The 57,880-nt window shown below is 53.3% G+C and overlaps 2 protein-coding genes and 1 non-coding gene across 4 annotated transcripts; 2 read left to right on the top strand and 1 right to left on the bottom strand.

Moving 5' to 3' along the window:
* Positions 1-10,537: 10,537 nt before the first annotated feature.
* Positions 10,538-26,383, top strand: GNA11 (G protein subunit alpha 11). The gene is given in 8 exon segments (XM_005888329.3): positions 10,538-10,903; positions 20,032-20,216; positions 22,341-22,495; positions 23,047-23,175; positions 24,844-24,973; positions 25,055-25,208; positions 25,951-25,971; positions 25,974-26,383. Coding segments are annotated over 8 exon segments (1,077 nt in total). The 5' UTR covers positions 10,538-10,767; the 3' UTR covers positions 26,141-26,383.
* An 11,357-nt stretch (positions 26,384-37,740) lies between these two features.
* GNA15 (G protein subunit alpha 15) lies at positions 37,741-57,658 on the top strand. 2 transcript variants are annotated; one of them, XM_070373948.1, is made up of 7 exons: positions 37,741-38,254; positions 46,468-46,652; positions 48,532-48,686; positions 49,400-49,528; positions 52,173-52,302; positions 53,910-54,063; positions 56,713-57,658. In XM_070373948.1, the coding sequence occupies exons 1-7, from the start codon at positions 38,110-38,112 to the stop codon at positions 56,937-56,939; spliced, it is 1,125 nt and encodes a 374-aa protein (XP_070230049.1). In that variant the 5' UTR covers positions 37,741-38,109; the 3' UTR covers positions 56,940-57,658. The 2 variants fall into 2 exon arrangements, with proteins under 2 accessions (XP_070230049.1, XP_070230050.1); XM_070373949.1 differs by lacking the exon at positions 56,713-57,658 and adding an exon at positions 56,392-56,681.
* Positions 43,352-43,424, bottom strand: TRNAM-CAU (transfer RNA methionine (anticodon CAU)). The gene has a single exon. It is a non-coding gene; the product is annotated as a tRNA-Met (tRNA).
* Positions 57,659-57,880: the final 222 nt, after the last annotated feature.

Below are 57,880 nucleotides of genomic sequence, written 5' to 3'. Positions count from 1 at the left end.
CATCGGCTTGCACGTGCTTGGGGAGCGTCCACCGTGAGCCAGGCTGTGTGCTGAACACGGCGCTGCACACCACACAACCTAGTCCAGGTTACCCCTCTGCGCTTGGAAACTGGTGCCGAGACTATCCTGGGCACTATGGGGTGTGGAGCAGCACCCATGACCCCACCCAGGCAATGCCAGGAGCCCCCCAGTCGTAATGACCACAGATGTCCAGTTACTCCCCAGTGTCCCCTGGGGGGCAGAACTGCCCCGAGAGGATCCCCTGGACTAGGGGATTCCATGACCCCCCCAGGAGACTGGGTCCCATGGCCATCTGACCTCTGAGGTCCTGGGATGATGCACACATTTATTTTTATTATTATTTTATTATTTACTTTATTTTATTGGCTTTGCTGGGTTTTCATTGCCATGCTCCCTCTTCTCTCATTGCAGTGGCTTCTCTTGTTGCAGAGCTCAGGCTCTAGGATATATGGGCTTCAGTAGCTGCAGCACACAGACTCAGTGGCTGTGGCCTGTGGGCTTAATTGCTCTGCCGTGTGGAATCTTCCTGGACTAGGGATCAAACCCAAGTCCTCTGCATTGGAAGGCAGATTCTTATCCACTGCACCACCAGGGACGCCCAAGACACTGCTCACATTTAAATACACACCCTAGTGGGAGGGAGGGGAGAGGACTCACACCTGCTGGGGGGCACCCTGGTTTACACCATCTGACCACTGGGAATTTATTCTGGTGTCTAAAGTGAGGGAGGGATCAAATTTATTTTTCCATCAAGTAATTAACACAGAATCCCTTCCCCCCATCTAGGACACTTGGTCTAGATAATTCTCTGTGGGGGACCACAGAATCACCCCCAGTTGTGACCATCAGAAATGTCCCTGACATTGCTGGCCATCTCTCAGTGGGGCAAAATTACCCCTCACTGGGAATCACCATTCCAGTGAATGGACTCAGCACACACATCAATACATTTTTTAAATACTTATTTATTTGTTTGACTGCACCAGGTCTTAGCTGTGGCTCTCAGGATCTTGTTTTAATCTTTTTTTTTTAGTTGCAATGTGGGAACTCTTTTTGCAGCATGTGGGATCTGGTTCCCAAACTGGGATCAAACTGGGGCCCCCTGCACTGGGAGTGCAGAGTCCTAGCCAGTGGACCACCAAGGATGTCCCACACACATCAATATTTAAATTATGAACTAAGAGTCTAGGGTGTTCTCTGGTAGCCTAGTGGTCGGGATTTTAGGCTTTCAGCGTTGCAGCCCAGGTTTAATACCTGCTCGGGGAGCATCCCACAAGCTGCATGGTACATCAAAAAAAAAAAAAAAACAGTAAAATAAGGACATGAACAAAAAAGATGCAGTCTATAAGGATTGGGGAAGGACTTCGAACTTCTTTTGACCATGACATCTTCACTCAGCAAAACTAAATTAATTAATTAGAAAATATTTATATACATGCTCAGGACAGATATTTTTAAAGTATTAAAAAAAATTATTTATTTGGCTGCACTGCGTCTTAGTTGTGGCATATGGGATCTAGTTCTCTGACCAGGAATCGAACCTTGGCCCCCTGCATTGGGAGTCGGAGTCTTAGCCACTGGACCACCAGGGAAGTCCCAGGACACATATTTAAATACATACAGCACCCCAATAAAAGTTGTCCAAGATAATACTTCTTGCCCAGCACGATGCATTATACTTCTTATTCTGTATCACTGAAAATAAAAATGTGGGTCACGACCCACTAAATTGATTTCTTGACCTGCAGATGGCCAAAAACAATGATTAGAGTCCAAGCTGGGAAAGACACAAGTCAGGAACCCAGATCGTAAAGCCTGTGGACCTCAAGCAAGATATTCTTATGCTAGGATCACTGCGCTGAAAATGGTCAATGGCTACTTTCACGACCTCGACACATCTGGCAGACACAACGTGGCTGGAGGGCAGGCATGAAGAGCTAGTAGCCCAGCTGCACATATATGAAGTTCAAGAGCAGGTCACACTAACTCAGTAAAGACATCGACAAAGGACTTGAGTAGGCTTTTCTACAAAGAAGATACACAAATGGCCAAGAAGCACATGAAAAGGATGTTTAACATCATTAGTCATCAGGGAAATGCAAATCAAAACCACAAGGAGATACCACTTCACACCCATTAGGATGTCAATGAAAAAAAAAAAAAAGCAAAACTTAAAAAAAAATCATAAAACCTAGAAAGTAACCAATGTTGGCGAGGATGTGGAGAAATCAGAACCATCATGTTTGGCTGGTAGGAATGGAAAGTGGTGCAGCTGCTGTGGAAAAGTCTGTGGAAAAGTCTGGTAGTTCTTCAAACTGCATCTCCTGCGTTGGCAGGCAGATTCTTTACCACTGAGCCATCTGGGAAGCCCTGGATATGACATTGGGTATGTGCCCACTGGTTGTGCCCACTCTCCTGGGATTCTAGGCTTTAAGGAGACGCATCAAAGAATTGTACCCTCTTCCTGTGTAAATGTGTTTAGACATGAAACTGCTAAGCACAAAGCCTGGCAGGAAGAGAGTGTTCAGAAATGGTTAGCTGTTCCTCCCTCCCGGGCACAGGGCAGTCGGCCTGCTCACACTGCCCACGTGTCTGCTGTTATCTGCTCTCGCCCCTGCCTGCTGGGGAGCCTTGACGATTTTTATTACTGGACACAGATAAGGGGCAATAAGGGAATCGAGATGGGAAGAGTTCCAAATAAAACTCAGAACCGAAAGCCTCTGCAGCCACTTGGGTCAAAGCTCCTTGTGCCATCAGGTTGGCTGGGGCAAGACTCTGGACCAAGCTCACCCCCTGAACCTCAAGTTCCATCTCTGAAGTTAAGGGTGGGGACATTTCCTAAAGGCATGCCTCATGGCACTGATTGTTCCACGCTGATGGTTTTGTTTGTGTTTTTGTGTTTTAAGTTTTTTGTTTGTTTTATTTTGGCTGTGCTGGGTCCTCTAGTTCCTAACCAGGGATCAAACCTGCATCCTCTGCACTGGCAGGCAGATTCTTAACCACTGGACCACCAAGGGAGTCCCTAAAAAGGCGGTTTTGATTTTATTTATTTTGCAGCACCAAAGAGCATATGGGATCCCAGTGCCTTGAGCAGGGATTGAACCCGTGCCCCCTGCAGTGGAAGTGTGCAGTCTTAACCACTGAACTGCCAGGGAAATCCCAAGTTTTGATTTTAATGTATATGGTGGTGGAAGCTTATTGAACAGTTGTTTGGGGTTGTGATCTAGACTCTAGGTTCTAGAGTGAGGCAGGGTAAATGTAGGGTCCCTGCTTCTTATTCACAGAAGTTCTGTGCTACATCTGCTGCAAATGCTGAATTAGTGAGCACTGCATCGCTGCTCCTGGGGATACGCGGGGTTAGGCTTCTGTGAGCCTCTGGTCACTGCACTTTTGTCAACTGATCAACACATAGCCTTCTGCCATGTGTGTTTCGGCTTAGAGACACCTTATTTAATAAGAGCTGTTGATTCATTAACACTGAGCTCACAGCACACAGGGCTGTAACTCACAGCTGAACGAAGCTCATCTGACACACATGTACTTGATCCGTGAGGCCCGTCGCCGCCCTCCTCCGCTTAGGAGACTAGACAACATTTCAGCTCTACCTCCATCCGGGTCCATCCCTCCTCATCGCTCACCTGGACTAGCACAGTTCAGTTCAGTCGCTCAGTCCTGTCTGACTCTTTGCGACCCTATGAATTGCAGCACACCAGGCCTCCCTGTCCATCACCAACTCCCGGAGTTCACCCAAACTCATGTTCATTGAGTCGGTGATGCCATCCAGCCATCTCATCCTCTGTCATCCCCTTCTCCTCCTGCCCCCAATCCCTCCCAGCATCAGGGTCTTTTCCAATGAGTCAGCTCTTTGCATGAGGTGGCCAAAGTATTGGAGTTTCAGCTTCAGCATCAGTCCTTCCAATGAACACCCAGGACTGATCTCCTTTAGGATGGACTGGTTGGATCTCCTTGCAGTCCAAGGGACTCTCAAGAGTCTTCTCCAACATCACAGTTCAAAAGCATCAATTCTTCGGTGCTCAGCTTTCTTCACCGTCCAACTCTCACATCCATACATGACCACTGGAAAAACCATAGCCTTGACTAGACAGACCTTTGTTGGCAAAGTAATGTCTCTGCTTTTGAATATGCTATCTAGGTTGGTCATAACTTTCCTTCCAAGGAGTAAGTGTTCTTTTAATTTCATGGTTGCAATCACCATCTGCAGTGATTTTGGGGCCCCCAAAAATAAAGTCTGACACTGTTTCTACTGTTTCCCCAGCTATTTCCCATGAAATGATGAGACCAGATGCCATGATCTTCGTTTTCTGAATGTTGAGCTTTAAGCCAACTTTTTCACTCTCCTCTTTCACTTTCATCAAGAGACTTTTTAGTTCCTCTTCACTTTCTGCCATAAGGGTGGTGTCATCTGCATATCTAAGGTTATTGGTATTTCTCCCAGCAATCTTGATTCCAGCTTGTGCTTCTTCCAGCCAAGCGTTTCTCATGATGTACTCCGCATATAAGTTAAATAAGCAGGGTGACAGTATTCAGCCTTGACGTACTCCTTTTCCTATTTGGAACCAGTCTGTTGTTCCATGTCCAGTTCTAACTGTTGCTTCCTGACCTGCAGCACAGTCACCTGTATTTTGTACCCGACTCCCACCCTTGCCGCCAGTCGGTCCTCCTGGGAGCAGTCAGCAGAGGGCGCCCGTGAGCACCTAAGTCAGACCTCGCCACTCCTCTGCCCATAGTCCTACAGGTTCCCACCTTCTCTTTGGTAAAAGCCCAGAGTCCTCCCCGAGTCCCACTGTGGTTCTGATTTTCATTTCCCTGATGACTAATGATATTGAACTTTTTTTTTTTAATTCACACAAACCAACAGTCCTTGAGTGTCTATTATGTGCAGAGCATCTTTTCATGTGCTTAGTGGTTACCTGGAAATTCATATCATCACCTTCGTTTTAACAGATGAAGAAATGGAAGCTCATAGAAGGCTGGCCACTTCTTGAAAGACACATAGCCTGCAGGGGTGTGTGTGGGTGGAGGATGGAGATCAGACAGTCTGATTCTTACCTATTAGCTTAAAATGAGACTGCTGTGAGCATCCATGTACAAATCTTTGCATGCTTTTGTTTCGGTTTGGTAAATACCCAGGGGTGGAATGGCTAGACCCCCTGATAGGTGTATGATTTTAAGAACTTTTTGAGAACCCACCACACTGCTTTCAGCAGAGGTTGCCCCATTTTGCTCTCCCACCAGCCATTGTGGACGAGAATCCCAGTTGCCCTCTTCTCATCAGCACTTACTATGCTCAGACTTTCCCATCTTAGCCACTCTGGTGGGTGGCATCTCACTGAGGGCTTCCTGGACTTTTTCCTAACATTCTTATTGACCACCTGCATGCATTTTGTTGCTGTTGTTAGAGTAAAAGCTAATATTTATGGAGCTGTGCAATAAACATGCATTGCTAGGTAGGACATGGAAGCAACCTAGATGTCCATCAACAGAGAAATGCATAGATATATACGCATGTACATATATACAATGGAATGCTCTTGCTGTTGTTTAGTTGTTAAGTCATGTCCGACTCTTTGCAACCTCATGGACTGTAGCATGCTGGGCTTCCCTGTCCTTCACTATCTCCCAGAGTTTGCTCAAATTCATATTCTTTGAGTTGGTTGTGTGTTATTACTCATCCATAAAAAGGAACAAAATGGGGTCATTTGTAGGGACATAGATGGACCTAGAGACGGTCATACAGAATGAAATTAGAAAAAACAGACACCATATATTAACACATATGTGTGGAATCTGAAAAAATTGGTATAGATGATCTTATTTACAAAGCAGAAATAGAGACACAGATGTAGAGAACACACCTATGGATATGGAGCAGGGAGAGGGGAGTTGGCTGGATTGTGAGGTTGGGACCGACACACGACTGATACTGTGAGCGTGCGTGCATGTGCTCTATTGATAATGGTGAGCGTGCGTTGTGTGTGCTCAGTCTCGCAGTTGTGTCGTACTCTCTGTGACACCACGGGCTCTAGCACAGCAAGCTCCTCTGTCCATGAAATTTTCCAGGTAAGAACACTGGGGTGGGTTGCCATTTCCTCCTCCAGGGCATCTTCCTGACCCAGGGATCGAACCCGCGTTTCCTGCATTGCAGGTGGATTCTTTACTGCTGAGCCACTGAGGAAGCCCTGATATTATGAGTATCTACTGTAAAACACAGGGAATTCTACCCAATGCTCTGTGTTGACCTAAATGGGAAGTAAATCCAAAAAGAGGGGATATATATGTTCATATAGCTGATTCGTTTTGCTGTACAGCAGAAACTAACACAATATTTTAAAGCAATTATACTCCAATAAAAAATAAAAAAGAGAAGAAAAAAAAAACAAAACATTCACTGCGTGTTTGCTATAGGCCAGGCCAGGTCAGACAGACACTGACTCCTCACTCTGACCTTTTTGGGTGGCAAGAAAAAGGAAAAAAGAACAAATAGAGACCCTCTGGGACTGCAGGTTGGGGTGTAAGGCAGGATAATGATGCAACCCCCTTCTGGTTCCTCTGATGCTGAGTGTCCATGAGACATGGGTGATGAACACCCTATTTTCAGCTGTGAGGACTGGAGAAGGGCAGGGACTTGTATACAGTGGAATCTGCCCCCGATTCCAGGGCTGTGCTCTGGCCTCTGATTCCCCCCTACCCTGGCCCCCCCTCCTCTGATCCCTGCCCTGTGTGCCCCCAGCCTGGCCATATTCACCTTTGCTCCTGTTCTCAGCTCTGTGCCAAGAAATGGCCTTGCTCCCTGGCCCCTGGCCCCCCTCATAAAATTGAACCCCTCAGGGCATGGCAGACCAACTTCCAATGATGGAGGAGCGGAAGAGGCAGTGGGGACAGGAGGACGGGGCCTCTGAGCCATCAAGGCGTGCAGCCCTGGACTTTGTCTCTCTGGGCCTCTGGGTGGAGCAGCCAGAGTTAGTAATTAGCCACCAGCTGGGCCCTGGGACCAGCTAACCATCCCTCCTCCGTGGGCCTCCCTTCCCCATCGTTTCCCCACCTGGTCCCCACCCAGGTCTGGCACAAGGAAGATGCTAAGTGAATGGCTGAGAATGACAAGCCACCCGCTGTGGATTCTGCTCCGTTTCAGTATCCTTTAAGACATTTAAGCACTTATTAAGTACCTACTGTGTACTTTACAGGCCTTCCCAGGTGGCACAGTGGTAAATAATCTGCCTGCCAGTGTAGGAGGTGCAGGAGACATGGGTTTGATCTCTGGGTTAGGAAGATCCCTTGGAGGAGGAAATGGCAACCTACTCCAGTATTCTTGCCTGGAGACTCCCATGGACAGAGGAGCCTGGCAGGCCACAGTCCATAGGGTCCCAAAGAGTTGGACACAACTGAGTGAATGAGCAAGCATACATGTGTACTTTATGGCTACCACCTCCTTGGACACCTCTTATTTTTGGAAGTTTTATGAAGGTGTAATTTACATGCCACGAACCACGTGTGTTTAAAATGTACATCTTGATGAGTTTTGTTATACGTCCACTCCCATGTAACCATCGGCACAATCAAGACAGTGAACAGGGGGCATGGGTTCAATTCTTGGTCGGGGAACTAAGATTCCACACTCTGCATGGTGCGGTCAAAAAACAGAAAAGACCCCAACTATTCCTCCCATCAATAGCACTGAGCACTGAAACTGAGCATCAAAACTGAGCACCTACTGTGTACCAGGTTTGGGTCTAGAAGCAGCAGTGATCAAAGCAGAGACGCCCTATAGTATGGTGGGAAGAGGAGAGGAAAGGAAAAGAAAAGGTGATTTCACCTGGGAGAAGGGCTCTGGGGAGCCCAGCAGGGTGGTGCTGGGGTGGGGGTGTCATTGGAAAGTGTCATCGGGAAGGCCTGGCCCGACTGCCTTCCCTGGAGGAGGGGACAATGGAGCCAAGGCGCCTGGAACCAAGTTTTTGTTCGGGTTCTCTGGTTGTTGGGTCTTTGTTCAAGTGGAGCTTTCCTCTCTTGTGGGGGCGGGCGGAGGCCCTGGGGGCCCCTACCCTGGCTGTGTGTCCAGCAGGGGTGCCCCCAAGATGAACATCTCAAAGAATCAACCTTTCCTCAGTCCCAATCAACTAATAAATGGAGACTTTGACCTTTGTCTCTCCCATTATCTCAAGACAGGCGAGCCCAGTGTGTCAAGGTACAGCTTGGAAGGTGTGTGATGGGATCTGGGTAGGGCCAGGTGGGGAGAGAGTCGGGGTTCTGACCAGGTCAGGGCTGGGACAGGTGTCCTCATCAAGGAACCATGCAGAAGGGCACCTCGGGTTCCTCATCTGTGAGATGGGTCTCCACTTCAGACGTCCCCCCGTCCCCTTTTCCATCATTCAAAACACATGGATCAAAAATATATAAGATTTTAAATTACATTATGATATGCAATGGGATGGCCGTCCAGGTTCCTGTGTCCATGGGATTTCCCAGGCAAGAATACTGGAGTGGGTAGCCCTTCCCTTCTCCAGGGGATCTTCCCAACCCAGGGATCAAACCTGGGTCTCCTGCATTGCAGGTGAATTCTTTACCGCCTGAGCCTCCAGGGAAGCCCAAAGGGGTTACAGGGTGAAACCAAATAAGAACAAAGTTTACAAAAAGGCATATCCTAATATGCATATATGGCAGTGAAAATATGTCCCTTTTTGAAACTAAACTTAAAAACCTCTAGAAGGACTTTCCTGATGCTCAGGTTACTAAGGTTCTGAGCTCCCAATGCAGGGAGTTGTGATTTTGATCCCTGGTCAGGGAACTAGATCCCACATGCTACAACTAAGAGTTTGCACGCCTCAACTAAAAAAAAAAAAAAAAAAAAACGGAGAAGATCCTGCACACTGCAACTAAAAAACCCGCATGCTTCGATAAAAACTGAACATCTCACCTGCTGCAACTAAGACCCACAGCAGCCAAACAAACGAAACCCTACAGGAGGGTCAGGCACATCGGCACGGACACCTTAAAGGCAGCGTTTGAGAAGTGGTTGCAGTGCAGCACCCAGTCTTGAGGGAGTTCATCTGCATTGATCAGTTAGTAGTTCTAACTGAATGCCAATTGTTTGCTGAATATTGTTAAGAAAAAAAGAAACTCTGTCAGATGAAAAACATGTGAGAGCTGCCAGTGTCTTTATTTATAGTATTTTTATGAATTTTTTTTACGAATTTTTTTAAAACAATTCCAAGAATGAATTTTTCTATCTGATGCTGTAACTATGTCTTTCCCATTTGCGTGATTTCCAGATCTCTGTTGCTGACAGCAATGTCATATTTATTTTGAATTTCATTATTTTATTTTTCGATTTATTCACATCCTTTTTTTCTAATTACCTATTAGCCTGATATATAGTAGATGTTCAATAAATGAGAATAAATAAGCTAAAAAAAACATGGATTGAGCACCTACTGTGTGTTTAGACCCCGTCCTAGGTCTCTTTTCCGAAGATGCCAGATAGTAAATATTTTAGTGACGCTGCAAAAACTCAACTCTGCCCTGGTGCAGGGTGAGAGCGGCCAACCTCCGTAATGAATGGGTGTGGCAATGCTCCCATAAAAATCAACCCTGCAGTACTTGGTTTACAGTAGGTGCTTCATTAATGCTTGCTCCCTGCCTGGAATACAGCAGGCAACTAATTCCTGATATACAGCAAGTGTTGCATTAATGCATGGTGTGTGCCTAGCTTACAGTAGGCATCACACTGTTTTCCGCCTGGTAATCCTTAGACAGTTGCTGTTCAGTTGTGTCTGGCTTTTTACGACCCCATGGACTGCAACTAGCTACACAGTAGACACTACGTGAAAAGCTGGTCCATGCCTGGTATACAGTAGGTACTGCATAAATGGCTGGTAAATGTCTGGTATAGAGCGGGTACTCCATTAATGCTTGCTCCATACCTGGCATATTAGCAGGTTCTGTATTAATGTTAAGCCCAAGTCTGGTATACAGGAGGCGTTCCATTAATGCTTGTTCCAAGAACGGATGAGAGGAAGTTTTGTTTTCAGTCAGGCAGTGCCAGGGCGCCCCGGGAGGCCCTGAGGGCTGGTATCCGAGAGTCTCACGTGGGGCCTGGGTCGCTCAGCTCTGCGACCGCAGCGACCGGTCGAAGCCCCCTGCTCCTGGGCCAAGTGGGCTGCCGGTCGGAGCGGGGCCGAGCGGAGCCGAGCGCAGCCGAGCCGGCCACCCGAGTCGGCCCAGCCGAGTCCGCCACATTCCCAGAATCCCGGGCGGCCCCGCCCAGCTCCCGGCTGCGCGTCCCCCTTCCCACGTCGGCGCAACCTAACCCGCGGGCGCGCCCGCCTCGCCCCGCCCCTCCCCGCCCGCGTGACGCCCCGCCCAGCCCGACCGCTAGTCCCACCCCCGCGGCGGGCGCGCGGGCCGCCGCCCACTCCCATTGGCCGCAGCGGCCGCCCGTCGGCGCTGTCCGCTCGCGGGTTAGGTTGTGAGGTGCTGTCGCTCGGTCGCGGCGGCTGCGGTTGGCGGCGGCGGCGGCGGCGGTAGTGGCGGTGGCGGCGCGGGTGGAGGGCGCCCGGGCGGGACCAGCGGCCGAAGGGGACCGGCGCTCGGAGGCGGCCGAGGCGGACCGCCGGCCCGGGGGCCGAGCGCCGAGGGCCGGGCGGGCGCGGCCGGGGCGGCTCGGGACCAGGGCCGGGCCGGCCGGGGGGCGGCGGCGGGGGCGGCCGGCGAGCGGCCGGGGCCGGGACGATGACTCTGGAGTCCATGATGGCGTGTTGCCTGAGCGATGAGGTGAAGGAGTCCAAGCGGATCAACGCCGAGATCGAGAAGCAGCTGCGGCGGGACAAGCGCGACGCCCGGCGCGAGCTCAAGCTGCTGCTGCTCGGTGAGTGGGGCCGGGGCCTGCGGGGTCCCGGCCAGCGATGCGCGTGCCGGCTGACGGGCGGGCTGGGCAGCCCTGCGTGCTGTCTAGGGCGGGGTCGACCCCCGGGGGGTCAGCGCCTACCCACCTGTGCTGTCCGCTGCAGGCCCAGGTCTGTGGTCAGCGCCTGCCCACCTGTGCTTTCTTCTGCGGGCCCGGGTCTGGGGTCAGCGCCTGGCCACCTGTGCTGTCCGCTGCGATCCCGGATCTGGGGTCAGCGCCTACTCACCTGTGCTGTCTGCTATGGGCCGGGTCTGGGGTCAGTGCCTACCCACCTGTGCTTTCTGCTGCTGGTCCGGGTCTGGCGTCAGCGCCTACCCACCTGTGCAGGGCCCGAGTCTGGGGTCAGACCCTACTTACCTGTGCTGTCCGTCTCTGGGCCAGCTCATCCCTTCCACATGTGCTGTCTAGTTGAGCCCCAGACGTCAGAGGGGCCTGCCTCTGCCTCTCCTGTCCACATCAACGCCCTGGACCCTCTGGGTGTGCCTGTGCCAGTGCTGCCCATGGCAGGTCCCCAGTCCCTGCAGGGCCAGCCCCTGCCTCAACTACCCAGCTGGGGTCCTTTGGGCCCTTTGGGATCAGTTTTGTCTTGGCTGTTCACCTCCGATCCCTGCAGGGACAGCTTCTGCTTCCAGGTCTGGCCCCCAGAACCCTCGAGGGTCTGTCCCTTCTCATGAGACCAGCCCCCTCCCTGCACTGGGCTGGCCCCTGTCCCTACCCCACCAGGTGTGCCCCCTTGCTGACCCTAGCATCTGTTTGGGACCAGACCTTTGGGCTGTAATCCATCAGACGCACCCTTGCTTCCTGGGATCCCTTCTCGACTCTTCCCACCAGGTGGAGCCCTGTTCCCTGCACACAGGGCCTGTCCTCCTCCACACACCACACCACCATCGCCCCCCTTCCCCTCAGGTGGGTCCCCACCTCCCTTTCCTCTGCCAGGAAGACCTGTGTCCCTTCCTTTCCCAGTGGAGTATAGCCCATAGGGGAGAAGACAGCCTTTCCTCTCTTTCTGGGGCCGGGTGGGTGGAGCCCCTGAAGGAACCTGGGAAGCTTTTCAGAACTGGCCAACTCCTTGACCCCTCTCCTTAGTCCTAGTGGGAGCCTAGGTCCTCCTCCCCATCCTGAGGGAGACCCCTCTCCCAGTCTCCGTCTCCCCGTGGCACACCTGTTGCAGGGACCTGGTCGGCCTGGTGGTTGACACAGTGTTGTCACCCCAAATAAGGGCTGTTGGAGGACTTACCTCTGCAGTCAAAGGTAAGAAGTGGCACCTTCGAGGACAGCGTGGTGCAGGCTGGCTTTTGCCAGTAGAGCTAGACTTTATTCCAAGGTGTGTTTGGAAGTTATGGCACGTTAATGTTACCAGGCCGAGGGCCTTACTTGGGGGCTGCGTGCGCTTCCGCCTGCCCTGAGTACACCCAGGCTCTGAACTGACCTGGGGTTCCAGGATGTGGGTTGGCGGCCTATACTCCTGCACCCTCGCTGGACCTGGGCCGAGGAGTCTTGCAGCAGATCAGAGTGTGTCCAGGGTCAGGACGGGGCGTCTGCACCCGCCCAGGAAGCTGTTAAGTCCTAGGCACGGGGGCAGATAGGAGGATGAGCGCCTGCAGGTCCAAGGTGAAGGTTAATGACCCCAGGAGGGCGGCTGTAAATGTGGGGCAGAAGTCCAGGGAATCTGCTGCGAGGGTGGGGTGGGGGGTGGTGATGCTGAACAGCAGCCCCGCCCACTCGACACCAGAAGCCCCGGGTCCTGACAATCACAGGTGTCCCTGGACATTGGCCCCGGGTCCCCTGAGAGCAGGGTCACCCCCGTTTGTGTTATTGGAATCAGCTCTGCACTGTGTCAGTACACAGAGCTCAATGTGTGTGACAGGGCTGGTGGTGATAGGTGTAGGTTGTTTTGTCATGTGTCTGGATGCTTAAAAAGGGACTGTTCTTGTTTGCATGGTCCAAAGCCACATATGTGCTTGTACTCAACACTCAGTATGTCTGCGAATGTGGGTGATGATTCGGTTTGGTTGGTCTTGTTACTGGCCGCGTCCTTGTGGACAGTTGTCTGTGGTGGGGAACAGGCGACCCTGAGGTGTGGGGGGGCACTGTAGAGGGTAGACTGAGGTCCCCGTGGCTCAGCCCCACTCTCCCGCTTTGCAAGAGAGACCCCAGGCCCAGGTAGAAGCTCCTCGCGGGTGTCCCTGGCAGGCTGGCCGGCTTTCACTTCCTGGGATCCTTCTTGGGGCAAGTGCGGAGACCCATGGAGGAGACCCCTTAGGGCGGGTTTCTGCTCCTCAGAGCAGGTTTCCCTAGAGAGCTGAGGCCTGCCGCGGGAAGCGTCGCTCTGGGAGCTGAGCAACAGAGCGGCTCCGGGATTTCTAAATAAAGCAGGGCGGTCAGTTCCACAGGCTTCCTGTCCGGCCCGCAGCGGTGGAAAGGCCCGGAATCCGGCCCGGGGTGTGGTGGCCCCAGCGGGAAGGGTGTGCCTGCCCCGCTTTGAGGCACGAGTGGAACGTGGCCGTGGCTATTGGCGGTGGCCTTGTGTGTCCTCCATGGACCCCGAGAGCTGGACGCCCCTTGGGCCTCTGGGCCACTCCTTGCAGCCACCCCTCTCAACCCACCCCAGAGTGTGTCTTAGGGGCCTAAGAGCTAAGTAGGCGCCGTCCCTGGAGGTGCGGGAGCCTGGACCCACTTTCAGGACGCCTCTCTGTGCCCTGTGTGCTGCGTGGGAGGGCGGGACTCTCCCTTCCCAGGGCCCCCAAGCTGTCTCCAGGCTTGTCCCTGGGCCCGGACTCCTGTACACAGACGAGTCCCAGCCTCCAGGAGCCTCGGCTGAGCTGCTGAGAGCCCCGAGGAAGTGCTCCGCTCGGATGTTTAACCACAGGAGGTTTCACTTTCTGATTTTTGTGGTGGAGCCCTGCTCCCTGCTGCTCCCCGTGGTCACTGCTGCTCCGGAGCTGGGGGCTGGGCATTTGGAAGCGGCTGCAGTGGGGACCCCTGGCAGGAGGGAGGGGAGCCCACTTATCCCTCCTCTGCCCAACAGGGTCTTGGGGGCAAAGTCCAGCCCTACGTGGGCGGGTCTGGTCTGGGCTGAGCCTGGGTGCGGGAGCCCAGGGCAGTGGCGTCTTTGGTCCCTGCAGGGCTCCTCTCCTATCAGGACAGGGAGCCATGGGCCTGTTGGCCTGGTGTCCATGGTGGGACACCATGGTGTCCAGGGCGTCTCCGTGGGCTTTGGGGGTGCCCATGTGCAGGGGTATTTTTTTGGTGGAACTCCAGCTTCTCAGCACTGGGACCCTGGCCTCAGGCTTGCCGGCTACAGGAGTTTGTGCCCCCATGCCCCAGCCCCTCTGTCTCCCAGGTGGCCGTGGTCTCTCCTCAGCAGGGCACCTGGCCAGTTGCTGCCAAGGTGTCCCCATTGTTCCCCTCACGACGTGCCCCCTCTAGGCGCTGCCACCCCTCAGCCAGCATAGAGCCCTGCAGGCCTCTGAGATGTTTTCTGGGTGACTCTGCTCAGTTGAACACAGTTCCTCCAGGCAGGTGGAATGGGGATGCCTGGGTGCCCCGGCTTGGGCGTCCTCACATCTCCCCTGTATGTGAGGCTTCCTGTTCAGAGGCCCGTTGCCACTGCTGGTGGCCCTCTGCTCCGGGGCATGGATAGACGGTGACTCAGGACAGCCCACGGTTCCTACCTGCCTGAGGCCTCCCGCAAGCGGGCGTGGAGGGCCTCCTGCCATGTCTGTCTGTTGGGGTTTAAGACTGTGATGCCTGCGAGGTGCTGAGCCAGTGCTAGGCGCTATCTCCTCCTTACCTGATGCTTTGCCCAAGTGCCCCTGGGAGGGGGTTTTGGTCCCCGGTGCCTCCTGAGCCTTGGTTTCTCTTCTGTGAAAGGACAGTGTCCCACTGATTGCAGGGCTATGGGGGGGTCAGGTGGAGTGATATGTCAGATGGGAAACACCCTCTGCACCCATTTCCATTCACAGCGTTGCACTGGCCGGTGTCCCGCTGCTGTTGTGCAGGCCTCCCTGTCCCTCAAGGAGGTCTCTGGAGCTTGGCCCTCAGAGCCAGGCCCTGTTCTGATCCCAGCCCCTACCATGGAGGTTTGCTCATGGACCTTGATCAGGCCCAGAGCTGGAAGGTCAGAGCCCTCACGGAGGCCGAGGAGGGGGAAATTTGAATGGGAGGTGAGTTGTCCCATCTCTCCTGAGCCTCAGTGGGTAGGTGGGGTGGGGGGACTCACAGCAGGTCTCCTGACTCCTGAGAGTCAGGATTCAGGGAGGGCTGCACTGGGACTCAGCATGTGGGGATGAGTAGGGCTGGCCCGGAGGGGTCTGGTGTCCTGCACCTGGAGCCACCTGGGCAGGACGAGGCCCTGCCGGCTTAGCAGCCACTGTATGGAGGTCAAATAAAGGGGTGAGTCCCAAGGCCCCTCCCACACCCTCCCTCTGGCCATTGTCTGCCTCGAACCCACTGCTGTGGTGTCTTCAAGGCCCTGCGACTGTCCCCCTGGTGCTCCTGCACTCTCTCACTTCCCTGGGTGGCTGACACACAGACCATGGGGAGACGGACTGACATGAAGCCGGAAGCTCTGAGCCTGTTGAGGTCTGACAGTTACCAGCTGTGTGACCTCAGTGAAGCTGCGGGACCTCTCTGTGCCTCAGCCTGCTCACCTGTCCAATGGGAGGTGGGGTGGTAGACTTACCAGTGAATGAATGAATGATGAATGAATGAATGAATGAATAGGCCAGTGGGGACAAGGGGGTGCGTGCAGGCGCTGTCCTCGACTACATATATGAGGAGTCTGCGCTTTCTTTGTCCTGGCATGAGGTTGGAGTCCTTCTTTGATCTTAGACCTGTTGACACAGGATTTCTGGCTGTGTCTTCAGGAGCCCAGATATCCGGTGGTGTTCTCGCCAGGGCTCCTGGGCTCCTGGGCTTCCTGGCTTCACAGGGGTTAGGGACAGCCAGGCGGCAGCCCTGAACCCCAGCTTCTGACGCTGATGTTCTCTTGCTGGATGGTGGCCACCTGCTGCACACAAGAGGCCCCGGGGATGAGGTCAGCCCAGCGCCTCCCTTCTACCCTCCAAGCCCTGGCCCTGCCCCCAGCTTTCCCATATCAGAGTGGCGGCTGCGGGCTCAGACCCACTTCCTCCTAATCCGAGGTCTTAGATCTTGGCCGACCTGGCAGGCAGGCTGTGGCTTTCTCCCTCCCTCATAAGACAGGCTGCTCTTCTTCCTCTTCTCCAGGCACTCTCCACTGGGCGGCTGGTGATGCCGCTGAGTGCCCAGAGGGTGTCCTGCAGGCTCTGGGCCCGCTGCGTCAGGCTGACCCTGCCAGGTCCCACAGCCAGGACCTCCCTCGCCTGGGCTGACCTGGTCTTGGGGTAGCCACTGGGGATGCAGAGGGCCCGGGGTGGGGGTGAGGGGATGGGGGGCGTGTGACAGAGCCGAGACCACGGGTGGGGCCAAGTTCTTTTGGTTCATTCAGGGAAAATTTGTGTGGTGCCTTCTGTGGGCCAAGCCTGGGCTGGGGTGCGGGGCTGTAGGCAGACCCTCGCCTTCAGGGAGCCGGCTTCAGCTGGTGGGATGTTGGGGGTGCTGGAGTGCTTCTTGGAAAACATGAATAGGGGTTTCTGTGCAGAGATTTGGGTCAGTGTTTGGATGGGGGAGGGCCCGATGGGTGGTTGAGTCCTCATGTAACGTTGGGCCTGTCCTGTTGGTGGGGGCCAGAGATGCAAGCCTGGGTCTGAGCATGGCCAGAAGGGGAGGGCTGTGGCGTGGGTGCCCTGTGCGTCCCCTCTGCAGGTGTAGGGCTGGAACGAGGCCAGCACAGGTTCTCCACGGTCTTGCTTGTGAGGCCTCGCTCTTCCCCCTGCAGGCAGCTGTTGAAGGGTTTTGAGCTGAAGGGCACAAGTGACCAGATCTTCTGGAGGGACTGACGAAGAGCTGGGGTGAGCTGGAGCTGCCTGGGACACCTGGGCATCAGCCACAGCATACGGGTCCAGCTGTGAGGGCCAGGCGGGCCTTGCGCCCAGAGACTTCTCTGCGCAGATAGACGTTGGGTCGGGTGCACTGGGGCCTGGCTGTTGGCAGCACGTGGGCTGAGTTGGCCCAGGAGACGGGCATCTGGAGGGGACGGCCAGACTGTTTCCTCCCTCCCCCTCCCGGGCACAGTTGTGGCCAAGCTCGGGCCTGTGGACTCCTGTCCCTCGCGCTGCTGCCTTGCTGCGGAGGCTCCACAGGGCCTGGCCCCGAGCACGGCTGACACAACCCTTAACTGGTGGGGCTGTCCCTGGGGGCCTGGCCTCTGTGGCCACCACCTCCCCCCACCCCCTTGCCTTTCTCTGTTCTTCCTGGCAAAGTGACACTGCCACGTCCCACTCTGGGCCCGCCGTGTCCCTTTTACACCTGTTAAATTGAGTTGCTCCCTGAGCTGTGTAGGACTTGGAACAGGCATTGTGACATGATCGCCAGTCAAGGCCATCTCGCCCTGTCACCTCACCAGTGCCTTTTGCTCCTGGCCTGGATCACGGCTCTGTCTTCACAGCGGCTTCTCTGCGCTGGGAGGGTTTGGGCCACGTGCCTTGTCCAAGACCCCCGTGTCTCCAGGGTTGATCGTATTTCCAGCTTCCTTGGGGTCCATCTTCCGTTTCTCGGTTGGGGTGTGTCCCACTGGTGGTGTCTGGGTGGGCCCTCGGCCATCCCCGTTGTCCTCGGCCGCTCTCTGGCCTGCATTCACGGCTCCTTAGTGGTAACTCCCTGCCCGTGGTCCCTGGCTGTGGGTGCAGGCCATGTGCTGGTGTGTGTGACCCTTGGTGCTTGGCACTGCCCTTGAGGGGCGCTGTTGGGGCTGCTCACCTCTTTGGTGCTGGTTCTGAAGATGCTGGCTATGTCTGCCTCAGAGGCAGCTTTCTCTGGTCTCCTGGTGCCCTTGCACTCACGTGGCTCCCTTGCCTGTCCTGCAGTTGAGGGGGCTCAACACAAGGGGCCGCCCTCTCCACCTTGGCTGACCTGCGGCCTGCAGGGGCTTGGGCTTGAGTGGCCACCGTCTGGTGTTTCCAGTGAGAAACCCTTCCAGATGACCAGCAGGGCATGGATCTCTTTACAGTAGAATTTTATCAAAACCAGTGATTCTTACCCTGGCGATCCTGCCCCCAGAGGACCTTGGGCCCTGTCGGGGAACATCCATGGTTGTTTCACTGAGGATAGGGGCATCAAGAGGGTGGGGGCAAGGAGACTGCTTCACAGCCCATAGAACCTGCGATGAGCCCAATAGCAGCAGTGTTGGGAGGACCCTGGTCCAGAGGTGACCGCGCTGGACATGGTACTCCTGTGTGCCACCACCTCCTGCCCACCCCCACCCTACCCCGTGCAATGAGTGTTCGTGGATCTCTTGGGGAGGTGTGGGGTCATCCTCTCCTGCTCCAGAACTGGGGTGCCTTCGTGGGAGTGGGCAACTGGCCCTGGTTGATGCTGTGCAGAGATAGGAATGGGAGGGGTGGCATAGGGGTAGTCACCACTTGGAGACAGAACCAGAGTTGGGTTTGTCTATTACAAACCCAAGGACTGAGGGCCTTTATGGATATCCTAGAAGGGGCGGCTGCATGAGGCTCCTGCTTTGTCCAGCTTGAGACTTGGGTCTCCCCAGGGGACCGCCTGCAGTCAGTTATTCAGACGCAGGTGGAGGGTCTCCTGCTGCAGGACAACGTGGTCATTGCGGGGCACTCAGAACCTGTCTCTTCTCCAGGAACCCCCCTGAACAAGGAGGCGGGCAGCAGATACCTGAGAGAGACCCCCGCAGGCATGGTGATAGGTCCCAGTTCAGGGGGGCTCCTGCCCCCTGCCCATGTCACCAGTGGCCGTGAGCCCCACAGTGTGTGGAGAGCATGCAGCCCAGGCCCCCGAGTCGGGGTTGGGGATACAGGCCACTCAGGGTGAGGAGGATGAGCCTGGGCAGGTGGGCTGGGGTGAGTCAGGGGGATTCTAAGTCCCCAAAAGGGGGCCCTGGGCCTTCGGTCCATGGGTGAGTGGGACCTGCATTTGTTATCAAGTAGGGATTGAGGCGGTGCATCCTTAGGATGTAGAGTTCTCTCCTGCTGTGCAGTAAAGTCACCCTGTAACTTAGTAGCTGAAAACCATAGGCAGGTTCTGAGGAGAAGGTTCTGGCACGGCCCCTCACATGGCTCCTGTCTATGTGGGCCCCTGCGGAGCTATCCCCTAGCCCCTGAGAGTCCCAGAGAGACCAGGGAGCCCAGTGCCTTCTGGGACTGTCTCGCAGTGCCAGGCTGTCCTTGGTCTGGCTCTCTGGATTGGGAAGGGGGATCAGGCTCCGGCTCTGCAAGGGAGGTGTCACAGAGACGCCTGGACACATTGAAATGTAAAATTGGTGTGGCTATACTTGGGGGTGAATGAAAGTGGGGAAATGGGTTTGCCACTTAGAGGTGACAGGGCAGTGAGGGGCTGAAGCAGGAGAGGCCTGGGGAGCACTGGTGCCCGTGGGGCCGGGTGGGGCTGGCGCTGGCACGCTGTGCACTGGTTAAAGAAGCGGAGGATGAAGAGGCCCCCGGGGTCCCTCTCAGGGGGGTTGCAGCTGACTCTGATCCCCAGCTCTCAGGAGGTAGAGCCTCTGCGCTCCCCTCCCTGAGGTGCACAGATGCCAAACTCATGCCCCGAAGGAAAGCTGTTCTGGTTGGAAGTCATGGAAGAGGAGCAGCTAGGGATTGGTGGGACGCTGCCATACAAGGGTGCTTGGGACCTAGGAGTGAACCTGCAGCCACCTGCAGTTAAGCAGGTGGTGGCATCTGGGAGACACTTCACTGTTGCAGCCTTTGGTTCCTCGGCTGCGGCCAGAGTTAATTCAGACCCCAGTTGCTGCAGGTGCAGCTGCCGCTCCCCTCCTGTCCCTGCCCACATCATCGTCCTGACCTCCTAAGAGGCTCCGTTCCCTGGCTCCCTGCGTAGATGTGGGTGTGCAGGGGAGGATGCCTGATTCTAGGGGCAGCAGCAGGCCGGGCCAGGCATGTCCCCGCCTCGCCCCCACGTGGGTGGGGCTCCCCATGGGCGGGCACAGGGAACACAGAGCTGGGGTCTCACTGGGCCGTTTGCAGGCACGGGCGAGAGCGGGAAGAGCACGTTCATCAAGCAGATGCGCATCATCCACGGGGCGGGCTACTCAGAGGAGGACAAGCGGGGCTTCACCAAACTGGTGTACCAGAACATCTTCACCGCCATGCAGGCCATGATCCGTGCCATGGAAACGCTGAAGATCCTCTACAAGTACGAGCAGAACAAGGTGAGGCGGTGCTGCTCGCGTCCTGCAGCAGTCCACAGCCTGTCCTGCAGGCCTTCCGCGTGCGGAGTCGGACCTTTGGGACCCCAGAGAGTGGCATTTCCTCTTACTTTCTTTTGTAACAGCTTTATTGAGAACATTTACATATGAGGTCATCCACTTAAAGTGTGCATTTCACTCATTTTTAACATATTCACGGCATTGTGCAACCATTATCTCTATTTCCAAAACATTCTTATCATACCAGAAAGAAACCGTGTCCCCATCAGCAGTCACCCATCACCCCCCACCCCCTCCAGCCTCCTGCCCCAGCCCCTGACAACCAGGAACCCCCCTCTTTGTCTGTGGATTGGCCTGTTGTGGACGTTTCCCATCGGTGGCGTCACACCCTGTGTGTCGTTGTGTGTCTGCTTTTCTCACTGAGCGTCATGTTTTCGGGGTCCGTCCACATGGTAGCGAGTGTCAGGGCTTCTCTCTGTGGCTGAGTCATGCTCTGTGTGTGGATGGACCACAGTTGTTTATCATCATCCGTCGAGGGACATGAGGTTGTCTCTACTTTCTGGCTCTTGCGGACACGCCACTGGGACGTTCGTGTGCAAGTTTCTGTTGTGTGCGCATCCTCGTTCTCCTGGGTGTGTCCCCGGCAGTGGAGTGTGGAGTCCAGGGTCCCTGTTGGTCTGCCCTCTGGAGCGGCTGCCCCCTGCTGGCCGAGCGGTGTTCTCCTACTTGTGCGTCAGAGCCGTCTCTTGCTGGCCTCCTCCCTTGGCTTTCCTTTTGTGGATCTGTTTTCAGGGGCTCCTCATTCAACCCCAGGAGTTGCCCAGGCTGACAGTGGCACCAGAGTCCACATATGTCCCATAGGGTTTATTTACATTAATCCCTTCACTTTGAGGCTTCAGACAGCCAGTTCACCAGATGTTGGCATCTTCCTGCCTTGATGCCCGCTGTTATCAGGGACCCTAGAAGCCCAGTGATGGGTTGGGGGCCTGGCCGGCCTGGCTGTGGGGTCAAGTGTGGGGGCCTGCTGGAGCCTCTCGCCCTCTGATTTGTAAGATCACTTCCACTCGAGGCCCCTCCAAGTCCACCTTTGGTCATGAAATCCAGCAGAGTGTGGAACAGGGATCAGCGGATAGAGGCCTGTCTCTAAATGGCAGCTTTCTCGGCACAGGCCACGCCTGCTCGCTTACCTGTCATTCATGGCAGGGACAGTGTGGCTGTAGGAACAGACCTCTGGTCCCTGATCTCCGTGCATCCACAGTCAGGCAGGTTTTCTGGGGCTGGAGTTGCTTCTCCAGGCCTAAGCTGAGAAGTGGGAGGGGCTGAAGGATTGGCTGTAGGGGAAACTGGAGGCTGGGTGCCACAACTGGGAGGGCAAGGGTTTGGGTTCCAGAGCCCAGGCTGGGGCCCCCTCACTCCCTGTTTGGGGTCCACCCCACTGTGTCTCCTCCCCAGTCACTCAGCTGACTGTGACTGGACCACCCTGAGCACAGGGCTGAAGGGGAAGGGGGGTCTCCTGAGAGCCCTCTGCCCCATGTTGTGTGTGTGTGCACACCAGTGTGTACATGTGTATATGTGCACACATGTGTGGCTCTCTGGGCAGCAGTTCTTGAGGAGCAGGTCTCTTAAGCCCTGTACTCCAGGGTCTGTGGAGGCTCCATCCTGGAGGCGTGAGTCATCGGGCCGCTCCGATGAACCCAGCCTCTACTCCGTGGTAGGTGGCTCTGGCCCCCAGCCCCGTCCCAGCTGCACACAGAGTACCTAGCCCTTCAGAGACCCTGAGGGTTTCCAGAGCCATATGCCCGGAAACGGGGCAGATTCTTCCCGGGTCAGAGCAGCTCTCTGTGCTTTGGTTTCCTCTCCTGTGACCTGGGAATGTGGGAGCTCTGCAGTGTTTGTTCCTCCGTCCTGTTCAGAGCCTACTGTCCCCTCCTTTGGGGCACTGAGGCATGTGGCATTCCTGCTCCTGGGAGCCGCTTCTGTCCTGAGTTTTGCTTTGGGGATCCGGGCCTGGGGAATGGTCACTGCCTGTCACTTTGCGTTGATTTGTGTTCATGGGAAATGGAAGTTGATGGTTCTGAGTCGGCCACTGGCGCCGTGTGTCCCCCCTGCCTACCTCTCCCCCTGCAGGCCAACGCACTCCTGATCCGGGAGGTGGATGTGGAAAAGGTGACGACCTTCGAGCACCGGTACGTGAGCGCCATCAAGACCCTGTGGAACGACCCCGGCATCCAGGAGTGCTATGACCGCCGGCGCGAGTACCAGCTCTCGGACTCCGCCAAGTAGTGAGTGGGGCCGGGGCGTGCTGAAGGCTGGGAAAGGGGATGTGGGGGTGTGGATGGGTGGGGGGTGTGAGTACCAGCTCTTGGACCTCACCAAGTAGTGAGTGGGGCTAGGGCAGTGCCTGGGGCCAGCGGAGGGGAGTGGACAAGGTGTTGGGTGACGCCATCTGCACGCTGCTCTTCAGCTGGGACGTGGACAAGTCACCCAGGGAGGCGGGCATCTGCGGGGGTTTCTGTTGTCTCTGCCCCTTTTCTGTGTAGCTAAAACTGTTCCAAAGGAGTAGGCCTGGTTTTGAAAAGCTACCCCTCCAGCCTACAGTCTCTCTTGGAACTCCTGCTCCATCCCCAGCCCTGATAGCTGGCCCCCAGAGCCGACGGGGCTCATCCCACGCCTTCCCTGCAGCCTCATTTTGTCCCTGTCCGTTCTGTCCCAAGTACTTGGGCTGCTTCGGCCCCTCCCAGCCACTCAGGGGCCCAGGGCAGTCGAAGGAGACCCCAGGGGTGGCGGGAGGCCCCTCGAAGCCTGCCTGAGCCCACCCCCCACTGTGTTGCAGCTACCTGACGGACGTGGACCGCATTGCCACCTCAGGCTACCTGCCCACCCAGCAGGACGTGCTGCGGGTGCGCGTGCCCACCACGGGCATCATCGAATACCCCTTCGACCTGGAGAACATCATCTTCAGGTGCCTGGGCCCCGGGGGGGCGCCAGCGAGGGGTTGTTATCTGGGCCTGTCCCCAGGTTTCCCAGGGAGCCAGGGCCTCATGGCGTTCAGGGGCTAAACGGAGGCGGCCTGGGGAGCATGGCTTCAGACAGAGGAGGATGCGGGTTCCTGCAGGTGGGTGGGGGGTCTGGAGTCCGGGCCAGAGCAGGGGTGCTCTGGGCAGTGGAACGACCTGAAGGCCCCTCAGTAACCCTGTCCTGCAGGCTGTGTGGCCAGAGTGGACTCAGGGCTGTCCCCAAGGACAGGCCCTGCCACTCCATGAGATCATAGCTTGTCCAGAGCTGCCAAGTGGCAAAGCCAAGTGTGTCTCCTGGGACATCCATAACAGATGACCACAGATGGGCAACTTAAACCATAGAAATGTGTCCTCTCCCAGCTCTGCAGACCAGCTGTCTGGGGTCAAGGTGGCAGCAGGGCTGGGACCCCCAAGGGCGTGGGAGTCATCTGTCCCATCCCTCCTGGCTCTGGTGGTGCTGGCATTCCCTGGCTCATAGCCACATCGCTCTGTCTCCCTGTCGTTATCATGTGGTTCCTTCCCATGTCTGTGCCCATATTTCTCTCTTACAGTGACACCACCAGTGTCTGGGTTCAGGGCCCTGCTCTGGGGTGACTGTGTCCTAATGGTGATGCCTGCAGGGACCCCGCTCCCAGATGAGGCTGTACAACTGCAACCAGGGCCCAGGCTCCGGGCGAGGGGAGTCTGCTCTGGCTGCGAGCCCTCCCTTCCTGCCACCGCCTCACAGGGTCCCCTCTGCTGGGCGAGCCCACCCCAGGTGGGGGCCCAGAGATAATGCTGCTGGCAGGTGCTAACCTGCATCTGGAAGTGCCAGCCAACTCAGTCAGGTTAACCTTGAGGTGCCCTCTGGCTAGAGACCCAACTCTGCCCCCTGGGACCCTACTGCTCAGGCTAAGGCTCCTGGGACAGAGAGAGAGCCTCGGGTCCCCCTGCCTGCCCTCTTCGCCCTTTTTCACCCATAAGAGCCCCTGATGATTCCCTCAGGCCCTCAGAAGTTGCAGGCATCACCCCACCCATGCCTGAGGGTACATTTTCTGGTGAGAGTTCAGCATTTTGGTCTCTTTCAGATTTTTGATAGAGTCTGGGATGGCAGAGGCCCGCAGGGCACAGACGGGGCCTGTGGCGAGCCTCCTCCCAAACCCCACATCCCGGGTATTCATCACACCGCCTCATTTTGGCCCCCACCTTGCACCTGCTGTGCCCTTTGTCTGGAGCTGCTCCCTGGCCCTTCCCCACCTTCTCAGGCCGCTGTCCTTCTCACTGTCCGCTTTAAAAGTAGTGTTTCCTCGTCATAGAAAACTTAGGAAACTCACAAGTAGGAAGAGAGACCTCTCACCGGTCACAGCATGTCCCCGTCTCCTCACCCCGCCAGTATCAGCATCAGTGTCCCTGAGCCTCTGCAGAGAAGTAGCGGGCTAGCTCTTGCTGTGGCCGGGAATTCCAGTGTTTGATGGTCTCTGCTGCCTGTGACAGATGACTGAGGGACAGGCTCCGATGCCATCAGGGGGTCTTCGTGGCTCTGGCCAATGCAGCTGTCCTGAGGGAGGCTGGGTTTGCTGCAGGGGCAGTGTCTTCTGCAACCCAGTACTGAACCTGTGTGCCCCGCTGTGCAGGATGGTGGATGTGGGGGGCCAGAGGTCCGAGCGGAGGAAGTGGATTCACTGCTTTGAGAACGTGACGTCCATCATGTTCCTTGTGGCCCTTAGTGAGTACGACCAAGTGCTGGTGGAATCGGACAACGAGGTGAGGCCTGCGCTGAACCTGGGGATGTGGGCCACAGGCTCTTTTGGGGGGCCTGATGCCAACCTACCACCCTCCCCGCAGAACCGCATGGAGGAGAGCAAGGCGCTGTTCCGGACCATCGTCACCTACCCCTGGTTCCAGAACTCATCCGTCATCCTCTTCCTCAACAAGAAGGACCTGCTGGAGGACAAGATCCTCCACTCCCACCTGGTGGACTACTTCCCGGAGTTCGACGGTGAGGCGCCCTGCCAGCCATCCCTTACCCTCTCTGGGCCTCGGTGTCCTGGTCTGTGGCGCAGGGCGGGTGCTTGCAGAGGCTGTAGAGAGGCCGTAGCACAGTTAGTGTGTCTAAGCTTCGCGGGTGCCTCCTGGGACCCTAGAGGGTGGGAGACCTTGGTGTCCCCCAGGGGAGTGTCTGTGGGAGGGGGTGCCCTGCGGTCACTGCTCGCTGGTTTGTCCCCTGCCTCCCCAGGCTTGGGCACTGGGAGGTGGGGGGCACTAGAGATGCAGGTGGACCTGGGACCATCCCCACCTCCCACCTGGGGATCCCTGGGGATCCCTGGAGGTCTGGGGAGTGGTCAGAGCTCCACCACGCCCACCTTGGCTGGTGGCAGGGAAGGAAGGAGCATCACAGATGTTCCAGGACATGTCCCCCAAGGTGCTGCCTATGGAGCCAGGAGGCCGGGTGGGGCCAGAAATGTGGGCTGTGGGCTGGGGTGGGTGGTGGGTGAGCACAGGAGGCTCTGGGGGGTGGGGGCCAGGGATGTAGCTGGAGGTGCGTTATTGACACGTGCCCTAGTGTGGGGTGTGCTGTGGGCCGAATCCACAGAGGTGAGGCAGGAGTGAGGGAGGTGGGGAGAGGAGGTGGGTGATGAGTGAGGGGTTAGGTGAGGGGGGCTGACCCCAGGCCAGGACAGGGACCTCTTCCCAGAGCCTCCCCCACCCCGGCTCACCCCGCCCTGCCCCGCCCCTCCCAGGCCCCCAGCGGGACGCGCAGGCTGCCGGGAGTTCATCCTGAAGATGTTCGTGGACCTAAACCCCGACAGCGACAAGATCATCTACTCGCACTTCACCTGCGCCACCGACACAGAGAACATCCGTTTCGTCTTCGCTGCTGTCAAGGACACCATCCTGCAGCTCAACCTGAAGGAGTACAACCTGGTGTGACCGGGACTCCCGCCAGCCGCCTGCTGGTCGCCAGTCGCCCCACGAGTCGGGGTTTCATATTTTTAAACAAATGGTTTTTATTTCACAGTTATCAGGGGACGTACACCTCTCTTCCTACACACCTCGTGCACCTTCTCGTCTTTGTCAGTGGCAGAGGCCGCCTTTTTCTGGCCTTGACTTGTGGCTTGCTTTTTTCTAAAAAAAAAAAAAAAAAAACACAAAAAAAACAGAAAAAAAAAAGAACCCACAGCAGAGAGGCAGAGAGGAGACCCGGCACCAGCGGCGCCGGGTCACAGGACACGGCCGGTTTCCCCTTGATCTCGGAGCCCCGGAGACGCAGTGGCTGGGCTTCTCTTTCTTCCCGTGTTAAGTTATTGACACCCTCACCACAGTCGCCCTGTTTCTGCGCCGGACTCCAAGAAGTGGGGGTGGGTGGCGCCCCCCGCTGCCCGCCCTGGGAAGTGCCTAACCATTTTTTTTTCTTTCTTTTTTTTTTTGAAGAAACAGAACTGCAGCCCAGGGCCTCTGGCAGTCCTGCCTTTGGTGGGAGCCCGGGGGTGGGAGCCCAGGTGCGTTGGGTTCTCTGGTCAGGGTGGGGGTGGGGGGCTTCCAGCACCTGTGCTCCCCCTGAGCACTCCTGGGCTCCAGTGCCAATCCCAACACCGAGGGGCCCACAGGGACCCAGAGTCGCTCTTTATTTTGTTGTATTTTGTGACCATTTCGGAAACAGTGGGGGTGCGGTGGGGACTTTTTCAGAATCTTCTCAGGTCTGTCCCCGGGAAGCAGAGAGAGAGGGAGGGTCGCCCTGGCAGGTCCATGGCCATCAGGGCGGTGCCCACTGCCCTGTGCATTGCCCAGAACCAAGACCTTGGGCTCGTGGCAGCCGGAGGTGGGCCCTCAGCCTGGTCACAGCCACGGCCATGGCCAGGCACAGAGGCGCCTCCCAGAGGGCCTGAGGGTCGGTTTCTGGGGAAAGGCATGGACCAGGGGCTGCGGTGGTTGGTTTTGTGTGCTTGACTTCTTGCACCAAGGTGCGGAGAGTGGCCCACTGGTGGGGCTCGCACCTGCCCAGCACACCTGAGCCCTAAACCTGAGCGCTTGGGCGGCCCTGGATCCCTGCAGAGGAATGAATGATGGGAGAAAGCAAACCAGCTCTGCCCAGCCGGGTCCCGGTCCAGCCCCACCGTGGCAGCCCACCCCCACCCCACCCCTGCACTCCTGATAGGCGGGGCCCGGGGTGGGGTGGGGGTACACTTCCTGGCCTGTTCTACCCTGGTGTCTTCACCGGAAGGGCCCTCTTTTGTGCCATGTGTCCACGTGTGGGGTTTGTACCCTAACCCTGATGTGTACCGAGGGGTGGGGTGGGGGTGGGGGACAGGTGGTGCCGCTGGCTGTGGGCTCCCGCAGTCCCACATCACACAGGGAACTGGATTGGGCTCTTGAGGGGGAGGCGGGGTGGGCGACGTGCACCCAGAGTATTAACTTCCCGAGAGGTCAGTGTGCCAATATCCCAGGGCAGGCCTGGCCCCGCAGTGCCAAACCTCCCCATCCGGCCCACTGGCACCCCACCAACTTGGCCCCACCTCCGCGCCGGGAGAATGGGGTGGCAGGTTTCAGGCCCTCCTCGCCCCCAGTATGAACTTCACCTCTGCGGCGCATCCTTGAGTGCCAGCCCCCACCCCCATGTCACATCACCCAGCAGAACTGCCCTCCGAGTGCCAACGCCCCAGTGGCGTGAGGAGCCCTGCAGCCGGCGGGGGCAACTTCACCTGCTTGTATATTAAACAATCCTGATTTCAGACAATTTAAATCTTAATCTATTTAAAAAAGAATATTATATAAAGATGCTGTTTTTAAACCTTTTGTCATTTGAGATGCATGTATCTTCCGTGCGGGCTGAGGGGCGGGTGGTCAGCTCAGTGCCGGCCTCTGGGGGCTGCTGGAGCCGCCCATGTTCAGGCAGTGCGTCCGCATTGGGGCCCACACCCCTTAATCCAGAGAAAGCTGGTGGAAATTGACTTTTCATACCTTTCTCCTGAAATGAATTCTGTTTTAAATTGGAATAAATTTTGTTCCTAAACACGTGGCCCCCCTCTGGCTTATTTTCTGTTGCTGGCTGGGGGCGGGGTGCGGGGAGGTACAGCAGAGGAACCCTGAGGCCCCCGGAGTGTCACTGGATTCCCGTGCGGCTGGGAGGGGTCTTGTCACCTTCAGGTTGGGGTCTCAGCTCGGGAACCACAGCCCGGCTGCCTGGGGTGTGCCTCCTTCCCTGGGCCCAGCTGGCCATTCACTGTCACGGATGCTCTTGGAAGTATGTGCCCCTCCCCTAACCCAGTTGAGTAAACCAAGATGTTGGGCCAGTAATCTTCCCATCTCTCAGTCTTTTTTGCTTTAAAAATTTTTAAAATACATATATTGTGGTAAATACACATATAACTTACCATCTTTACAATTTTTAAAATCAGATTTTATTTGTGTTCCAATGGGTCATTAGCAATAGGTCATGTTATGAGATCAGGTCGTGCATGCATGCCTAGTGTGCTTGACTCTGCAAGCCTATGGACTATAGCCCACCAGGCTCCTCTGTCCATGGGATTTTCCAGGCAAGAATACAGGAGTGGGTTGCCATTTCCTCCTTTAGGGGATCTTCCCGACCCAAGGATTGAACCTGCATCTCCTGTATTGGCAGGCAGATTCTTTACTACCAAGCTACCTGGGAAGCCTCTCTTCACCATTTTTAAATGTGCAATTCAGTGACATTAATTTCATTCATAATGTTGTGCAACTAGCAGCACTAACGGTCTCCAAAACCTTTTTATCACTTCAAACAGAAACTCCTTTCTTGTTAAGCAATAACTCCCCACCTCTTCCCCAGCCCCCGCCACCGTATTTTCTATGGAGTCTATAGGGATCTCCTGTGAGTGGAATTGGAGTTTGTCCTTCTGTGTGTAGCTTCTCTCACTGCACATCATGTCCTCCAGGTTCATCCATGGTGTAGCAGGTGTCAGAACCTCCTTCCTCTTTAAGGCTGAGTCATTCCAATGGTGGGCCACACCGTGTTTATCCATCATCTGTCTGTTGGTGGACACTAGGCATATTCCGCCTCTGACTGCCATGAATCATGCCTCTGTGAACACCAGTGTGCAGGTGCCTCTTTGAGACGGCTTTCCATCTTACTGGGTGTAAAGAGAAGTGGAACTGCTGGGTCACACCGTGATGCTAGTCAACCATTTGAGGAACCACCAGACTGTTTCCACAGCAGCTACCTTATTTTCATGTTCCCACCAGCCGTTCACCCGATTCCCACTTCTCCACATCGTCCTCCAGTTTTATTTACTCACTCATCAGCGGAATGGAAATGCCTAGAAGACCTGTGTGTGCCAGGCACTGTCCTGGGCACTGTGTATACAGGGAGGAGAAGAGTGTTTATCACCACGACTCACTCTGTGAACTGACAGCCAGGAAAAGAGGCATGGGGAGCAACAGGGGCCACTTCAGACAGGCTGTTCAGGAAAGGCCTTTCTGAGAAGGTGGCATATGAATAATATGCTGGGAGATGTGAAGGGATCTGTGTTTGTGCTTAGTTGCTCAGTGTGTCCAACTCTGCGAGTCCATGGACTGTAACCCGCTAGTCTTCTCTGTCCATGGGAATTCTCCAGGCAAGAATACTGGAGTGGGATGCATGTCCTTCTTCAGGGGAACTTCCTGACTCAGGAATCAAACCGGGGTCTCCTGCATTGCAGGCGGATTCTTTACCAGCGGAGCTACCTGGGAAGTCCCAGTGAAGGACTTTCCAGGCAAAAGGCACAGCCCAGTGCAAAGGCCCTGGGGCAGGACTGTGCCTGACTGCTGGAAGAACAGCGAGGAGGCCTGCTTGCAGCAGAGTAAGGAGGGAAACAGAAGGAGGAAGGGAAGGCAGGGAGGGCACAGGCAGCTCGTGCAGGGGCTCGTGGGCCAAGGGAGGAACTGGGCTCTTACCCCGAGGGAGGTGGGACCCTGGAGGGCTGCGGGCAGAGGAGGGGAGGGGCCTGATTTAGTGCTCAGGCGCGCCCTCTGGTGGCTATTGCGCGGAGGAGAGACTGAGGGGATGAGGGCGGAACCCGGCACTTGGATGGAGGGGACCTGTCTAGACCAGGCAGGACATGATGGAGGCAGAGGAAAGGAGTGGGATTTGGGACGTGGGGGCCGAGAGGGGGCCCGCAGACGCTGCCGGCGCACCTGGCTGTCATGCCTTCCTCCGCCGGCAGGTGCCGCTCGCCGGCTTTCCGCGCCTGCCAGTCCGCCACCTGCGGGCTCCAACGCGCACCTGCGGGGAATGTCCTCTCCACATCCCCGTTCCAACAGGGAAACTGAGCAGCTGGGCCCTTGCCCTGACGGCAGGCGGTGCCCCCGGGCCCGGGCACTAGCAAAGTGAAAACGCAGGGTCCTTACAAAACCAGGAGGCTTTCAAGACGGAAAACCTTTGGACCACCCACCTACGCAGGTGGCCAGGGAGGGGTTCCGGGTGCTTTCTTCTTTTGGCTGTGGTGAATCCTGCTGCGGTGGACTTGGGTAAGAAGGACCTGGTGCAGACCCTGCTCTGGATACATCGCAGAAGTGGAATCAAATCTGTGATTCATCAGCTAATAAAGGGAGAGGGCGGGGCTTTGTAGCCCAGGCTTGGGATAACCCTGGTTGGGGGGTGTGTGTGGCCAACGCAATGGCCAGGGAGGGACCCTGCTGTGGTCTCTCATCATCTGAGGAGCGCCAGGTACTTTGAAGCTATGTGAACATCCTCATTAAACAAAAAGGACTTATTTTTAAGATGTTTTTAATAAAGAATCTTCATAGGATTTGTTACAATACTGCTTCTGTTTTTTGTTTTTTGGCCAGGAGGCACATAGGATCTTAGCTCCCCGGCCAAGGATCAAACCTGCACCCCCTCCACTGGAACGCAAAATCTTGACCACTGGACTTCTAGAGGACATTTTTAATATTAAACGAACAGCACTTGAAGGGAGTGGTTTGTTTCTAAAGAAAGGAGAGACTATGCATTTATAGCATTCAGTTCAGTTCAGTTCAGTTGCTCAGTCGTGTCCGACTCTTTGCGACCCCATGAATTGCAGCACGCCAGGCCTCCCTGTCCATCACCAACTCGTAGAGTTCACTCAAACTCACGTCCATCGAGTCGGTGATGCCATCCAGCCATCTCATCCTCTGTCGTCCCCTTCTCCTCCTGCCCCCAATCCCTCCCAGCATCAGAATCTTTTCCAATGAGTCAACTCTTTGCATGAGGTGGCCAAAGTACTGGTGTTGCAGCTTTAGCATCATTCCTTCCAAAGAACACCCAGGGCTGATCTCCTTTAGAATGGACTGCTTGGATCTCCTTGAAGTCCAAGGGACTCTCAAGAGTCTTCTCCAACACCACAGTTCAAAAGCATCAATTCTTCAGCACTCAGCTTTCTTCACAGTCCAACTCTCACATCCATACATGACTACTGGAAAAACTATAGCATTGACTAGATGGACCTTTGTTGGCAAAGTAATGTCTCTGTTATTAGTACACAGTATTATTAGTATTATTGATCCCCATACATCTACAATTCTTCCATGATACTTAAAGCAAATGGAAACTCTTATTGGTCACTATGATGATTTGAATAGATAGCTTTATAAAGACCTAACAATGCTGAGATAAAGTATTCATTTGTCAGAGTATTCTATGAAAATAAAAAGTCACCTAGAAAAAAAAAAGAAAGGAGAGACTTTTGGGTGGGATACATTTAGATCTAGAAAAACTCACCAGAGGGAGCGGGGGTGTACATTGGTGCATGCACTTTGGCGAGAGAAGTCATATCTGGGAATGTAAACCAGGTGTAAGCTGGCAGGTCCACAATTGGGCATTTATTTACAGAGAGTCATACATAGGTCTTCAGAAAGGCACACCCCAATGGCCACAGCCACCCCTCTCATTACAGCCCCAAATGTGATGAGAACTTTAAAAAATATATATATTTATTCATTTATTTGGCTGCACCAGGTCTTAGCTCGACACGAATAGATGACTAGCCCAGCATGGTGATAACAGTTAATAACACTGTATTGGGACTCCCCTGGGGGTCCAGTGGTTAAGACTCTGAGCTCCCAATGCAGGGAGCATGTGTTCAGTCCCTAGTCTGGGAACTAGATCCCATGTGTCACACGACAGGGTGGCCAAAAACCCACACAAAACTGTATTGTACTTTGAAAATGGCTGAGAGAGTCGGTCTTAAAAGTTCTCATCACAGGACTTCCCTGCTGGTCCAGTGGTTAAGACTCTCAGCTCCCAATGCAGGGGGCCCAGGTTTGATCCCTGGTCAGGGAACTGGATCCCACATGCTGCAGCTAAGACCTGGTGCAGCCAAATAAATGAATAAATATATATATTTTTTAAAGTTCTCATCACAAGAAAAATAACCACTCCATGTGTCAATGAATGCTAACTAGAGTTACTGTGGTAACCATTTCACAATATATACAAATGCAGAATAATTATGTTGTACAGCTGAAGTGCATATGTTATATATCAATTATAGCTCGCTTTAAAAAAAATATATATATATATATAGAAAATGCTGACTAAAAGGATATATACATGGATGATGGGATGTTCACCCAACGGTATAGTCTATAGAAGTGAGAATTAGTGAATTTCAACCACAGGTAATCATATGATTTATGACACAAACAAAGTGTTGAGTGATAGATAATTTGCAGAATGTTCAAAAATGACAGAAAAAGAACACAATTTTTAGAGTCGCTTAATACGATTGTAAATAAAGAAAGCAAAGAAGTATAGAGGGACATTACAAAAGGGAATCACAAGACAATCAGCTCAGCAATAGGACATAGTAATCCTAAATGTGTCTGCATGAAATAGATGAAGCAAAATATGATATGGCTGAAAGGAAAAGCAGAGAAAGTCACAGTTACACTTCAAAACTTCTACAGTCATCTCTTGGTGATCGGCAAAATAAGCAGACAAGATATTAGCAAGAATAGAGATCTAAACAATACCACCAACCAGACACAAAAATATGGTGAAATGATTTGGGACAAAGATACAAAGGCAGTTCAACAGAGAAAGGACTGCCTTTTCAGCAAATGGTGCTGGAAAAATGGGATATCCTATGCAGAAACAAACAAAACAAATAAAAAAACCCCTCTACCTAAACAAAAAGGAACACAAGATGGATCATAGGTCTAAATGTGAAATGTAAAACAATAAAACTCTAGAAGAAAACAGAGAACTTTTTGGGACTCCCCTGGTGGTCCACTGGCTAAGACTCTGTGCTCCCAGTGCAGGGCGCCCAGGTTCAAGCCCTAGTCAGGGAACTGATTCCATGTGCTACCACTAAGAGTTCACATGTCACAGCTAAAAACAGATTCAGTGTGCGCAGCTAAGGCCCACCACAGCCGAATACACAAATAAAGGAACACGTGTATACCTGTGGAGGAGTCATGTTGATATATGGCAAAACCAATACAATATTGTAAAGTTAAAAAATAAAATAAATTAATAAAAAAAAAAAGAAATAATAGGGCCCCTGTTTCAGACACGACTGAGCGACTAAACACACACACACACAATAGAGAACTTCTCTGTGGCCTTAGGTCTGGCAAAGGGTTCTTCATGACAGCACATGACCTATGAAGGGGGGAAAAACTGATAAACTGAGCATCATCAAAGTGAAGCACCAAGGACACAGCTAAGTGAATGAAAAGCCAACCCACAAGCTGAAAAGAACAATTTCAAATCCCATACCCCATAAAATGACTTGTATCCAGAATATATAAAGAATTCTCAAGACATAATAATAGGAAAAAAAGCCCACTAAAAGAAATGGCAAAATATTTGAACAGATGCTTCACCAAAAAAGATTCATGGATGGTACATGAATACATGCAAAGATGTGCAACATTGTTAGCTGATCAGGGAGACACAGATTAAAATCCACAATGAGGTACCATTACATGCATCTTTGCTGTTGTTCAGTTGCTCAGTCGTGTCCGACTCTTCGTGACTCTGTGGACTTCAGCATGCCAGGCTTCCCTGTTCTTCACGGTCTCCCAGAGCTTCCTCAAACTCAGGTCCATTGAATCGGTGATGCCATTCAACCATCTGATCCTCTGTCTTCCCCTTCTCCTCCTGCCTTCAATCTTTCCCAGCATCAAGGTCTTTTCTAATGAGTCGGCTCTTCGCATCAGGTGGCCAAAATATTGGAGCTTCAGTTTCAGCGTCAATACTTCTAATGAATACTCAGGATTGATTTCCTTTAGGATTGACTGGTTTGATCTCCTCTCAGGGAGACTCTCAAGAGTCTACTCCAACACCACACACAGCTCAAAAGCATCAATTCTTTGGCATTCAGCTTTCTTTACGGTCCAACTCTCACATCCATACATGACTAGTGGAAAAACCATAGCTTTGACTATATGGACCTTTGTTGGCAAAGTAATATCTCTGCTTTTTAATATGCTGTTGAGGTTGGTCATAGCTTTTCTTCCAAGGAGCAAGGGTCTTTTAATTTTGTGGCTGCAGTCACTATCTGCAGTGATTTTGGAGTCCAAGAAAATAAAGCATCTTAGAATGGCTAAAATTAAAAAAAAAAAATAGGACAATACCCAGTGCTGATGAAGATGTGGAAAAACAGGAACTCTCAGGTGTTGGCGGTGGGGATGAAAAACAGCATAGCCACGTTGGAAAACCAGCCATTTCTTACAAAGTTACATGTACAATTACCCTATAACTCAAGCAGCCTGCTTCTAAGAATTTATCCTAGAGAAATAAACACTGATGATATTTATATAATATGTTTATAGCAACACTGTTCATTATCGCCCCGAACTGGGAGCAACTCAGATGGCCCTGTACAGGTGAACGGATAAAGGGTGATGAGCCCACGCAAAGGAACAGTACTGGACAGTCCAAAGGGAGGGGCTCCTGACACAGCCAAAGGCATGGACAGGTCTCAGATGCTAAGTGAAAGGAGCTAATCTCAAAAGCTACACAATGTATGTTTCTGTTTGTATGACATTCTCAAAAAGATTTTTACAAAAACGGGGACTTCCCTGGTGGTCCAATGGCTAAGATGCGCTCCCAATGCAGGGGGCCTGGGTTTGATCCCTGGTCAGGGGAGTAGATCCCACATTCTGTAACTATGACCCTGGTACAGCCAAATAAATAAAAATAAATTGAAAGGTTCAAAAAACCATAGCAACAAAAAAGCAGATCCATGGTTTCCAGGGGTGAGGGCTTGGGTGAGGGTCTGGCTACAAAGCAGTGTCTGGAGGAGGTTCTTCAGGTAGCAGAACCATGTTCTGTCAACTGTACATTTGTTAAAACTTAGAACCCTGCACCAAAGAAAGTGCCTACCAAGCCACATAAATTGAAAAAATGAAAAACAAAATAAATCTTGTAACCAAAAGGTACCCCCCAAACACAGAAGTACCATAGAAATCGCTGTAGTGCTGATTACCTGGCCAGAGGAGGGGGTGGCAGGTTGTTCATGTTTGAAAGAGCATGTGGGGGCCCTCGTGGGGCTGATGACACCCTGAATCTTGGCCGGGGTGGGGATCACGTGGGTGTTGGTTTCACAAGAAATAATTAGATTAATATATGTTGATGTTTTCTGTGTTTTCCATGTGTGTTTGCATTTAAAGAATTATTATTATTTATATTAATATTATTTGGCAGCCCCGTGGTATCTTAGTTCCCTAACCGGGGTCCAAAACCCACCATCCTCTGCTTTGGAAATGTGGAGTCTTAACCACTGAACCACCAGGGAAGTCCATATTTGTGTGTATGCATAGAGCTCACCCTGTTTTTCCTGCATCAACTAATAGGTGACAGGCGTCCCGGCTGGAAGGGAGGAAGCAACCCTTTCCTGTTTGGGGAACTGAGAAGATTTGCTGTGAGGCTAGAGAAATTCACAGAGTCTGGGCCCTGGAGCAAAAGGAACCAAGGCACTGCTTGTTTTTTCTCAGGTCAGCGGGAGCCAAGGAAGGCATCAGACCAGTGCCTACCGCGCTAGCCCCATGTCACGTGCTGAAGGCCCGGTATCCTTTGGGAAATAGCCGGGTGGCCCCAGGGACTCCCCGCCTCGCCCCACCATCTGCTCTCCATCCCGTGACTCAGCCTGGCTTCTCAATTTTGCCAAGCTGGTCATCTCTGTTCTCTCCACCCAGCTCTGCACGGCCCAGACTTATTTCTGTTTTTCTTCACCTGCCTGGGAGCGGGAAGTTACCCAGACCTCGGGGCCCCGGGGAGCATCCCCTCCCCACGGCCATCCGGTCCGGGGGCGGGGACAGGGGTGGGCAGGGCAGCGCCTGCCGGGCCCCAGTGACCCAAGGGGGCCCCTATCGAACTTCCCATCTGCCAGTCGTTATGAATCAACAGCAAGAAAACCACACCGGTCGCGGCTAGGGCGTGGTAGAGGGAGACGGTTGCGGCTGTGTGTCCCAAGTGCAACACACACCCTCTCTGGGTCTCACCAGCACCTTTGGGAGGGGCCCGGAGGCTGCAGGATTCTGTGTTTCTCTGGGGAGAGGGGTGTTTGGGAACTTTCTAGAAGTGTCTAGAACCTCTCCCAGAGCGTTCTGCTCCCAAACACAGCAAAGTTCTTACTGGATTGGAGGCAATCAGTGGGGGACCAGCCACAATTCACCCTCTGGTCCCCCTCTACTTCTGGAGACCTGGGCATGGTGACTTCTTGGCTTTTTTGGGAGCAGCTTCCACTCCTGAGATTCTATGGCCAGGCTCCCTGTCCAGTTTCTCGTCCTGGTCCCAAAGGTCCTCTCGTCAGAGTAACCTTCTTTGGCTCCCCCTTCCCCACGTTTCAAGCCACAGATGAGCCCCGCTACATCTCCCATCCCCTCCCTGGGCTTTATTTTCCTCTCACACACACTTTATCACCATCTGATAGGCTTGGATATACATATATTTAGGATATTTCTTTGTCTGTCAAGGGTATCCCACAGGGAGGTAGGGGGGCGTTTGACGTTTCAGTCCCATCTTTGTGTAGACTGCCTGCCACATAGGAGGCACCACATACAAGTTTGCAGGGAGAATGAATGGCCCTGGCTCTAAAGCTGCCGATTCTGCATTGAAACCCTGGGGCCCCACGGGTGGGACAGCCTCCCCCAGGAGTCAGGCCTGGTTGTGCCTCCATGTCCCCATCTGTGCAGGGGGCTGGAATGAACTTGGGGCGCTGTCTGCATGAAACCCACCTCTCGTAATACACAGAAGTGCTTAAAGCAGTATGTGCCCCTGGGCCTTGGATGTTCTTTTAAAAAAAATATCAGGATGGGGGACTTCCCTTAGCAGTCCAGTGGTTAAGATGCCAGGCTTCTAATGCAGGGGGCGCTGGTTTGATCCTTGGTGGGGGAACTAAAATTCCACATGTTTCTCAGGATGGCCAAAAAGTTATAAAAAAAAATAAATATTAAAGATGGTGACAGGTATTCTGAGGATTGAGTCTAATTGGCCCAGAGGAAGGGAAGAGGGGCGTGGGCCAGGGAGGGCGTCAGAGGCTCAGGGAGGACGGAGAACCGGGTCCACCCCTTCTCCAGAATGAGGAAGGAGGCCCAGCGTGCACCCAGGCAGCTGGCCTTTCCTCCCCGGCCCGCCCTCCCCCGAGGCGCCCACCTCATCTCTGAGCTCTTCTGCCGTCAACCTGTCGGGCCGGGCCAGGCAGGTCTGAGGATGGGCGGGGAGCCCTGAGCCAGCATCTTTTCTCCTCCTCCACCCCGGGGCTGGCACACAGGCCTAGAGAAGCTGGGCCGGCCGGTAACCCAGGCTGGGAAGCCAGGGGGTCCCTGGGGGGGCGACCCCCACGACAAGGGAGGCCCTTCCCACCGGTGCCAGGAGCCCTCCCCAGAGCGGCCGGGCTGGGGTTCCTCCCAGTGCGGGGGCGGGGGCGATGCCGCCTCGTGCCCGCTGAGGCCCTGTCATGGCTCGCTCGCTCACCTGGCGCTGCTGCCCCTGGTGTCTGACCGAGGACGAGAAGTCGGCGGCCCGGATCGACCAGGAAATCAACAAGATCCTCCTGGAGCAGAAGAAGCGCGACCGAGGGGAGCTGAAACTGCTGCTTCTGGGTGAGTCGGAGGCCACCCAGGGCGGGGCAGCCTGGGAGCCCACTTTCAGGATGAATCAACTGAGGCTCGGTTCCTCCTCCCAGGGAGGGAGCTGTGGGCCCGTTCCCTTGGCCCAGCCACCTCCTGGGCATCTGCAGGGATGGAGGTGGCTCAGTTGGGTGGCCCAACTCTGGCCTGGCTGGCCCAGCCTGCCCTACGGGCTCCTGAGTCATGAGAAGGGAATGAGCTGCCCAGCGCCGGGACCTCCAGCCTAGCCCTGTGACCGTGGAGAGTCCAGGACCCTTCCATCCCCCTGAGGGCTTGACCTAGGTTTGTTCTGGTGGTTCATTAGGACAAGTCCCATGGTCAAAGCATGGCCAAGCACCTTTAATGGATTGATTAATTGATGGATCGGTTCATTCATTCAAGATGTACTGCATAATTCCTAGAGGTGGGGTACAACAGCAGGGGAGATGGAGCGTTGTGTGTCCCTGACTTTAGGGACCTCAGCTTCTGGTGACGGAGCCAGACCGTGAGCCTGTAAACTAACAAGTAGATAAAATAATTTCCGGCAGCAAGAAGAGGAGGTAAACAAAACCCTGTGAGGGAGCTGGGGTGATTCGGGTGTGACGGATTGGAAGGCTCTGAAGTTGTGACCTCTGAGACCTCACGTCTTATGGTCCACATGTGTCCACTCCCCCAGCCACTTTGCCCTGTGTGTGGCCCCACAGGCCTAAGCCCAGGGACCCCAACCTTGGAGGGTCTCCTGGGAATGCCTGAGCCCTGGATGAGGGCTGGGGAAGGCCCTGAGGTCCCAAATTCCCACCTGCCTGCCCTGGGACAAAGGGCAGGGCTTGGTCATCTGGATAGCCGCCCTGTCTCTTCTCCTGCTCAGTGGGAAGGGGCAGCCCTCAGCGATGGAAAGAGAGGAGAAAGTGGGGCACAGCCCCGCAGTGAAGCCATCTGAGCCTGGAAGGGGTTTTTATTTTGTTTTGGTTTTTTGACCTCGCCCTATATGGTATATGGGCTCTTAGTTCTCTGGCCAGGGATCGAACCCATGGTCCCTGATGTGGAATCTTAGAGTATTCCTGTGAGTCTTCCTTTGGAAGTCACAGGAAAGTTTTAATTAAGACTTTAATAGCTATTTCTATTCACTTTCTGAAATAACTAGGCTTTTATATATGATATGGTATTTACTATTTTTTAATAAATAGAGCTACATTGGCTATTCTTTTGTGAGCTCTGGTTATTGGTATCTTCCAAATAATTTGTCTGTTTCCTTGAAGTTTTCAAGTATACAGGTGTACAATTTTTTCTAACACTCCTTTGTTATCCTTTCATGTCTGTAGGATTTGTAGTGATGTCTCTTTTTTCATTCTTTGTCTTCTGTTCCTTTTGGGGAAGCTAAGAGCTCAGTTTGGAGAAGGCAATGGCACCCCACTCCAGTACTCTTGCCTGGAAAATCCCATGGACGGAGGGGCCTGGTGGGCTGCAGTCCATGGGGGTCGCTAGGAGTTGGACACGACTGAGCGACTTCACTTTCACTTTTAACTTTCATGCATTGGAGAAGGAAATGACAACCCACTCCAGAGTTCTTGCCTGGAGAATCCCAGGGACGGGGGAGCCTGGTGGGCTGCCGTCTATGGGGTCACACAGAGTTGGACACGACTGAAGTGACTTAGCAGCAGCAGCAGCAGCAGCAGCAGGAGCTCAGTTGGGCTAGGGGTTTGTCAGTGTTAGTGATCCTTCCTTGCACATCTCAGGTTTCTCTAACCGTGCCTCAGGACCTCTGCACTTGCTGTTCTCCCTGCCGAGGGCTCTCAGCATCCCTACAAGCCTTTGCCTGGCCGGTGGGTCTCAGCTCAAGTGCCACCTCCTCAGAGACGTCTTCCCTGATTTCCCTGGCTTCAAAGTCAGACCCATCCTTCTTCCTCTGCCCAGTTTTTCTTCATAGCACTCACTTCGTGACACTCTATCTGGTATTTTCCTGTTTCCTTTTTCACCGTCTGTCTCTCCAGTGACACAGCAAACAACACAGAGGTAGAGACCATGTCCATCTTATTCACTCCTTTGTCCTCAGCATTTTTCAGGAGTACAGTGGCCTGGTCATGAGGGCATGCTTTATAAATGAGTGAATGAATGAATGAATCCAGTTTCCGGGGTGATTTTCCCCAGAGTTATACTGTATCTTCCTAGAGCTGGTAGAGTCCTTTGCTCCACTGACTACTGGACAGCCAGCCCCAAATCAGGAAGCCACTTCTGCTCGTGGTCAGGGGGGAGGGGAGAAGGGAGGTTGTTCACATGTCCAAGCACTGATGTAGCCCTGTGGACAGCCTGCTGGACTGTGGTTTCAACCACCCCCATCCAAGCCCCAAGGGCTGCCTCCACACCTGCCCTCCTTCTTAAAAACAGGAATTGAATTTAGAAGTTTTTGATTTTTTTCTGGGAGATAGTTGATCCTTTTGAGGAAGAAGCCCAAGGGACCAGGGGTCTGTCCCGGGCAGGAAGTAGTCACCACATTGAGAAGGGGGAGGAGTCTGAAGCAAACAATTAAAGTAGCCATCTCTGGGACTTCCCTGGTGGTCCAGTGGTTAAGACTCCAAGCTTCCATGGCAGGGAGTGCAGGTTTGATCCCTTTTTGTGGAACTAAGATCTTACATGCCATGCAGTGTGTCCCCTCAATAATAATAATAATAATAATAATAATAAAGAAGCCAGCTATGTCTGTCCTATGTGAGGTGGGAACCATTCCTATCCCCAGATGGGGAAACCAAGGCCCAGAGAGGTGAAGCAACTTGTCCAAAGTCACAGAGCCAGGACTGGAGCCTAGAATTCCAGTTCCAAAGTCCACGCTGTTGACTGCCCTGTCAGATGGGGAAACTGAGGCCCAGGGAGGTGGCAGGATTGGGTCTGGAGTCTGCAGCCGGTTTGGAGGCAGAGCTGGGCATGGAAGCTGAGCTGTGTGGTCTCCAGCTGCCCGGGCCTGACCCCCTTGGCCCCAGGAGCCCCGTCTTCCAGGAGTGGATGGTGGGGTGGGGGCTGCAGTTTCCCATGGAAGGAGCCACCCGGTGTCTTGTGATGCCTGGGACTTGGCGAAGCTCCTGGCCTCTGCATTTCCACTTCCTCCCCCGTGCCCAGGAGGAAGCGGCCACTTCCCGTCTGGGCTTCGAGGCTGTGCCAGGTGGAGACAGCTCTCCTACGTCTTTCAGCGTCATTTGGGGAGCTTCCTGAACCATACCACGAGAGGCTCCTGAATCCTCAGTGATTCTAGGAGTAATGGCTGCAGAGGTGAAGTGTTTCAGACTTCAGGTTGGGACTCACACGTGAGTCATGAAACCCAAGTTCTGGGTGGCAACCAGGCTTTTTTTTTTTTCTTTAACGAAACAGTGCATCCCAACAAAATTAACTGTTGCTTGGTGAGATCTCTGTTTGTGCTCCCAGAGGAGCAGCCCAGAGGAAGGTCAAAGAATGTAGTCCCCGGCCGTAGGTCTCACTGCCATTTTGGCAGCACCCAGAGAAGCCGATGAGCTTCGGAGTGTGTGGAGAAAAATCCTATTAACTGATATTTTGATGATGCCTGACTCAGCCTACCATCCACATCCTGTTTTGTTGGTGAAGGATCCACAAGGGTTTGTTTTTACTCCTCTGCTTCTCCATTAGCTGTGTGACCTTGGGAAAGTCACTGCACCTCTCTGAGCCCCCATGTCTCCACTGTGAATGGGAACACAGCGGGAATGTTTGTGAGGATCCACCAAGGTCAGTCAGAGAGGACCTGGGCTCAGGGCTTGGCAGATGCTAAGACTTAAATCTTTGTTGCTGGGAAGACACGAATGATGACAATGATTCATGCAGCACCTGGGGAATTTCCCAGAATGATCATGAAAGAGCCCAAGAACTCTGGACTCAAAACTGGGTTTTAGTCCCAATCTGGCCACTCACCAACTGCAGGACCCCACCAATCTGGGACTCAGTTTTTCCACCTGAAAAGTGGAGCCAAGGGCCATTCCTCTTGTGGGCTTGGGGGAGCTGGGGCATGGACCCCCCCACCAGACTACCCAGGTAGTACAGTGGTTAGGACTCCTCGCTTCCATTGCAGGGGAAGTAGGGTCAATGCCTGGTTGGAGAACTAAGGTCCCACATGCCACGTGATATGCCAAATAAATAAATAAATAGAGCTGTTAAAAAGCAGAGACCAGCCCACCTCTCCAGGTTTCCCAGTGGGAGGTGAGGTTGTGGGTTTATCTCACCGACTGTGATAGTCAGATATCCCACTGCAGGAATATTTAGTGAGTTTGATGTATCTCTGTCCTGAAACCCAAGGAATTTCAGAATCTGAGACAGGTGGCTCCTGACTGAAGGGGTGGTGTCTGTTTGTTGTTAATTTGTTTATAGTAAACATTTAACTTATTTAATCGTTGGCCATGCTGCATGGCATGCGGGATCTTAGTTCTTCATCCAGGGATCGAACCCATGCCCCCTGCATTGGAAGCACAGAATCTTAACCACCGGACCACCAGGAAAGTCCTGGAAACTTTTTATTTTGGAATCACTTTCAATGGACAAAAACGTGGCAAAGACTGCACAGAGAATTCCCAACTTCTGAACAGCTTCCTCTATGATGACTTCTTACATAAGTGCCCTGGGCTGTCATAGCTGAGATATTAACGTGGGAACTGTACCCTTAAGTTTCTGTGAACTCAACTCCAAACTTTAGATATCACTGGTTTTTCCACAAATACCCTTTTCTCATTTCAGCCTCCAATGCAGTATCTCACCTGGCATTTGAGGGGTTTTCCCCCCACTTTCTTAACTTTACATTTTGAAATGCTTTCAGAGTTTCAGAAAAGTTGTACTGGATTCTCCTGAAAATGTTAATATTTTATCTCATGCCCTTTATTCCCTCTCCATACACATACACATATACACTATATATATGTGTGTGTATATATTTGTAATTTACATGATGTATGTCTATAGCTTACTTGCTATATATTTATTTTTTAAAATGCAATTGCATTTAAAAATATTTATTTATTTGGCTGCTCTGGGTCTTAGTTGCAGCATATAGAATCTTTAGTTGCAGTATCAGATTATTTAGTTTTGGCATGTGGGATCTAGTTCCCTGACCAGGGATTGAACCCAGGACCCCTGCATTATGAGTGCAGAGTCTTAGCCACTGGACCACCAGAGAAGTCCCTCTTTGCTATACATTTATATATTTAATACGGATATATTCATTGTTTTTTGATCCATTTGTGAGTACAGTTTCAGCCCTGATCGTTTTTTAAAATTTTATTTATTTTTAATTGGAGGATAATTACTTTTCACCTGTTTATCCTCCAAATACTTCTGTGGGTTTGGGTCCCACTAAAAGGCAAAGACCCCCAGGACGATGATGAGCGGCTGACGCATGTGATACAGTCTTGTCTCCATCACGTCCCACCAGTGTTTCCAGTCTCCCCATGAATGTCCTTTGGGGTAACAGAAAAGTGACTCTTCTTCTTGGATCTCAAGTGCAGTAGTGTCACCAGCCCAGCCCTCACTGCACTCAAATGTGCGGGGGCAGGGAGGGACTGGGCCCCGCCATGGGCGATACGGGGGATCACTCTCTCTTCCGCCACTTCCCACACTCCCTGCCTCCTCCCCACTATGTTCCCACTGCTCCCGGTTCCTCTTTCTGGCTCCAGCCAGGCTACCCCTTCCCTTTCTGCAGCTGGTCTCAGTTCCTCCTGCACGAGTGTCCCCCGCCCTTGGAGGAACCCCACGCCAGGGTCCCCCAGGGGCTGGCAGGGTGATGGAGGTGTGGGAGGAGGCCTCCTGGCCATGTACCTCTCACCTGGCTGTCAAGCCCATTTCACAGATGAGAAAACAGAGGCTCCAAGAGGGAGATATTGGGGCTCAGACAGCAGCGAGCCAGGCCTTTCTCTTTGAGCTCCTGGTCCTGGGCTCTGGAAGGTTCTAGTGTTAATATCACAGATCCCCTCCTGGCTTTTGGGCCATGCAACCCTGCACTCAGAAGGGCCCTGAGGGTTCATCCTGCACTTGGCCCTGGAAATTCTGTAGATGAGCCTGCAAGGAGCCTCGTCCCACTCTGTTTCACTGTGGGGTTGTGTGGGTTCTGTCTCCCAAGTATCTCATGTGAATGTCCCCTTCGGTCTCACTCCACTTGGCCACCTGGGTCAGCCTGAACCATCTGGCTGGTGGGAAACCCTCCCTGTAGTAACCAGAGAGCACCTGTGAGCACCTGCGTCAGGCCCTGCCCCTCCTCTGCCCACAGCCTTCCAGGCTTCCACCTCCCTGAGGTTAAAAGCCCAAGTTCTCCTGTAGCCCACAAGCCTCTGCATGACCAGCCCCATCCCCTTCCTGCCCTCCCCTCCTCCCTCCCCCTTGCTCACTCTGCTCCAGCCACACGGGTCTCCCATCTGTTTGTCAAACACATCAGGCACCGTCCTGCCCCAGGGTCTTTGCACATGCTCTGTCCGCTGCCTGGTGCTCCCTTTCCCCACACCTTGACACGGGAGCAACCTTTTCAGCCTTCAGATCTCAACCCCAATGTTACCTCCACTGAGAAGTGTTCCATGCACTTAGCAGTAGTCACTTAATCACTCTATTTATCCTGTTGTATTTCCTTCATAAAACTTTCTCTACCTGAAATAATTATAGCAAATAATGATAACAGTAATTATAATTACTACTGCTAATAGTAGTGAACAGGAATGTAACTCTTACTATATCAAAGTGCATTCTAAGCCAGGGGTCCACAGACTTTTTCTGTAAAGGGCCAGATATAAAATCGTTTTGGGCTTCCCAGGTGGCTCAGTGGTAAAGAATCTTCCTGCCATGTGGGAGACTTGGCTTCAATCCCTGGGTCAGGAGGATCCTTTAGAGAAGGAAATGGCAACCGACTCCAGTATTCTTGCTGGGAGAATCCCATGGACAGAGGAACGTGATGACCCACAGTCCATGGGGTCTCTAAAGAGACAAGACTTAGTGACTAAACAGCACGGCACAGTAAATCTTTCCAGCTTTGCAAGCTGGAGGGTCTCTGACTGCTCAACTGTGCTGCTGTCCCAAGAAACCAGCTCTAGATAATCTATATACAACCAGGTGTGGCCATGTGCCAATTAAAACTTTATTTGCTGTGCTTAGTCATGTCCAACTCTTTGAGACCCCATGGACCGTAACGCACCAGGCTTCTCTGTCCATGGGGATTCTCCAGGCAAGAATACTGGAGTGGGTTGCCATGCCCTTCTCCGGGGGAATCTTCCTGACCCAGGGATCAAACCCAGGTCTCCCGCAATGCAGGAGGATTCTTTACCATCTGAGCCACCAGGAAAGCTCATGAATACTGGAATGGGTAGCCTATACCTTCTCCAGGGGATCTTCCCTACCCAGAAGTCAAACGGGGTCTCCTGAATTTCAAGTGGATTCTTTACCAGCTGAGCTACCAGGGAAGCCCAGAACTTTATTTACTGACTCTGAAACCTGAATTTCATGTAATTTTCAGGTGTCATCAAACAGCGTCTAGATTCCTCTCAGCCATGTAAAAAATGCAAAAACTAACCATTTAAAAACTGTAAAAATTGTAATCGTGAAAATAATTAGAAATGTAAAAACCATGCACACTGTAAAAATTTGCTGGCCACGCAAAAACAGGTGGCTGTCAGGAATTCCCTGGAGGTCCAGTGGTTAGGACTCCACACTTTGACTGTCGAGGGCCTGGTTCAGTCCTTGGTTGGGGAACTGAGATCCCACAAGCCATGCAGCTCAGCCAAAAACAAAATGCAAACAACACCAAAAACAGGGACTTCCCCAGGGGAGTCTAGTGGGTAAGACATCAACCTCACAATGTAGGGGACCTCGGTTTGACTTCTGCTCGGGGAACTAGATCCACCATGCTGCCAAGAAGACCCAGCATAGCCAAATAAATAATAATCATGAAACAGAAAATCAAATCAAATCAAACAAAAATGAAACAAAAACAGGCACTGACAAGGTTTGTCCGAGGGCCAGTGGTTTGTTGACCCTCCAGGACTACGTTTTCATGAACCAGTTTAACCCTCACGCCACCCAGCAAACCACGTTTTACAGGTGGAGACACAAACACCAGGGCCGTGAAGGTGCTCACCCAGGGTCATGGAGCCGGGATGTGAGCCCCATTGCCCGGGGGTGGCGGGTGCCAGGTGGCGGGAGCCCCCCGGGGGCTGAGCTGACCATGGTGGCCGTTTCCCCAGGTCCCGGGGAGAGTGGAAAGAGCACATTTATCAAACAGATGCGTATCATCCATGGGGCGGGCTACTCGGAGGAGGACCGCAAGAACTTCCGGCCCCTAGTCTACCAGAACATCTTCATATCCATGAGGAGCATGATCGAAGCTATGGAACGGCTACAGATCCCCTTCAGCTGGCCCGAGAGCAAGGTGAGCCCTGTGGGGAGGGGGCTCCCTTAGGGCGTCCAGGTGGGACCGCATCCCCTCAGATCGCCTAAGTTCTTAAGAACCGCCTCCTCCAAGGTTTCTTGGGATCCTGGTGTGCATGTAAGGCAGCTTAGCACCAGCTGGTGGCTCAGTAGGTAAAGAATCCGCCTGCAATGCAGGAGACCTGGGTTCGATCCCTTGGTCACGAAGATTCCCCTGGAGAAGGGCATGGCAACCCACTCCAGTATTCTTGCCTGGGAAATCCCACAGCCAAAGGCGCCTGGTGAGTTACAGTCCATGGGGTTGCAAAGAGCTGGACAGGGCTGAGAGGCTAAACAGTTTCAATTTCAGCACCAGCATGTGCCCCCACCTCAAGGGTTCCCCCGTGGACCCCCAAGGCTCAATCATCTCTCCCTCGGACCTTATGATGCCTGGTAGGAGTCCTGAGTGGGCATATGTTTTGTTCTAGAAGTATTATTATGGTGGACTGGTTCCTGAGCCCTGCCCCACCCTGCTGAGGGAACAGTGCTATGCAGACCATGTGTCACATCACCCCTCTTTTTATATTTCATTTTATTTTATTTTTGGCTGTACCAGACCGCATGTGGGATCTTAGTTCCCTGACCAGGGATCAAACTTGCACCTCCTGCATTGGAAGCAGGGAGTCTTAACCACTGGAACACCAGGGAAGTCTCCACCCTTCTTTTTAAAGATTTTATTGTATGAAGAACATTCCACATGAAATCTACTCTCTTAGCAAATTTAAGTGCACAATACAGTATCAGTAACTGCAGATACAATGTCATAAAGAAAGAATTCTAGAAGGCGTTCCCCTTAACTAAGAGAAACTTTATTTATATCAACCCCCAACCCGTCCCCTCAGCCCATTCCATTCCCTGTGTCCGTGCACTTGCTGCTTCCAGATTCTTTGTGTAAGTAGAATCAGGCAGGATCTGTCCTATGACTGGCTTATCTCACTTAAAATAATGTTCTCAAGGTTTATCCGCCTTGTCCTCTGTTGCAGAATTTACTTCTCTTTAAAGGCTGCATAGTAGTCCCTATATCTACATCCTTATTCATTCATCCATCGATGGGCATTTAGGTTCTTTCCACATCTTGGCTACTGTCAGTAACGCTGGGATGAGCCTGAAAGTGCAGATATCTTTTCAAGATCCTGATTTCATACCCAGGAGTGGAATTGCTGGATCATATGGTAGCTCTATGTTTTAAAAACAAATTATTTGCTTATTTATTTTTTTGGCTGCTGCACACAGCCTGTGAGATCTTAGTTCCCTGACCAGAAATTGAATCTGGACCCTCGGCAGTAAAAGTGTGGAATATTAACCACTGGGCTGCCAGGGAATTCCTGGTGGCTCTATTTTTAATTTGGGGGGAACTTCCAAACTGTTTTCCACAGTGGCTGTACCAGTTTACGTTCTCCCCAGCAGCATATACAGGTCCTGACTCCTAAGGCCTCAGGGTTGGTTCACTATGAGTCTTCTCTCCTTAGCTTGCAGACGGCTGTCCTCTGTATCCTCACATGGCCATCCTTCGGTTGTGTTTGTGTCCCAATCTCTTCTTATAAGGGCACTCCGGACTAGGGCCACCTTCATGACCTCCTGGTAGCTTAATTACCTCTATAAAAAGATAATTCAAACATAAACAAGAGCGCCTGCTACCGGTGCAAAGAAAAGCGGACAGATGGAGCAGAGGTTGCTGTCCCGTGCAGGGTCACCCGAACTGGCGCTCCTTGCGCGTGCGCCCCTGCTGCCCCTGCGGCCTGCAGACACGCGCGCCAAGGGGGCAGAGACGGCAGGAGGGCAGCCCCGCCCCCCGCCGCCCTGTCCTGCTGCTCTGACCCGTCCCATCCGTCCCTTCCCAGCACCACGCCAGTGTGATCATGAGCCAGGACCCCTACAAGGTGACCAAATTCGAGAAGCGCCACGCTGTGGCCATGCAGTGGCTGTGGGAGGACACCGGCATCCGCGCCTGCTATGAGCGCCGGCGAGAGTTCCACCTGCTTGACTCGGCTGTGTAGTGAGTCTGGGGTCCGAGGGCTGGGTAAAGGACCAAAGTCTGGGGCGGGAGGCTGTGCCTGGACAGTCTGAGGAGACCCATTCCCAGGGAGCCAAGCAGGCAGAGCGGCCCCAAGGCTGGTCGGCTTCCACTGCGGGGGTGCTGTGGGTGGTCTTGACTCCCAGGTGAGGGTGTTCCTGGGGTGACGTTGCTCACAGGTGACTCAGTTCCTGGGGTGCACTGTTACTACGGTGACACAGCTCCTGGGGTGATGCTGTTTCTGGGATGTCATAGCTCTTGGGGTGTTTCTGGGGGGACACAGCTCCTGGGATGACACCGTTTCTGGGGTGATGGCACCTCGAAGGTGACTATTCTAGGATGACATTGCCCTGGGGTGACACCGTTTCTGGCGTGAGACCATTTCTGGGGTGATGGTGTCCTGGGCTCAACGCTGGCTTCTAGTCCTCAAGGGTATCACTGCTCTTGTGGCAGTGACACACCTGGGGTGACACCCTCCCCAGAGAGACACACTGCCCTGAGGGTGAAGCTGCTTCTCCCTGAGGCTCCTGTGGCCTCAGGCTGTGCTCCTCAGCCACCTGGGACCCACAGAAATGCTGGCCTCTCTCTGGGGGCTCTCCTCCCCCAGCAGGGTCCTCATGGGGCCCTGGGTCAGGGGAAATCTGAGAAGTAAAGGGAGGTTGCAAGGCCATCACTCAGGTCTTCCGGCTCCACAGCTACTTGTCGAATCTGGACCGTATCACGGAAGAGGGCTACATACCTACCGCACAGGACGTGCTCCGCAGCCGCATGCCTACCACCGGGATCAACGAGTACTGCTTCTCCGTGCAGAAAACCAACCTGAGGTGAGCACAGAGCTTGGAAGCTCTTGTAGGAGGGCCAAAGGAGCTGCAGCGCTGAGGGCTGAGTAGGAGTTGTCTGTCCCAGCCCGCAAAGGTCCTGTCAGGCTGGAGGAGGCAAAGCTGGGTATAGACATCTCCATCCCCCCACGGAGTCAGGACTGGGACCTGGAAGGGCCCACACATAGCCCCCAGAGTTCTGGGAGGGGAAGTCTTTCTGGAGGAGGAGGCATTGGTCTTAGGGCATTGAAGAATGATTAGGAGTTCACTAGAGCTATGGGGTGATGGGAAGGAGGAGACAGAGACTGTGCGGTCAGGGCTAGATCAGAGGGATTGATTTGGAGCTGGGGAAGCTCAGAGGGTGATCCCTCTAGTGATCAATGAGGGGTTCAGGCTGGGCGTCAGGAGACCCAGGAGGAGGCAGGAGCCATGGTTCAGGCAGACAGGGTTGGGAAAGGTCTGGGTAGTGGCCACGAGCATGGAAATGATGGAATGGTGCAAGAAATGTTTCTGATGTAGAATGGGTGAGTGTGGGAATTAGAGCAGGCAGTCAAAAATGACTTGCTGTGAGTTTCCCATCAAGATGATGGTGTAGATGGTAAAAACCACTGTGGTGGTGGTAGAGAGGGAGGTGTTAGAAAAGCCGATGGAGTTATCTGGGGGCAGGTTGGGTCTGAGGAGTCTGGGACATCTGGGAGATGGCTGGGCGCAAACAGGCCTGAGCTGGAAGACAGAGAGGTGTGGGGGTCCCGTGCAGCCAAGAATGGTCCATGCAGAGCCATGACCAGTGTCAAAGACCAAGAAAAGGTCAGAGAGACAAGCAACTTCTGGAATTGGCCTTTAGAGAATCTTCAACGACCTTAGCAAGATGGTGACAGAGAGCTGTGCAGATGTGCCTGAAAACCTCCAGTGTTCAACCCACTCATGTTGACCTCTTGTTTCCTTGAATGGCCCTCCCTCTTGGCTCCATGCTTTTGAAACATGAAGGTTCATAATTTACTGTTTGCATTTGGGTCTCCTCCACTAGATGGAGAGCCCCTTGAAGTTACAGCTTGAGACTGATTCTACTGCTTCTCTGATTGATATATTATGTGATATTGAGTGAGTGTGTGTGTTCAGTCGCTTCAGTTGTGTCCAACTCTTTGCGACTCCCTGAACTGTAGACCTCCAGGCTCCTCTGTCCATGGGATTTTTCTGACAAGAATACAGGAGTGTGTTGCCATGCCCTCCTCTAGGTGATCTTTCCAATCCAGGGATTCAATCCACGTCTCCTTTGTCTCCTGCATTGCAGGTGTATTCTTGACTATTGAGCCATTGGGGAAGCCATCGCTTCTCTAGTGATAATCAACTGAATGTCAGAGTGCAAGTTTGTATATATGAGTGTATGGTTGGAAAGATAGAAGAATGGATGGGTGGATGGATGGGTAGATAGATGGGTGGATAGATGGATGGAAGGTTGGATGGATGAAGGGATGAGTGAATGGATGAGTGGATTGTTGGGTTGGTGAATGGATAGATGGATAGGTAGGTGGATAGATGGATCAATGGGTGGCTGTATGAGTGGATAGATGGATAGATAGATGGATGAATGCATGAATGGTTGGGTGAATATGTGGACAGATGGGTGACTAGATGGGTGGGTGGAAAGATGGATAAACGAGGAGGTGGGTGGATGGATGAACAGGTGGATGGGTGAGTTGGTGAAAGTTTGGGAGTAGAAGTAGTGGTTGGGGAAGTTCAGAGGAAAGACTGGGTGGAGGAGGGGAATTTTCAGAAGGGGAAACTTAAGTCCATTCTCAAGGCAAAAGTGAGGGGTCAGAGGAAAGGGAGACTCTGAGCTGGGAGGCTGGAGAGTAAGTGAACCCCACAGCTGTCTCAGCCCCTGGAGCCCCATTTGAAGCCACTGCCTCCCCCATATGACCCTGGACACAGGGTCTGAGGGAATCTGGGGATCACCAGAAAGGCCGGTTTTGGGACTCAGGAGCCTCAGGCACCAGTCTGGATTTTCCTCCTGTACATCAGGGCAAGTCTTTTCTTGCTCTGAGGCTTCTGGCATTTCCTGCCTGCTGCCTGAGTAATGGTCGTATCCCCGGGTAAATGACGCAGGGTTTGTTATCAGCGACCCATATTTCTTAGAAGAGACAACAGGAAGGTGGGAGGGCTCAGGTTTTTGTTGTGGTGTGTCTGGGGGTGGAGGCGAACACTCGTCCTGGGACGCAAACAAAGGGGATGGCTCTTGTCCATCAGTATGGCTGCTGGAAGCTCCCATGGTCACCCAGAACACAGCCAAGGGAAAACTGAGTTCTGGAGACATTTTGCAACTTCCCCTGGGTCATCAGTCAACAGGGCAGGCTGAGGATGTGTCCAATCAGCTGTCCTCTACTGTGGGGTAGAAGGCAGCCCAGTGCAACAGAAGTTCAGGATAGTCCCCTCTCCTCTCTGTACTTACAGTTTTCTCATCTGTAAAATGGGTATAATAGTGATGCCTACCCCATGGGGTGAAAGGCAGTCACACACAGGTGGCTAGCATCTATTCTTGCTGCTATTAATGTTGATTGTGGCATGTCCCAGCCATGACTGGGGTCTGGGGCGCCATGTCTCAGGGTCCCTGATTGGGTCTGAGCTCTGACAGGAGATGGTTTCCCCGCAGGATCGTGGACGTCGGGGGCCAGAAGTCAGAACGCAAGAAGTGGATCCACTGCTTTGAGAACGTGATTGCCCTCATCTACCTGGCCTCACTGAGTGAATATGACCAGTGTTTGGAGGAAAACAACCAGGAGGTGAGCTGCCACTGGGGATGTGGGGGTGCCGTCTCCCCTACCCTCTTACTCACTCCTTGGCCCAGGGACCCTCAACTGAGCAGGAAAGCCTACCGCCACTCTTGAGGGAGTCTTTGTGTGTCTGGCGTGGCTTTGAGCTTCACCGTCCACTCTTTTGTGGCCAGACCATTGAACCCCAATGCACAGATCCACAAGTATTTGTGAGACAAGGACCCTGGGGACACACACACACACACACACACACACACACACAGTTGGATACTCAAGCTTCAAGGCACACCACCCTATTCCCACACCCTGCAGCACAGTGTGTGTGTCCTGGGAGTATGGGTCATGCTGTGGGAATGGGGCTATGTCCTGTTTTTATTCAGGATTCTTCTCCTTTTCATGAATTCTTCTCCTAATTCAGCTTCCCTAGTGGCTCAGCGGTAAAGAATCCACTTGCAATGCAAGAGATGCAGGAGATGCGGGTTGAATTCCTGGTTTGGGAAGATCCCCTGGAGGAGGAAATGGCAACCCACTCCAGTATCCTTGCCTGGGAGATCCCATGGACAGAAGAGCCTGGCGGGCTACAGTCCATGGGGTCACAAAGAGTCAGACACGACCAAAGCGACTGAGCACGGTGAAGGTTGGGCACACTATTATCTCTGACATGTGCACTTTTCAGAGTTAAAGTTTCACATAGACAGTTTCAGGATCCAAGGGTCAGGTGTTATAATTTGTACTTTCGGGTTAAGTCAGATAGAATCAAACTGAGTGAGATAGAATCAATTTGAGGTCATTCTGACACAGATCTTGCTTGAACTGAGCCACACATGATGTCCCACTTTGCTTGGGCTGCTGTGATGAAGTCCCACAAACTGGGAGGTAGGGCTGGTACATGGGGAGTGGGTGGTGGAGCTGAAACAACAGAAATTTATCGTCTCATGGTCCTGGAGGCCAGAAATCTGAGGTCAAGGTGTCAGTGGGGCTGTTTCCTTCTGACCCTGTGAAAGAGAATCTGTTCCAGGCTCTCCCAACTTCTGGTGTGCTGACAATCTTTGGGATCCCTTGACTGGAGAAGACACCACACCATTTATGCCTCCATCTTCACATGGCCATCTCCCTGAGTCCTATTTTAAAAAATAATTTTAAAACTTTTTTGGCTATGCTGCATGGCATGTGAGATCTTAGTTCCCCAACCAGGGATGGAACCCTTGCCCCCTGCATTGTAAACACAGAGTCTTAACCACTGGGCCACCAGGGAAGTCCTTTGATTTCCCCTTTTTATAAGGACATTGGAGTCAGAGCCCACCCTACTCCAGTGTGACCGATTCTTAACTAATTACATCTTCAAAGACCCTATTTCCAAATCAGGTCTCATTCTGAATTTCCAGGTGGACATGAGTTTGGGGGTGGGGTACACTAGCCCAACGTACAGGCACAAAACAATCTTGGGCATACACAGGCAGCCGGCCCCACTGCCCTGAGTCCCAGCCTGGTGGGAACTGGGGAGCCTCAAGCTGCTGGATGGTGGGCTGCCAGCCCCATCTCTACCTGCGGGGAGGGCTCCTGTTCAGGCCGAGCATCCATCTGGATCCATGACCAGCCTGTGCCTCCCAACCCAGAACCGAATGAAGGAGAGTCTGGCCCTGTTTGGGACCATCCTGGAACTGCCCTGGTTCAAAAGCACTTCCGTCATCCTCTTCCTCAACAAAACCGACATCCTGGAGGAGAAGATCCCCACATCTCACCTGGCTACCTACTTCCCCAGTTTCCGGGGTGAGTGGTTCTAGAACTTTCTATACCCTTCACTTTCCAAAAGCAGCTCCCAAGAGAGACAGTGGTTCAGGCCACACCTCAGCCTGGAGTCACTGGGGTTCCAAGTGCAGTCAGACAGACCTGAGTTCCAGACCCATCTCTGATCTCTGCTGGAGACCTCTGAGTCTCAGCTTCCACCTCCGTTGAATGGGGAGACCGTAACAGAAGCCTTAACACTGGGTGCTGAAAGCAGCAGAAATTTCCCCCTCATTGTTTAGGAGGCCAGAAGTCTGAATCAGGCCTCCTCCTAATTTCTGGCGGTCACCTGTAATCCTTAGCATTCCGTGACTTGTAGTTGCATGTCTCCAATCTCTACCTCTGTTACCACGTGACTCTCTGTCTCTGGTTGTCTCTTCTCTTCTTTCTTTGTTCTTGGCTGTGCTGGGTCTTTGTCGCTGCATGTGGGCTTTCTCTAGTTGTGGGGAGTGGGGGCTATTCTTCGTTGTGGTGCACGGGCTTCTTATTGTGGTGGCTTCTCTCGTTGTGTAGCATAGGCTATATGTGCATGGGCTTCAGTAGTTGTGGCTTATGGGCCCTAGAGCTCAGGCTTAGATGCCCTGCGGCAAGTGGAATCTTCCCAGACCAGGGATCGAACCCATGTCCCCCTGCACCGGCAGGCGGATTCTTATTCACTGTGCCACCAAAGAAGTCCCCATTTCTTCTCTTCTTACAAGGACACCAGTCATTGGGTTTAGGACATGACCTAACCTAGTGTGATCTCATTTTAGCTTAAAACGCACGCCCAAAACCCACTATGTGTAAATAAGGTCATATTCTGAGATTCTGAGTGGACATGGATTTGGTGTATCACCAAATTGTGAGTTTTGTGTATTCATCCTAATACACAGTCAACCACAGTAAGTGAAACCCTTAGCATGAGCTTGGTGTGTAAGTCTTGATGATGTCACCACAGGTGTGCAGGGAAGGCAATGGCACCCCACTCCAGTACTCTTGCCTGGAAAATCCCATGGATGGAGGAACCTGGTAGGCTGCAGTCCATGGGGTGGCTAAGAGTCGAACACGACTTCACTTTCACTTTTCACTTTTATGTATTGGAGAAGGAAATGGCAACCCACTCCACTGTTCTTGCCTGGAGAATCCCAGGGACAGGGGAGCCTGGTGGGCTGCCGTCTATGGGGTCGCACAGAGTCGGACATGACTGAAGCGTCTTAGCAGCAGCAGCAGCAGCAGCCACAGGTGTGACCACTGGTCTGTCAGAGCCTGTGTGGCCAGTCTCACCCAATCTTACCCACAAGACTTGAGGTCTGGGTGACAGATGTCAGCTTGTTCCAGGAAGGTGGCCTGGACACTCTTCTCCCTCTTCCCCGAGCATCCCCTGGGCAGTTCGGAAGTGGGACCATGGCTTGGAGAGTTTGGATACAGGGATAAAGTAGATCGTTTTGAGGATGGTTTGTTTTCCTTCGTGTCGCAGGGAACCCCCATAACTCATCCTTTTCTGCCAGCCACAGAGGCTGGAGCACCCTTTGTTAACTTCTGACTCACGGTCTTCTCTCCTCTCTACTAAATAATATTCATGACAATAATAATAAGTCAATAACAGCTAATACATCTAACACTGATGGAAGCACCCTCGTGTACTGACTTGTTAAAAATGCTTATTAAAAATCGCTGTTCAGTAGCACTCATGTCTCTCACCACTATAGAGATGGGGAAACTGAAGCACACAGAGAGATATAGTTATTTGCCAAAAGTCACACAGCTAGTGACTGGCAGAGGCAGGATTCCCACCCAAGTTTCCTGGATCCAAAGCTGGCAGGTCATAACCACTATGGGAACCTGCCTTTAGGACAGAATGATGATAGTACAGACTCCTGAAAGCTTCTCTGATTGAACACTGAGCCTTCGACATGATTGTGTTGAGTCTTCACAACACTTTAGGGAGGCCTAGGACAGTTATGATCCCTGTTTTAAACAAATGAGGAAACAGACTCTCAGAGATTAGGTGGATTAACAGATAAGGTAACCCATCTTGTAAGTAGTGGAGGCGGGTCTTGGGGGGTTCCAGAAGCCCTTGACTCACTCTCTCTCTCTCTCTCTCTCTCTATATATATATATGTATTTCATATATATGTGTGTCCGTGTGTATATGTATATATGTATACACACACACACAGAGTCCGACACGACTGAAGCCTCTTATCAGCTTTATACACATACTTATATGTATATTTATACACATACGTATATGAATGAGATGGGGAGGGGGTGGAAATCCCATGTGTGCCTCACCAGGGCAGCCATCCCTGCCCTTCTCTTTCATCTCCCCAGGATGTCTTTCTCTGGACCTCCAGGCTCCAAGCCCAGCTAAGAGAGAGGGTCTTTAACACGGTTCTGTGCAGTCTCAGACACCAGCCTCATTGGTCCATTCCAGGCCATGTGACCCAAATGAGCCTACCCCTGAGGATCCTACTGGCTGGGCCTCAGTCTTGTGAATGGCTAGAAACACAAAAGATGGTGGAGGCTGGCAGGCACCCTGCCGGATGGTTCCTGCAGCCCCGATGTTGTCCAGAGTCTACCTTGGTCCCAGGAGGGAGGGACTCTCACCTGCCACACGAGCCGCGTGCTCTGACTGCCCACCCTTGTCCCCAGGCCCCAAGCAGGACGCGGAGGCAGCCAAGAAGTTCATTCTGGACATGTACACCCGCATGTATGCCGGCTGCGTGGACGGTGCCGACGGGGGAAGGAAGGGCCCGCGCTCCCGCCGCCTCTTCAGCCACTACACGTGCGCCACGGACACCCAGAACATCCGCAAGGTTTTCAAGGACGTACGGGACTCGGTCCTGGCCCGCTACCTGGACGAGATCAACCTGCTCTGACCCAGGCCCGCCGCTCCGAACTCGGACCCGCGAGGGGCAGGTGGAACCTGCGGGCAGTGGGCGCGGGGTGGGCCGGCGCTCAGCTAGCCCAGATGCCCCATGTCGCTCTAGCCCCAGACCCAGGTAGAGGAAGGACCACGAGTGAGCCGGCGTGGAAGGCCGGTCGCTATCCCCTTCCTTCTCCGCCCCTCGTCAGGACAGCCTCTGGATCCCCTGTCCCTTGACTCAGTTTACCTCCTCGGAGAGAAAACACAGTGGCCGTTTAGGAGGACAAGGTGCAGGAAAGGGTGAAAAGAGCAAGGGATCCAGGACTTGGGTGGGTGGGGCTCTCTCAGGACCCCCACCTATAGGCATGTCCTCTCAGGCAGAGACCCTTTGGGGCTTCTGTGCCAGTCCCGGGATGAGGGGAGTGGTCCTTTATGCCGGGGACGCGGGATCTGGCTCCCCCTAGCGGACAGGAACCGACATCCCAGCCTGAGGTCTGGGGAACTCAGGGACTTCCGTTTTCTTAGGAGAAAGAGACACCCTTTCAGAGCCTCTTGGCTCAAAGTGTGTCTTGCCTCGGTTTGCAGATGAAGGAAACCGAGGTCCACAGGCATCCGCCTTCCTTCCCAGGCTGGAAGCCGGGAGCACTGCATCTTACAACCTTCTGTATTTATTCCCTCACCTTCTGCATGGCCCCTTGCAGGGTGGACATTAAAGAAATGACATTCTGGAGACCTTTGGTTTCTTAGGGGCGTCCTGTTTAACACCCCACCCCCCAGCCCTGGCCCCCACTGTCCTATCGCAAGTCTCCTGTCCCGGACAGGGTAGCAACATGGCAAAGGAAGGAAAAAGTTCTACTTGTCCATCCGCTGTGCAGGGCACGGAACACAGAGCTGTGCGGGACTGTGTGCACTTTAAGCCAGGAAGTGAAGTCCAGCCTCTCTCTGTGACCATGG

This window comes from Bos mutus, chromosome 7 (genome assembly GCF_027580195.1).
Source record: "Bos mutus isolate GX-2022 chromosome 7, NWIPB_WYAK_1.1, whole genome shotgun sequence".
NCBI classification, from domain to species: domain Eukaryota; kingdom Metazoa; phylum Chordata; class Mammalia; order Artiodactyla; family Bovidae; genus Bos; species Bos mutus.
The sequence above is the reverse complement of the archived record's forward strand: the minus strand, read 5'-3'. Positions and strand labels throughout refer to the sequence as shown.

What these genes read in the sequence shown, in the direction of transcription:
- GNA15 (XM_070373948.1), top strand. Translation starts at nt 38,110, where the DNA reads ATGGCTCGCTCGCTCACCTGGCGCTGCTGCCCCTGGTGTCTGACCGAG. An exon ending in GTGCAGAAAACCAACCTGAG is followed by an intron (nt 49,529 to 52,172) that starts GTGAGCACAGAG and finishes GTTTCCCCGCAG; the next exon opens with GATCGTGGACGTCGGGGGCC. An exon ending in CTACTTCCCCAGTTTCCGGG is followed by an intron (nt 54,064 to 56,712) that starts GTGAGTGGTTCT and finishes CCTTGTCCCCAG; the next exon opens with GCCCCAAGCAGGACGCGGAG.